Source organism: Lissotriton vulgaris, chromosome 2_1, assembly GCF_964263255.1.
Source record: "Lissotriton vulgaris chromosome 2_1, aLisVul1.2, whole genome shotgun sequence".
In the NCBI taxonomy this organism is placed as follows: Eukaryota; Metazoa; Chordata; class Amphibia; order Caudata; family Salamandridae; genus Lissotriton; species Lissotriton vulgaris.
The window spans coordinates 1374697057-1374769145 of NC_141687.1; positions in this window are offsets into that span (position 1 = coordinate 1374697057).

The following is a 72089-nucleotide window of genomic DNA, read 5'->3' on the forward strand; positions in this document are numbered from 1 at the left end:
GGAATGTATGATGCGTGCCTGCATCTTACATGCTGGGTTCCAGATTCTGTTTGCAACTGCTATGCTTCCAGGATCTGCTGGACAACGGACGTGCTGTGCTTCTCTTTGTGACTTTTAAATAAACTCTATCATTTTTATATAATCAAGCATCATTATTACTTTTAATATTGGCGACGAAGGACCTCTACCTTATTTCTGCCCTCTCTGCCTGTTATCATGGTAACACTCCATACAGCACCTGGGTGGACACACAGGTCAGAAGTTCATATCTCAATGTTGCAAATAAATCGAGCAAGGCTGTTTGACCTTGCAATACACCTGCTTATCCAGTGCTATGTTACTTTTGAGGACTTTCTCCCAACCAAATGGCATTTTTTCCTTTAAAAAAAAAACCATCAGAATGCACCCTAGTTTTCAATGTTAAATTTTAAGAAACAACCAATCATTTCTAGTTTTTCAATTGCACTGAATCTCATCCACGTTTTTTTCTAAACTCTCAGCTTCAAACTGCCATTTGACTTCCACAGCCCATTGAGTACTACCGGAGCTGCCTTAAAAATGTTAAAAGTGTGGATTGTGAGACATATCTATATTTTCTGGAGTAAAAGGTATGCAGCAAATAGATGCTTTCTCAACCTTGAGTTACTAAATGTGGATATTATGTAGATTGGCCAAAAAGTATTAAGATGTCACCAATTGATGCCATTGGTAAAATCCTTTTTACATCTCCCACACCCTGACCTCATAATTGTGCACTGTGGTGGAAATGACCTGGGCACTTTGACTGGGGTAGGTCTGGAAATGCTTTTAAAGGATCCATTGGGGCAATTGATGTCACTTTGTCCACAAACTGCCTTGGTATATTCTAATATATGCCAAAGGCAAAAATGGAACTGGTCCAACCAATATTGTCCACAGATTGAGAAAGAAAGGAAACATGTGAATAAGTCTGTTTCTGCTTTCCTCAGAGACTATGGTATGGGTTCTATATACCACAACAACTTGCGTTACAACATGCAAGGCATTTATAGAGGAGACAGTGTACATTTCACAGATGACGGGAACAGTCTTTCTTTTGAATTTACAACTCTGCATCAGTACTTACTTGTAGGTACAAAAAACACTATATAAACACAACAGCTCTTTTTAGAGCCAACCAAAATCTAAACACTCAAACATGTTATTTAACTGTACATTTTTTCTTCACCTTGCGCTGACCTCGCTTTATTTTGTTCTAAAAAAAAAATTGTTTTTTTTTCCCTTTGGGGTCCTTCAGGGACCCCCTGAGAAAACCTAGGCGGTCAAGGACTCTGTACCCTGCCCCCTTTGCACGTTCTGCACTATAGTTTTTCAACACTCTTGAGTCACAGAGGTGCGCGCTACGTGCCAATACTTGCAGGCACAGGCACCCACGGAGGCACATTTGAAGGAATAATTTACTCACAAGAACTATTTGTTAGCTTTAACACCATGAAAAAGTATAATTAATTTGACTCTATTCCTTACACTCTCCTTCCTTCCAGCCTTTCTTTTCCTCATTTTAATTTTGTCTCTCATTTATTGAGATTAGGTACACATCAATTTAATGTGTTTTTTGTTATGATGATGTTTTTTTGAGTTTGTGTAGATACATTGTGACATGTTTTGTTTATAAATTGGTTTGTATAGTATTATAAATATATGTACAGTTTGTCCTATCTTTGCTAATGAATGTATATGTAGAAAAACTTTGAAAGTAAAAAAAGAAGTCAAAGGTGTAAAATATAAGTACATGGTCAGAATTCAATAAAGAGTATTCTTGACCCTCATTAATTGTTCTTGTTTTTAAAAAAAAGAGTGGTCTAGGCATTTGTGTGTTTTTTGCATTTATATATGGTCCAGCCTTGTCCGCGTCCAAAAAGGACCTAACTCCTTTGGGTAGTATAAAATGTGATATTTGAGTCAGAAAAGTGACACTTTTTTATTATAGGAGGCTTTGTAGTGGTAAATATGATGCTTTTATAGGAAAGGTTACGCTGTAGAAGAAAACGTGATGCTTGAGTATGAAAGTGGACTCTTTTCTAGGATAGGAGACTTTGTAGTGGTAACTGTGATGCTTTTGCAGGAAAGGTGATGCTGTAGCAGAAAATGTGACACTTTAGTGGAAAGAGCGTTTGACGGAAGCCACACAATAATGCCAATGAGTCAACTCGCAACTTGACTATTTCTCTAGCAAAGTGTCAGAAAGAAAATGATGCTTTAGTAGGAAACGTGATGCATACGCCAGAAATGTGACCCATCCACACAGGGAATGATGCAATGGCTCAGCCATTCTACAAACCAGGAAATGTGAAGTTCCTTTCACTTACACTTACAGTCTTTTAGTTGTACTGGCTGGTGGGAGTGTCTGTTGTTTGCTGGAGAGTTTAGTGCTTTTTCTTTGTCTGTGCTGTCCCTGTTGAGTCAAAAAACTGTTGTATTCATCTTGGAATTGTATTCAGTTTTGTTTAGTGTAGTGTATTGTGGGGTGCACATGTGTTCTGCTCATTTTTGGAAATGGGCAAACATGCTGTGTCCGAGAAGTCAAAGATTATCCCATTCAACGTTGTATCATATAATTTGGGTGACACGTTGCCACTTTTGGTCCATAGAATGGGTGAGAGAAATTAGCACTAATTAAGTTAGTTAGTTATGAGGCAGGAGAAGGTGCATGTGAAATTAATATTCACAACAGTGTGGTAAATATTTGATTTACCGTCCTAATTTCTATGCAGGTAAGTACTTAATCAATTAATAACTCAATCGGAAAGAAAGAGGCAGAGTCCGTGGTGTTAGAGTTCTTAGGGATTTTATTCCTTAAAAAGGAATGGTCAAGACCGGTTATCGGGTTCCTGACACCACTGGGGTGCAGGAAGGGATAGAGCAGTATTTTATTGACAATACATAGCTTATATACTTAAGTTACATTATAGAAACCAATACAGTAGGCGTAACAGCTGAGAGAAACAAGATAACAGCATCCACGTGGTAGTGATACGTAATTAGAAGGCGTGAACTAGGCGTGAACATAGGCGTGAACATAGAGGTGTGTGCTAGAAACGTCACAGATAGGTGTCACAAGTGGGTGGCAACAAAGTAGAATCTTGTAATGTCAGCAGAAATCTGAGGCCTGGATGCGCGCGCAGCTGCATGACGTGTGATTGACGTGAAACTGGAGGGTGCAGGGGACTTGACATTTACACTGACGGAAAGAGACAGAAGTCTGGCATGTCAGATCAACTCGTACCTCTATCATATCTGATATCGGATGTTTGGGAACCATATTATCTAAACGGAAAAGGTCTCTGGGGTAGAAGCTATTCTATACTAACTGGGAGTGCGTGTATAAGCGCCTAAGTGTCTACATGAGAATGTGAGGGGCATGGGCCTACCATGGTAACAGAGGCTATGAATTACTTGCACGGAGACAGTGAGGCCGGGCCCTTTGCTCTGCAGCTGGGGGGATGTTTACTTAAACTAGTAGGTAGGAATGCATTTTCGAGGAGCGGAACAGATAATTCGAAGGTTGAATACAGTCTTGGCAGGCAGCAGGCTGAGCTTAGCGCCGTAAGCCGCACAGGGAGTAAGGCAGAGGTCACGGGTACAGAGACAGCTTGGGCTGAAGTTTTCGGAGTCAGAAAGCAGGAAAAAGGCTCGATGGCAGAATTCAGGGCCTACTTTGCCAGAGCTGAAAAACGTGTAAAGTACACCACAAAAAGACGTTGGCATAGCATACTTAGAAACGGAATATTCAACCCATTCAGGGTGGGTCTGAAAGAGGACATGTTAACGTTGGACGCAAATGTATTTGCGTCTTTATAGCTGGCACAGGAGGGAAGTTACATGCACTTTAAGCTGGTACATGGAGACGGTGGGGTACACGGTAGGGAACATTAATTGACCATAAAATTTATATTTCCTCAACAGTAGCACCACATATAAAGAGGAAGCCATCATTTTGGCCTGTGTACATTGCAAATTGCAATTGCAAATGAATCCACATAGCAATTAGGCCGTGTCATGTGTACATGCAACTTTGAGGTGCAGCTTGTTTCCGCAGATTGATGATACCTCTTGCATAACTCACTGTTAAAACAGTTCAGCAAACACACACAATCATTACAGATCACAGAAACAATACGGTGTCACTCAGTTGTACCATTGGGTTGTCAGAAGGTCTCCACTTCAGCACAATTGTACGGGTCTGGTCACTTTTAGCCCTATACCCTGAGAAGTTATGTCTCGGATCACAGGGACACCCTATTAAGGTTTATACATTAAATGGTTAATCTCTGCTTCCCTGGGGCTTAAAGACTGGGCATAATCAGCATTACAAGTTGGCTAGTTTGATCGCAATAGGTGGGGATGTGGTTGTCACTAGAGGATTGGTAGATTAGCAGATAAGTATTCCAGATATGTCAATGTGTCATACCTGGTAAAGTATCCTACAGGTCTGTTGAATCTGAGGCAGCTAGCCACACTTTGTCTATGTATCAACTTCCTGACATTGAGTCAATCTACGCTGCTGTGTGTGTGGCCTTGTGTACATGAAATACCATTGAATCACTGCTGAGGCACAATACATGTACTTGCAACACATTACTCACTATTTTGAAGTTGACACACCTTCGTTTGCAGGTGGCAATCCTCAAGCAAATCCTGCGTATTTACGACAGACTGTGGACTATATAGAAAATCAAATGTGGGCTCTCAGTCCAACTTTCTGGCCCTCCCCTGTTCTTCTTAATTGTTTTTTATAGTTTAGACTTTTAGCATCAGTTAGGATAAGTCTTAGTATAGTGATAGGTTATTTTTAGAGTTGTCATAGCTTTTAATAATGATCTGTTTCTAGGTGGACATATGGGTGGGTAGGCTGTTAAGTGGGTGGGGGTTAATGATTAGTATGTGAGGAAAAAACAAAAAAACAAAACAATATAGAAAAACATTTAAAATACAAAAAACATATATTAGTTTTGGTTTTAAATTGTAGGTAGTTTGCGTATAGCTGTAATTGATGTTGGTCTCATGTGCAAATGTGCTATAAGGGGCTCGTTGATGTCTGTTGTGGTATATGCGTTGAGTAGGTTATGTTAAGGTTTAGTAGGTTAAGTTAGTTTTGAGTTCGAATAGTGTTGGTAAGTTGGAAAAGGTTAGTTTAGGCAGAACAAATGGTTACACTTTTGAGATTATAAGTTTAGTAGTGTGTGTTAAAAAAATCATATTTCACCTTTCATTGCTTACTTATTTCCTGAGTGGCAGTTGTGACATCTTCTTAGGTTGGGTGAAGCACCTGCCAGAGGATTTCCTACCAGTGTTTGTATATGTGTGTTAGTTGGTGGAACACCTAAGGAGAAGATCATTTCATGTTAGCAGTTGAGTCACAATTTTGATCTTCAAACATGATTGGACACTGTAAGTGGCACTCTTGCTGTACATGGACACACAACCCAAAACAGGTATTTACCTAATGTTGCACTGTGTGCGCATATGATGCTACATGTTTTGAATGTATGAATGAGTCAAACCATTGTGACTAAACCTGGATATGTTGTGTGCCACACTGATGGCAGCCACTTACACACCTTCCCTAGCACCATTTTGTTGACTTTTCCCGGTTGTCTGATGGCCAGTATGCATAGAGCTATCCCCTACCTGGGCCGCAACACCATTCATTCAAACCATTGACTGATCGCCTATTGTAGCACTTTATGCATGTGACCTTGGGTAACTAATTCTAGTTTAGATGCACATAGGGAATGCAAAAAAGAATATTTTGCACGGCCTGTGCAGTTTTACCCCTAGTTTTATGATGCACATTTTACTTTAGATAGTAGGTAGTGTCTTTAGAGTCAGCAATTCCACCATGGTCTACTTAGTCAAATCATGAACAGATCTACAACTCAGTGGGTCTGGTTAGTGAATTTTTTGGCATGTGAACCAAGGAGCAAGTGGCAGTTCGTGGGGTAACAACTCTGACCATGTTAGTGAGCCATTGGATGTCTAGACAGAGTCCATGGGGGATAATTGTCATGGGACACTGGTAATAAAGGAATGTTCCAGTGAGGAGGACAACGAAATAGCCATCAGGAAAGATAGTCCACATAGACAGTCCACACATGGGTGAGATCAACAGGTGGGAAAGCAAATAGAGAACAATTATCAGCTGATAGGTAACCTGGCATACCATATGCACAAGTCAATGGAGTACCTGGCCATGTGGCACAGGGTATTGCAAAAAGCAGTTTTTCAGTGGAAAGAGGTGCAGTCCACATCTTCATCCTCAAATGTATGTGGTGCCTCCTGTGAGGTGGACGCAACAGAGGCACACACCCATCAGGGGCTGAATCTGTAGATCCTCTGTTCCAAGCAGCATTTCCCTGCGCCAACAAGTAAGGCAGCACAGCACTGAGAAGTGCTTGCTGGTATGTAAGCCCAGTAAAATATTGCTATGATGTAAGGCACCAATTATTGCTATAGGAGCCCTGCTTCCACTCCATGGACTCCAGGATGTTGTGATGTATCACTTTAGCAGGGCATATTTTCATGACTCTGCCTCATTGCACAAGCGATGTCAGCCAGGGACTGGTACAAGCCATGGACAGGAGGGTATGTGATACTTACAGCCTCTGGGGTGTCCTTATTGTGACTGAGGCAACTACGAACTCCCTCTAGGGTACCCGCTGCGGACTCCATTCCTACCCGTACCTCATCTACTAGCTTCCGCTGGACTTCTACCACATGATGTTGGATACCAAATTGTGGGGCTGTGGAATCCAGGCCTGGGGGTGTGCTGGCAGGTGGTGTTTGTTGGTTGATGGGAACCTCCTTTGGAGACCCCGCAATGCTGTTGACCTTTCGCGTGACCTAAGATGTTTAAATAGCGTTTAGGATTTGCCAGACGGTGTCTTGGTCGAAGGTTGCCAAGCTGTCATACTCAGCAGGATCCTCATTCAGGACAGGCGTCTGGCCAGAAAGTGGTGTTTGATCCTCTGCAATTCCAATGACATAAGTTGATGGTGATCCTTGTCACATGTTGAGATGAGCTAATAGGTTGACATTCAGACTTTCTACTAATTCAGCCTTCTTGTCTTCTTTGATGTGTAGGACATCTGTTATTAGTAGGTATGGAGACCAAGTTGCACTGATGCAGCCTTTCAGATGGCAGTAACTTGCATTGTTCACACAACCATTGTGTGACAAGTGTGTCTTGCTGAGTTGTGACACATATATCTATACAGTTACAGGGCTTGCTGAGCATGCCATTCCTGCAAATGTGATATGATGGAAGGTCCATACCTGCTGTCTGATTTGATTTCTTTTTCATGATGCCTATACTGAATGTGTTTGACATATTGACACCACTACTGTACACATTACACCCACTCCCCAGGATGCCTGCACTCCCTGTTACCAGTACTCAGTCTCCGCTCATGAAAAAGTTATGTGGGTTGGGACATTTATTAGTTATGTGCCTGCAGTAAGCCTTTCACACAGTACACCAAGGCCCTCTGCCTTGTTGTAGTGTCTTGCATGCACATTTTGCTTTCATGTGGCCAGGGGTTCAATTGTTCATACATATCCTGCACACCTCTACACAGCTTCCAACCTTGATACCCTGCAGGAATGTGTAAGTGCATGAACGTATACATGGCATCAAGTCATTGTGACTGAATGGAAGAATCATGGAAATGGTGAGTCACAAATGGCAGATTTATAGACCTTTGCATCAGAAGCCTGTTTATAACTTCAAATGCATAAAGACCCTGCTGTCCTACTTATGTGTTTTTGCGTATGATTTTCTGAGTCTGCCTATTAGTTTTTATATGGAATGTTCCAATTATTCTACAATTTACTCTCGTAAACCTTTCCTCGCTGATCGCCCCAACTTTCCCTGCTAATTGCAGGTTGCCTCTCTTCAGTTTACTTTTGAAAGCCGAGGGGTGCATATAATATACCACTATACCATCCTCAAACATACACAGACCTAGTATTTGCACTGCATAAAATCTGTCACAATGGCATCTTTGATAGTGTTAACTTCTTCTCTGAATAAATCACACTGCTACTGGTGGCATAAGTGAGGCACATGAGTTTTCTCTTCCTATCCCCTGATTCTGCGTCATCATCTGTCTACTCTCCTAAAATCATTAACCCTATACTACACTTGCCTATCCCACACTTCCCCTTATTTCTACCTTGTATGTGCCATGAAATAGTGCAGGTGTTTCACTGACTTTTCCCCTCCACTTCTTATTTCAGATCCCTCATTCTTTGGAAGCTTTTCACCTCCATATTCTTCCTCGGTCCACCAATCTCATTGGCATCCCTGACTGACCTGAGATCTTTATAGTGGATTTATTTGCTGTATTTCTTATGTCATCTGAACAGTTGCTACTCCCAGGCCTGGTCTTGTATGTAGTAGACCCACATTTGAATTTCTTTCTTATGTATCTTGAGCCATATATTATTTTCAAAATATTCTTTTGTCTATTATTTCCTCTATAGATTGTGTATGCCTGACTGGAAACATAGATCAGATCACCATACCTAAATGATCTAATTTTTGAGAAGTCATTGTTTATTTTGTTTGATGATGTGTCCTGCACTATTCCTGTACGGTTTAATAAACACATTTTCTTCAAAACAGGAATGGCTTTAATTAAGTATATTCAAGTTTTTTTTTTCATTCATTCATTTATTTCTTTACAAGGTTTGCAAGGCAGTGGATGCTGCAAAAAAGCTGCTGAGTACCAGGGCACTGGATAGCATCAGACATGCTATATGAGCAGATCAAGTTTTTCTGTATATCTATAGGGAGTCAAGTAATATAGTCCATTGGCTCAGAGCCCAAAACGGTTCACTGAAAAAACGTCGACACCCAAAACATCCTCAACCACAATATTGAGTCATAAATATAGCTGTAAAAAATATCAATGTCCTATATTTATAAAGGTAAGTGCAAAAATATATAGAAAAAATTATCAAAGACATAAATATAGATGTCAAAAATATTGTTTTTTATATAAATAAAATACAATCATGAATATTAAATATATTAAATAATAAACATAATTAAAAGTAAATACATATATTTGATATACATTTTTAAGAAAATAACAGATGAACTTAACCTATAAAAGGTAAACACACATATATAATATTTATTATATATAAATGTACTGTCAGCAATTAATGAATTATTAATTTAAATGTTTTTTCTAATTTTAAACGTATATTAACATGTAACAAATAAATAAATAAATATATATATATATATATATATATATTACCTACTGGATTTGCACGAAACTTGGCAAAATTGTAGGGACTGTTAGCCCGATGTGCCTTTGCTAGGTCTCAATATATGTGCTTCAGTGGATTTTGAGAAATTAACGTTTAAATCAAGATATATATCTGTAACAGCGCTCCGGGCAGCGCTCCGGTTCGCGAACTTTTCGCGTATCGGAACTTTGCGAAGCGAAGCTGATTGGCTCTCCGGTGTCTGTCAACATTCTAAACAGTCCGGTGCGGCCGCCATCTTGTCTCTCGGTAGGATCGAGAGACAAGAGGAGGCCAAAACAAAGGGGGAAATGAAGGAAAGGGGGCAAGGTAGACCCCTTCTGACCCCCTAGGATTGATGAGGGGGATATTATAGAGCCACGCCGGGCCCAAAAAAAAAAAAGAAAAAATCCGATTTTTTCGCCGTAGAGACGCGTCTTGGTTCGCGAACCGGGCAGCTAACCGGGCAGCTAACCGGGAAGCTAACCGTCAGTGTAACCCAAAAAAAAAAAAAAAATCCGATTTTTTCGCCGTAGAGACGCGTCTTGGTTCGCGAACCGGGCAGCTAACCGGGCAGCTAACCGGGAAGCTAACCGTCAGTGTAACCCAAAAAAAAAAAAAATCCGATTTTTTCGCCGTAGAGACGCGTCTTGGTTCGCGAACCGGGCAGCTAACCGGGCAGCTAACCGGGAAGCTAACCGGCAGTGTAACCCAAAAAAAAAAAAAAATCCGATTTTTTCGCCGTAGAGACGCGTCTTGGTACGCGAACCGGGCAGCTAACCGGGCAGCTAACCGGGAAGCTAACCGGCAGTGTAACGGGAGTCTGAGGAGTAGCTGATTGGCTGTCAATATTGTAAACAGTCCGGAGCGGCCGCCATCTTGTCTCTCGGTAGGATCGAGAGACAAGAGGAGGCCAAAACAAAGGGGGAAATGAAGGAAAGAGGGCAAGGTAGACCCCTTCTGACCCCCTAGGATTTATGAGGGGGATATTATAAAGCCACGTGGGGCCAAAAAAAAACAAACAAAAAAATCCGATTTTTTCGCCGTAGAGACGCGTCTTGGTACGCGAACTGGGCAGCTAACCGGGCAGCTACCGGGAAGCTAATCGGCAGTGTAACGGGAGTCTGAGGAGAAGCTGATTGGCTGTTATCATTGTAAACAGTCTGGAGCGGCCGCCATCTTGTCTCTCTGTGGGATCGAGAGACAAGAGGTGGAAAAAAAAAAGGTGTAAATGAATGAAAGGGGTAAGGCAGACCCCTCCTGAACCCCTAGGATTGATGAGGGGGCTATTAAAGTTCCCTGGGGGGTGAAAAAAAAAAAATTGCGATTTTTCGCGGTAAAGGTGCTTCCTGGTACGTTAACCGGGCAGCTAACCGGCAGCGTAACGGGAGTCCGACATATTGTGTTTTTTGAACGTTTGTGATATGTGCACGTGTGGATTTTGTCTAATTAAGGTTAAAAAAATATATATATCTTTAAGCGTGTTCTGGCGCGCTTACGTTTTGGGTTTGGTTTGCGCTGCAGAGACGATACGTCACGGTTAAGCGATGCATCATGAGGCGTCTCACGGGCTACGTGATACGTCACTTAATAAAGAATATATTTTACAGCTATAGATATTAGCTTTTAAAAAACCAATGAAATTCACAGAAAAAACCATAGGTTATAGACCATATATAGTTAGGAATTTGCATTTACAAAACCTTGAAAATTCACTGAAAAAACCATAGGTTATAGACCATATATAGTTAGGGATTAGCATTTAAAAAACCTTATTTTATTTGCACAAAACCATTGAAATTCCATATATAGTTAGTTGCACTAACTATATATCGCGGACCCGCAATCCACTGCTAATGATGTCACATATTACATCATTCATGACATGGTCAGTGACATCACTGATGACATCACTGATGACATCTCAAATGACATCACTGATGACATCACTGATGACAACACCCAGTGACTGTATGTTTCTGTAAAGTTAAAATATGTCTTACATATTGAAGAATGAGTGGATGTATAAGTGTCTGGATGAAGGATTTAGTAGGTGCATGACTGACTGTATGAGAGAATGATTAAATGTGTCTCACTGAGTGCATGGGTTAGTGATTAAAGTGTCTTAATTTGGCAATCAATATTTATGTTCTTCTGTAAACTGCTGCATGTTTAAATCAGTAGCTATATCAGTTACTATATGGGTTATTGAATGGTTGCCCAAGTATTTGTATGGGAGACTGAGTGTGTGTGTGGGTGGCTGGGAGGTGTATAACTCTGTGCATAGATGTGTGAGCGGTTGATTCCCTAGGTGTATGGGTTCAAAAGTGCATGTAGAAACAGCTGTATGGACAGTTGACTGTGTGCATGAGTATATTGGTGAGTGAATGGATATCTCAGTTCGACATGTCAAAGTAAGTACATATGTAAAACACACTCCATGTGAGAGTTGACATATATAAATAACGGAACATAAGAGTCAGTGAATGTGAGAGTGGCTGTATGAATCATTGTGAACTTGTATCAAGGATTGTATAAGAGAGTAAATATGTGTTAGTATAAGTTTGAATAAGTAAGGTGTGTATAACTGTATAGTTAAGGAAATGGAGATGTGATTGATTCTTTGCATGACTGAATAGGTGTGTGAGTAACTCCATGGATGTGTGACAGTCTGTGAGTGCCTGTTTACACTGAGTGTATCAAAGGTTATATTAGAGTCTGAAGATGTATTATCACATAAATGATATCATCAGTGATGTAATCAGTAATGTCAAATGAGATGTCAGTGATGTCATCAGTGATGTCATTTGAGATGTCATCAGTGATGTCATCAGTGATGTCATTTGAGATGTCATCAGTGATGTCATCAGTGATGTCACTGACCATGTCATGAATGATGTAATATGTGACATCATTAGCAGTGGATTGCGGGTCCGCGATATATAGTTAGTGCAACTAACTATATATGGAATTTCAATGGTTTTGTGCAAATAAAATAAGGTTTTTTAAATGCTAATCCCTAACTATATATGGTCTATAACCTATGGTTTTTTCAGTGAATATATATATATATATATATATATATATATATATATATATATATATATATATACATATACCAATAATATACAATTTATGTTGAAAACATTCTATAATTAACCAAAGCAATAAATTATTGAAAAATATTTAAACCTAAATTTCCCACTCCAGTCAATGCAACAGTAGGGAAACTGTTGGATAGCGGAGGGGTAAAAACGACTAATCCCACTCCAGTAAGTGCAACATTAGAAATAGTGTTGAATAGCGGAGGGATAACATTTACTATTCCCACTGCAGTCAGTGCAACAGTAGGGAAAGTGTTGGATAGCAAAGGGGTAAAATGGATTATTCCCACTCCAGTGGGTGCAAAAGTAGGGAAAGTGTTGGGTAACGGAGGGGTAAACATTACTAGTCCCACTCCAGTGCGTGCAACAGTAGGGAAAGTGTTGGATAGCAGAGGGATAAAATTTACTATTCCCTCTCCAGTCATTGCAACAGTAGGAAAAGCGTTGGATAGCAGAGAGGTATGAATTACTATTCCCACTACAATGAGTGCAAAAGTAGGGAAAGTGTTGGATAGCGAAGGGGTAAAAATTACTATTCCCACTCCAGTCAGTGCAACAGTAGGGAAAGCGTTGCCTAGCGGAGAGGTAAAAATTACTATTCCCACTCCAATGAGTGCAAAAGTAGGGAACGTGTGGATTAACAGAGGGGTAAAAATGATTATTTCCACTCCAGTCAGTGCAACAATAGGGATAGTTTTGGCTAGCAGAGGGTAAAATTACTATTCTCATTCCAGTCCGTGCAACAATAGGGAAAGTGTTGGACATAAAAGGGGTAAACATTACGATTCCCACTGCAGTGAGCGCAACAGCAGTGAAAGTGTTGGATTGTGGAGGGATACAAATTACTATTCGCACTGCAGTCAATTCAAAATTAAAAACAAATAAATATCAACAACAACAAAAACTTTAAAAACAAATGAATTAAAAATATATATAAATATGTTAAAATTTAAAATACAAATATATTTTATATTATAAACAAACATTTAAAGGTAAAACATATTTTAATGTTGAATACATATCACAAATACCTACAAATACTACAACAATTAAAATATTAAAATATTTTGCAAACAAACAAATATTTTTAGTTAGGAATTATTTATTAACAAAAACATTATTACATATATTTATTTTTTACATTCTAGCATATAATAACACACAATTCATAACCCACATCTAAATTTCAAACAAAATGTACTTATGTAATTAACATAATTAAATATCAGTTAAATAAACATTATTAAATAATAAACAAATTAAGAAACATAACAATTAATTATTTTCCCACCATTTATCCCTATACATCCCACAACCCACATTCAAAATTAATAACATACTTCCCATATTTAATTTTCAAAAAAAGAAATAACATTAATTAACAACGAATTATTAATTAAATAAAAAGAAATTCCTTCCCACCATGTACCCCTATAAATCCCACAAAAATTAATAATTGCACAATTTCCATATTTAATTTTCAATTAAATAACTAATATTCAGTAACAACTAATTATTAATTAATTAAAAATAAATTACTGCCCTTTACCCCTAAAACTCTTAAACCACATCTAAAGTTAATTAATTTTAATATTTAATTTTCAATTAATTAATTATTAATAACAAACAACTAACCAATAATTAATTAAAAATAATTAATTAAAAATAAATTAATTCCCAACCTTCGCCCCGATAAGCAACACAACCCACACCTAAAATTAATAACACAATGTCGATATTTAATTTTCAATTAATTAGTTAATAATAATCAACAACTAATTATTCACAAATTAAAAGTAAATTACTTCCTACCCTTTACCCCTTTAAACTCTACAACCCACACCAAAAATAAAATAAATTACTTCCCACAATTAACAGTATAAAATCTCAATGAAAGAAATAATAATGTATAAAAAATATCATTAATTTATTATATTTAAATTACTTCCCACCCTATTCCCCAGTAAACCCACAACCAGCTACGGAACTAAAAACGCAACATTGAATTAAAATAAAGTTGATAACTACTAAAAATTTAACACATATTTAAAAAACATAAACAATATTTATACCAAAAAATACATCACATACATTAAAAATATTTACTAAAATACACAACACTAATTAAAAAATCGATAGTTTAAACAACTATATTTTTGCAAACAATATTATTGACATCTATATTTAAAAAAACAATGTCTTACCTTCAAATCGATAATCTTGACCACACTAGTCTTGCTGTCGATATATTTCTCACTGGCAATATTTGGGACTCAATATTTCAGTAGTTCAAATTTCCAACTCAATAGTTTGTCTGCATACCGTCCACACTGATGAACTTTAGTCAAGAGATAGATAGCCTCTGTCAGTGGAACCTTTGATAGAAAAACACTAAATGCAGCCAGTTAGAAAATTAACTGTTCTTCTGCATCTGCCTAATGGAAGGATAATTTCCAGTGTTGTTCAGGGTGTCTGCAAATTGTCACTTTCAATCAGATAGATGTCTATGAAGACATTCTGTCTAGTTTCAATTAAAAAGGCAATTCCTTTCTAGTTCAAATAAAAAATTTAGGCAATGTGGGAGAAGTTGGTTGTCCCAAGTTTTTTAAATCTCAGTATGTTTTCTTTAAGCCTTACGGAAATAAGTACAGTGTTTCAAAAAGTTGAGTTAAGTACTTGAAATAATCTTTTTTAATTGTACAGCTGAACTGATAATAGATTTTGTGGAACATGTTTGCTTGCTCCTAGGAAGATTGATATATGTTGTGTTATGTTATGTTATTGGGGGATTTGTATAGCGCTCAGCTACTCAGAGTGTCCCGGCGCTGACAGACCCGTACAGGCACAAAACAAAAGACACAGGTGAAAATATTGGCTGAACAGCCATGTCTTAAGCTCTTTTCTGAATGATAAGAGATTGTCGATCCTCCTTAGTGCCACGGGCAAAGCATTCCAGGCCTTAGGCGCCAGATATTTAAAAGAGCGACCTCCAGTTCGGGCCCTTTTAACGTCCGTGTTCTGGCCAAGGCCCGTGAAGCCGATACATATACTAATAATGTTAGAAAATGGGTGACTGGTTTACTGGGGTAAGAGCCATGGTCGAGCAGCAACCACAATCCTTTTCAGGGTAAAGGCACGTATGAGAAGGTGGTTCTGTCCATCTGAGCCGCCTGGATTTTTTGCTTTTTGAATACCTAATTTTTTAGCTTTTTTTGTGTGGGAGAGCCTCATAAGCTGGGACTCACCCACCGTGAACTCATGATGAAATGAACTGCTTGTGGACTTCACCGGTGCCCGCCTTGTGATATAAGGCCACTGCCCTGCAGCCAGGGTAAGGGGCTCCGGACTGGTTACAGGTGGACACATGTGCACACATGTGTGCACCCGTGCAATGGCTGCCCGACGGAGATTCCTGTTGTTAGCAGCCCAGGAGCTGGTTCAGATAGAATGGTGTGGCAGGGATTATGCAGAGTTGGATGGTGACATGGAATAGGCTTTATAATGTCGGAAGACACATGTAAGGGAAAGTCAATGAGTTTTAATATTTCACTGTCGGAACACTTCATTACTCTCCTATGGAGACAGAGACCACATGGAGTAATTTCAGTTCCCTAGGGCCTACAAACTCCAGACAAACCACAAAGTACACTGTAAGTTGTGTAAAAAGAAGTATTCTGCTGAGTCCAAAGCCATATCTGTACTGCTCATGGTCATCCAAAAATGTCATATTCCTCTGAATCAACTCATAACCAGACGCTGACCTGGAGTGACCCTGTCAGTCTGGATTAATTACCTTCCTCCCCAAGCTGTAGCATCAGAGGCATAACCCTTCATTACAGCATCCCCAAGGGGATGGTCTTCTCCCCAGGAGGAAGCGATGGGGTGAAGCTGTTGGGTATCAATCAGCAGATGTCACCTGGTGCCAGGCACCAGGCCTTCTCCGGGCCAAGTCATCAAGGGGGGAATGGGGCTTTTGAGAGACCATGTAGCATGAGATCCCTGGATGACTCCATCTTAAAGTATCCAGAGGCCTGTGCAGGAAGGAGAGAGCAGGGGTTAAGAGGTGATGTGTCGTTGCAAGATAGGCCATAAGTGCCTTCCTGCCAGTCCCCTCCAATTTCCCTGAAAGGTCTTACACAGGAAGAGAAGCTCTCTTTGTGGTGTGGTCTTGCTGAGGAAGAATGGCGCTTGAACCTGGCACCATGGGCAGTTAAAAGGAGGAACCTTCTGACTGTCCCAGGACTCTAGACTGTGACTTTGAGGGAGTCCCGGACCAGTAAGAGGAAGCCTGGGCCTCAGCGCAAGGAGAAGGGAGGCCCAGAAGGAGAGCCAGGTGAAAGGCTCAAGCAGGGAGCCAGAGAAGACTACTCCCTGCTGAGTTCACCCTCCTGGAGGCCAGGAGGGTGGCGGAAAGTGCTCCAGGTGACTAGGGCTGGTCACCAGGAGCCAAAAGTGACCAAGATTGTGAAAATCAGTCCCACTGGGGCTGAGATATTCTCCCAGAAGGTAGGCAACCTTTCACCTTTTCTACCACCAACAACAAAGTGTGTGGGGCTTGGCCGCCAGTCTTTGATGTGCACCGGGGTGGGTCAGGGCCCAGGGGCTGCATCTAGAAAAAGGTGATGTCAGGGAGCACCGTCATCATTTAATCCTGGCCCCCTGAAGTGAAGTGGGGGAGCGCCATTGCATTCCAAGTGAAATAGCTCCTGGGGATGCCAGGATCCTACCGTAGACCCTGACGAAAACTAATGCCGGGGAGCACCATCACAACCCTGTGAAGTGGTGCCAAGGTCAGGGACCCCCAACTCTGGGCCGCACAGAGGCAGAAGTCAGGCAGTGCTGTCACGGCCCCCCATGAAGAGGAAATTCAGGGAGCACTGTCGTGCTCCCTGTGAAAGTGGGTGGGGTCTAGGACACTTGCCTGGGCCCTGAATGCCGGAGATAGGAGGGGGAGTTCTGTGGTACTCCCCCGTAGTGAGAGGAAGGAGGGGAATGCTGTTGCACTCCCTCGAGACCCCGCCCAACCGGCTGCCTAGTCCATATCTACCAAGAAGGAAGAACCGGCTCCCGTGGCAGCATTCAAGGGTGCTGGCCAGTCAGGGAGCCAGCAAGAGCAGCCGAGGGTGGGCTCCCCAAGCTGCTCTCCACCTTACCTGAATATGGGGGGCCCAGGTAGGGCCGGGCCCCCAAGGAAGTGGATATGCGGCATGAGGCCAGCAGCATGGCTCTCCCTGGAGCAGCGGGAGAGCCACTACTAGGATATGCACGAGTTAGGGAGAGAGCTCCACATAATGCCTTGCAGGGCCTGGGAAGGCGTGCAGGGAAAAACGCTAGTTTTTGGCATGCAGTGTCCCCAGGAGGATGGGTCACCGCCATTTGTGTGCAAAGGTGCAAGGGAGCTACAGGAGCAACTCAGACTCCCCTAGCTCAAAATTGGGAAGTCCCAATCCTAAGTCACTGGAGACTTGAAGGAAATAACCCCTCAAGGGTTCAGCTACATTTTGAAGTTAACCTAATGCTGGAACTTTAGTTTAGGTATGGGCGAATTTTGCGAATCTCGCGTTAGCGAATTTTGCGTATTTGCAAACTCGCAATCCGCAAAATCCGCGAATTCCCACGAATTTGCGGATTTTTTTTTTTATATTTGCACGGGTTTCTGCAAGTTCGCGAGGGTTTTGTACAATTTTGCAAATTGCGAAATTGTACAAAACGCGTGCGAACTTGCAGAAACCGTACGAACACAATGTGCCCAGTAGGGTATGTGCCTCGTCTTGTGTGAATAAAAGGTCAGAGAAAGATCAGTTCAGCAGATGAAGAGAAAGAAGCTCCTGGTCACAGGAACAGCATGGGTATTGCGCTCGTGAAAGTCAAGGATGCAAAGCCTATCCAGCATCACAGCTGATTTTCCACGGTAGATTTGGGAAGAAGGCACGCCTGTCCAGCCTCGACGACGCTCACGATTGTTTTTGGGCTAATGAATGAGTCACTGAATTTGAGCATCAACTAGTTCGAGCGTCCATGTGTGTGTTACTATGCAATCGTCCCGAAGGGTGCAGGGGTCCCTTGAGTGAGCTGTGAGCTGTAACTATTTTACAATGGCGCCAGCAAGCTGCCAGCGCTGTTGTAAAATAGTTACAAAGTTAGCTTGCACAGGAAGCACTTAGATAAAATAAAGCAGCACCTGCTTCGTTTTATCTAGTGGTTCCTGTGCAAGCTAACTTTGTAACTATTTTACAACGGCGCTGGCAGCTTGCTGGCGCCATTGTAAAATAGTTGCATGAGTGGGGGTTCAACTTTTGAACCCGTTACGCTCGCGGATTTTTTTTTTGCGGATTTTGCGGGAAATCCGCAAAATTCGCGGATTGCGGATTTCCCAAAAATCTGCAAAATCCGCGAGCGTAACGGATTTCCCGCTCACACTTACTTTAGTTCTATAGCTTGGTTCTTATAGCCAAATCTGCACAGAGGTGTGAAAGGCTGAACAGGGTTTGTCTTTGTGAAGACATCCCCTAGAGGTGTAAAGTGGTAATGGCACAGGTGGTGCATTTACATGGTGTTCCTAATGAGGACTGGAAGTCGCATGTAATATATGAAATGATAAGTAGTTTGGAAATATTTTGCTAGGCATTCTTGCCAGGGTACCTGGTTGTAATTGCATTATCATGTAATTATAAGTGTGATGCCTTTTCGGGTCTGTGATTGACTAGCATTATACCTGTTCTCAAATAAGATATGTACCAGTCAACCTAAGTGATGCCTAGACATGTATTCTTGCTACTGTGTTAGTTGAACAACCAGACAGTCAGCCACTGTGATTTAAGTGTGTATACTGTATGGTCAGTATGAGATGCTCAGTCATGGTTATGTGTCACTAAGGCAGGTTTTCCCATTATAAATTATTGTAGAAATATGGGGTTGGCTGCCACTGAGGTGGTGCGAGTGGGAAGGGGCCTCGCTCTAGGTTATGGTCAACCCACTGCATTTGGGTACAAGATGATGTTCATAAATGTGAGTGGTCGTACTAGTCCCCCCTGTGGGAGGGGTGGAATGTTACACAATGTTGAGAAGTATTTCCAACAGCTTATGTATATTTGTAAATTGATGCATAGTATTGAGTAGTGTGTGTAATACATGTACTCTTCATTTTTATCAAGCAAAGTACATACTGGACAATTAATTATTAAGTGTTATTTCTGCGTATCTATAAATGGTGAATACTAGCCCACACCACCTGCCTTGAGTAAGCCCTAGACTGCTCTGCAATGCTCCCCTCTTAGACTCAAGCCCCAAAATGGGGTGTTTGGTTCCCAGTGAAGGACAAATGTGGACCCTTTATTTGTGCAAGCCTCACAACTAATGTCTCATTTTCAAACATGAGGCAAACCCTACATTTACCTGTGTTCACTCTCTGGTAGCTTGCCACAGGGAAGTCAGGCTTATATTATAAGCTGTGTGTAAATATTTGTTCAACACTTCAAACAGCAAAACAGTTAAAATACCACACCAAAATTAGAAGAATAGGCCAGACTGTAATAAAAAAAACCAAGATCAAAATGACAAAAATCTAATTAGTAGAACCAGAGATATTGATTTTTAACAATGTTAGTGAAAAATAGTGCCAAAGGATTATTGTGGATGTCTAGTCACTCTGGATAGGGACAAAGTCACAAGATCAGGTTGACCGCGATGGAGCATGTGTCGGCTACAGGGACCCAGTTAGGCCCACTGAACAGAGTACCCTAAATCCTGGTTGCGGAGCATTACGTGGATCCACGTCAAAGAGTTGTTGCTCAGCCGACGTGATGCATCGGTTCTAAGAAGTGACGAGCCTGTGGCACAAGGTTCTGATGCTTTCAGAATGAGTATCTTGTGTACGGGGCTTCCAATGCGAAGTCAGTTGTCGACGATGTGAGATGCTTGGGAAGCTTTGCATTGGCTCCGATGTTCGGTGAAGTGTTTTGTCAAGGCTGCCATCAATGAGGGATGCGAGGACCTTGTGCAGGGAAAAGCATTGTGCAGCTTTGGTTCTGAAGGCAATGCGCTGGTCTCAAGATGTGGGAGACGGCAGCGATGCAAGTTGTTTGTGACTGGTGCAATAAATGCAGCAGTGGTGATGCATTGGTTCAGCCAAGGAGATGTGTTGGATCTGCTCGGGAATGTGCAGCTTTGCAAAGAAGATGTATCAGTTCCCCTGACAAGCACCTTAAGCCCCCTTCAAGGGTCCAAGACTGGAGTGACACCAATTGGCATGCTAAGGTAAGCCTGCCGTTCGCCCACATTCCATAAAGAAGTAGGAAAACAGTGTCTAAACTGACATCCTTTTTGGTAATAAAATACTGCAGTGACACCTCCGAACGAACATTTGCCTCATGGGGGACAGAGCATTTGTGGAGTTCCTCTCTGTCTGGTTGAATGCAACAACGTGAGATTTTAACTGATTGGTTTATGCATGACTCTATGCCTGAAAGGTTTTTTTTTGTTTTTTTTTGTCCTCATTAGCCACTTCATCGTTTCAAGAATTAACCGACCCCCAAGACAAACGTCCCTGCAGAGGAAGGAAACTAGAAAATAGCTCCATGTCTCCCAGGGGCAGACCAGATATCTTGGTGGGAGGAAACCTCTGTATGATCTTACTCCATCCAAGCCTCAGACAGGCTATCGGTCTGCTATCTTTGTGGCATGGGGAGCATCCCATTGGACCTGGAGTACTGGGCCTAATCATCAGACCCGGGGAAAAGAAAAAAAATAACCCTGGGTTCTCTGACAGTTTTATCTCCACTCAAGTAAATAACTCCAGAAGCTAAAGACTAGGGGGACTACAAGCCCTTGCCATATCGACTTTAGATGTTTCATAAAGTGATGTCAACCACTCTGCGTGAGTCGGCGGATTGATATTGGCCCAGTTTGTACAGATTTGTCTTCTTGCTAACAATATGGCATAGTATAAAAATTACCTCTCTAACCCCCCAATGTTATCGCTTAGCCCAAAAATAACTAAGGACCAGGAAAAAGAAATCGAGGTTTTAAGAATTGATTCAAGAGATGTCTTGACAGAAACTACTAATATTGGGACACTCCCAAACATGTGGAGATCTGAGGCTGCTGGGAGGAGGCATTTATTGCAGCACTTCCCTGGTTGGAAATTAGACAGTCTTTGGGGGGAGTAGTATGCGCGGTGTAATGTAAATAGTTGATTGCACCTTAACCAGGCAGGTTTCATGATTTTATACAGGAGACTGAAAGATCTCGTCCATAGTTCTTCTGCCTGAACTTCTCCATTCCCTCCCCACAGTTCTACCGGGAGGCTGAAGTCTCCATCTGCTTCCTCCATAATGTTCCAATAGAAAAAAGCAACCTCCTTACCTCCACTAACTTTCTCGGGGTCAGTTGTATATATAAGAATGTCGTCCGCATACAACCCGACCTTTTTCTCCCAGCCAAAGAAGGAAAAAGGCAGAATGTCTAAGGGTCTGAAGGAAAGGTTCAACATAAATGTTGAACAGGAGGGGGGAGAGAGGGCACCCCTGTCTTGTCCCCCTACGGATTCCAAAAGGTTCCGTGCGGGTGCCATTAATCAAGAGGCTAGCTCTCGGGTCTTTAAAAAGCAAGCTGATTACTCTACAAAATTTGGGACCAAATTGGAATTTTTCCATTACTGCAGCTAGATAGAGCCAATTGACCCTATCGAATGCCTTTGTTGCGTCAAGTGTCATAATCGCAAGAGGCAAGGCAAAAGTTGAGGCGATGTCTGTTGCCACGACCAGATCATAGGTCAGATCGGCCAACTGGCGACCTCTAATAAAGCCCTTTCGGTCCTGATGGATAATCGTACCGATCTGGCTTCCCAGACGTGCAGCCAAAATTGCTGCAAAGATCTTATAATCATTATTAAGGAGCGAGATCGGACGATAAGATCCGCAAACCACTGGATCCTTCCCTGATTTTGGAACTAGCGATATTTGCCTCACCCCAAGAACTAGGCGGTGTCTCACCCCTGATTAAGATGTTATTAAACAAGTCCGTTAAAACTGGAATGATAGTTAAGTCTAGTACTCGATACATTTCGCTGGGAATGCCGTCCGGCCCTGCAGCCTTCCCCTGCTTCAGTTGTTTAATAGCTCTTGCAACTTCTACCTCTGTTATTTCTTTATCCAGATGTTCACTCTGTCGCTTAGTCAATTTTGGGAGGCTCACCTTCTCCAACCACGTGTCTCTCTCCTCAGCATTTACTCTGATTTCTTCTGTGTATATATCCTGAAAAAAGGCCCGAAAGGCTTCCCCTATTTCCAAGTCTGTATTTCTATTATTGTTTTCGCCCTCTACCCTCACGTCTTTAATATAGTTTCTAGCCTGATCTGCTTTAATTTTCCAGGCAAGCAACTTGCTCGCAGCCTCACCATATTCGAAGTGGGAAAGCTTACTAGCCTGCCACCTTTTATTCACTCTCTCCTGCAATATAGCATCTAATTTGTTTTTTAGCTCACACCTTCTTTCCGAATTCTCCGGGGACATAGGGTCACCGAATCTATCAGAGCCGGATCTCGCTCTATTTTTGATAACTCCTCTCTATATTTCTTTTTTCTAAAGGAGGCACGATTGGTGATACATCCCCTCAAATATGCCTTCCACGTCTCCCACACACTGACCAAGGGGGCAGAATTTAAATTGCACTCCAAAAAAGCAGCGGATTCAGATATAAGATATTCTCTCTCCTCTTCTTCCAGAAGAATGGTGTGATCAAAGGACCATGAGGCATGAGTAACATTCTGACCTAATGTTATACAAAAGAGAATAGCCGAGTGATCGGACATATGCGGGAGAAGGTAGACCAAGCTCTTTATAGCGTCTTTGAGGGTGAAGCTGAATAGGGCATAATCAATGTGAGATTTATGTTTATATTTGTAGTTATGAAACAAAACCTCCAAAGTATTCCCAGCTATCTCCCTCCAAAAATCCAGCAACCCCAAGTTCGACATACAGGTCAAAAGAGTAGCCCTCGCTTTACTGTGTGTTGCTGCTCTAGAGCTGGGGGATTTATCCAATTTTGGGTCAAGGACCAGATTGAAATCTCCCATCCATATTATAGGATTCTGAGTCGTGATCAAGTGGTTCTGTATTGTGTCAAGGTCGGAAGGATCATCCTGGTTGGGGCCATAGTACCTCACCAGAGTATACCCCTTCCCATCGAACTGGACGTTGGCTATCAACCATCTACCGCTCGGATCCGCCCTGTAATCCGCAATCTGAGCTTTGGCTTCCTTTTTAAAAATAATGGCTATCCCACGAATATTGGCATTATGATCTATGCTAAGAAATTTGTCCACCCATTTCAATTTTTTCATTATATCCGTGATCTCTTGTTTCAGTAGATGTGTCTCCTGGATTATTATGGGTAACTGGACATAATATCGACTACATAATATCGAATGGACAAAATATCGACGGAAAAATATCGACATTAACAAAATATCGACTATAGGAATATCGTTGGAAAAAATATCGACTGCAAAAATGACCCAAAAATATCGAATACAAAAATATCGACTCAAAAATATCGACTAGACAAAATATCGAAATATAGTGAAAGTAAAAAATATCGAGAAAATGTTAGAAAATATTGATTTTATAAAATAATATATATATAATATATAAATAAATAGTACCTAATGTTTAGGAGCGGGTTGTGGGTTTATAGGGGAATAGGGTGGGAAGTAATTTAATAATAATTAATTAGTTAATATATGTTTGGTAATTGTTTTAATTAGATTTTAATTGGTAATTAATTAATATTAATTAGTTAATTGTTTAATTGATTAATTAGCATATCATTTAATTGATTAATTGATTAATTGATTATTAATAATTATTATTTTTATAAATTAATTTGTATATGATTTTAATTGATACATTGGTTATTAATTAATAATAATTAGTGATTTATTGTATTAAGAATTAGTATATTATTTACATTTATTAATTGCTAACACATTAATTATAATTAGTTAATGATGTAATTAATATATTGCATATCATTTAAATAAATTAATTGGTAATTAATTTATAATAATGACTTAATTACATTAATTGGATACATTTAAATGTAATGTGTTAATTTATGTTGATGTTAATTAATTAATTGGAATTAAACAATATTAATTAATCAAAATTATTATTATAGCTAATGTGATAATATATTTTATAATAGTTTTTGTAAACATATTTGTTTTTTTTATATATTTATGTTTAATGTTGTGTTCATTATTATTTATAGTGTTCTGGCTCAGTTTCATAGTTTTTGTTATAGGTTAATTTTTTAGGGTTCTGGGTCATTTTTCTGTTCGTGAGTAAAGGTGTATTTAGTGGGATTTGGTAAATTTTTACGTTTGTGGGTAAATGGGTATTTTTGAGGTTGAGGGTCAGTTTTCAGTTCTTGTGTAAAGGGCTATTTGTAGAGTTCAGGGTCAGTTTTCAGTTTGTGGGTAAAGGGGTATTTGTAGGGTCCAGGGTCAGTTTTCAGTTTGTGGGTAAAGGAGTTTTTTGGAGGTTCAGGGTCAGTTTTCCGTTTGTGGGTGTAGGGGTATTTGTAGGGTTCAGGGTCAGTTTTCAGTTTGTGGGTAAAGGGGTATTTGTAGGGTTCAGGGTCAGTTTTCAGTTTGTGGGAAAAGGAGTATTTGTAGGGTTCAGGGTCAGTTTTCAGTTTGTGGGTGAAGGGCTATTTGTAGGGTTCAGGGTCAGTTTTCAGTTTGTGGGTAAAGGGGTATTTGTAGGGTTCAGGGTCAGTTTTCAGTTTGTGGGTAAAGGGGTATTTGTAGGGTTCAGGGTCAGTTTTCAGTTTGTTGGGAAAGGAGTATTTGTAGGGTTCAGGGTCAGTTTTCAGTTTGTGGGTCTAGGGGTATTTGTAGGGTTCAGGGTCAGTTTTCAGTTTGTGGGTAAAGGGGTATTTGTAGGGTTCAGGGTCAGTTTTCAGTTTGTGGGTAAAGGGGTATTTGTAGGGTTCTGGGTCAGTTTTCAGTTTGTGGGTAAAGGGGTATTTGTAAGGTTCAGGGTCAGTTTTCAGTTTGTGGGGAAAGGAGTATTTGTAGGGTTCAGGGTCAGTTTTCAGTTTGTGGCTGAAGGGGTATTTGTAGAGTTCAGGGTCAGTTTTCAGTTTGTGGGTAAAGGGGTATTTGTAGGGTTCAGGGTCAGTTTTCAGTTTGTGGGTAAAGGAGTATTTGTAGGGTTCAGGGTCAGTTTTTAGTTTGTGGGTAAAGGGGTATTTGTAGGGTTCAGGGTCAGTTTTCAGTTTGTGGGTAAAGGGGTATTTGTAGGGTTCAGGGTCAGTTTTCAGTTTGTGGGTAAAGGGGTATTTGTAAGGTTCAGGGTCAGTTTTCAGTTTGTGGGGAAAGGAGTATTTGTAGGGTTCAGGGTCAGTTTTCAGTTTGTGGCTGAAGGGGTATTTGTAGAGTTCAGGGTCAGTTTTCAGTTTGTGGGTAAAGGGGTATTTGTAGGGTTCAGGGTCAGTTTTCAGTTTGTGGGTAAAGGGGTATTTGTAGGGTTCAGGGTCAGTTTTCAGTTTGTGGGTAAAGGAGTATTTGTAGGGTTCAGGGTCAGTTTTTAGTTTGTGGGTAAAGGGGTATTTGTAGGGTTCAGGGTCAGTTTTCAGTTTGTGGGTAAAGGGGTATTTGTAGGGTTCAGGGTCAGTTTTCAGTTTGTGGGTAAAGGGGTATTTGTAGGGTTCAGGGTCAGTTTTCAGTTTGTGGGTAAAGGAGTATTTGTAGGGTTCTGGGTCAGTTTTTAGTTTGTGGGTAAAGGGGTATTTGTAGGGTTCAGGGTCAGTTTTCAGTTTGTGGGTAAAGGGGTATTTGTAGGGTTCAGGGTCAGTTTTCAGTTTGTGGGTAAAGGGGTATTTGTAGGGTTCAGGGTCAGTTTTCAGTTTGTTGATAAAGGGGTATTTGTAGGGTTCTGGGTCAGTTTTGGCCTTTAGGGTGAAGGGGTCTTTTTAGTGTTTTGGGACAGTTTTGGGTATTTTAGAGTGCTGATGTATAGTTTAACTTAACACTGATACATTAAATTTATTACACGAAAATAGCTATTATTATAACTTTACATTAGTACCCTTTATTTAGATCAAAACAATATATGTATTAGCATCTTTCCAGACAGCAGCTAGAGTGGAGTTGGAATTCTAATTATTAATTGGTTGGTGTCCAGCACCATCAGTAATATTACCTACACTGGAGTTGGATTAATAAAAATACATTGGTTAGTCTCCACCACATTTTATGGTATTACCTTGAGTGTAGTAGGAATAGTAAAATATTTTTTGCTAGTGTCCTGCAGCTTCTATGATTTTAGATTGACTGGAGTAGTAACAATACATATACAATTGGTCAGTGTGCAGCACATTTGTATACATTTGTTCATTACTGTATTTTAATAATAAAAATTAATGCAACATAGATGTTTTCAAATAAGTTTATTAAACAATTTTTAATTTTTTTATTGTGTACTACAATAAAATCACAAACAAATATAACATCACATTTTTTTTGACTTTTATTATTCACACAATAACATCTTTACATTTATATACATGTGGTCAATGTAAAAAATAATTTGGATTACTAGATTCTTTCAGTAAATTTTACATATTCCCATCAGTCACTTACAATTTAAAGTATTTATATAGAAATACATTAAACAATGATTTGTTATATATTTCTTACATTAATATTTAATAATGTTAATATTAAATATTAATATAATAAAATATATAATACATATTTCTTTTTAACAAGTAACATGACTATTATTACATTTGTTAGGATAAATTGAAATACAAAAAAAAAAAATTCTTGGTGTATATTTCACACAATGTTGTTTTTACATAAAACATATAAATCGATTTGGTTGTAAAGTTTATAATTGTATAGGGAAACAATATGTTTAATTATAATATCTGGTATTTATCAAATATTAGTAAAGCAATTATATAATTTTGTTATAGTTAGAAATAATTATATAACTTTTTTTTAATAATTAATAAAAATAATAATTATTTTATTAATTATTATTATTATTATTAATTAATAAACATAAAGATTCATTTATTATTAACAAAAATATATAAATTCACAGATAAAATAGATACTTTTTTCAGGCCATTCTTTATATACTAAATGGTTCTACTTGTTATATTAATACCAATAAATAAGTTATATTATTTATCATTATTAATTATTCCCATAAACATTTATAATGTTTTATTAAAATTATACACAAAATTATTCATATAAATATACTGAATAACTAAATATTTACATCTTTTATTCAAAGTTTTACATAATTATTTAATATTATTAATATATAATACATATTATATATTAATTTATATTAAATATATTATTTTTTGTTAATAAAGGAAAATTGTCATGAGTATAGTGTATTAATTTGTTACATTATACATGTGTATGTATTATATATTTTACATATGACATTGTTTATTCTATTATCCTTTTACACAAATGGGTTAAGGGGACTACTTTTTTACCGCGTAAGGTTATTGCGCTCCATTCAGGACTGGAGAAGCTCGCGGTTGGGAGTTGCTTCGCGTGGAGAGAGGTAAGGTTATTTTTAACTACAAATTATAAGTAAGTGGTCATGTTTGAGGGTATAATCGAACTCTGTAGTGTTTTTTGGTGTATGTATTAATAGTTTAAGTAGCGTTTGGGTGAAAAGTCTCCGTTATAGATGTGTCGTGCTTTTTTTCCTTCAAGTCTAATTTTAAGTGTTCGGAAATGTCTTCTTACATGGTTAATGTTAATTGTTAGTATATTTACAAATGTGAAGGGGGTATTTGTGGGTGGCTTTCGTTATGTATGTTATTTTGCAGGTTTCGGTTCCTCGCATGAAAACTACATGGAAGGAAGCGTGTTTTTTAACGGAGAAACAAATGTTTAAGTTATTATGCTTATATTTTGACTTTTATCTCCTATTTTTCGTGTTTGCCAGGAGCGGTTTTTTCACTTTTTAAACCTTTTTCGGGTTTTTTGGAGGGTTTCGAATCGGATTGATACATTGATATGCGTGACCGTTTTTTTAAAATAGTGTGTATATAACTTTAAATCCTAACGTGTACACACTACTGTTTTCGGGATTTCCTGGAGCGTTTTTTTACGTTTTACAATTTATTTTCGGGTTTTTGAGGGTTTCCCATATTGGAATAGTAAGATATTGGATTGGATTGTATGGATTGATTTTTCCTTGATTGCGTCTCTCAAGTCCAAAAATTGTAAGTATTTATTTTACAATTTTGATTGGGTGGGAAATGTCGATTTCTAATGTTATGTGTATGTTATAAAAAATTATAAACATTGCATATTTGTTACGAATTTTTTTACATAAATTTTAAAAGTTTGTCAAACAAATATGTTTTATTTATAATTCATTACATATGTTTATGACATGTGATTTTTATTAGTATTGTAAGAAGACATTCGTATATTTACTTGACATTTTTATAGTAGACTTTTTGCTATTATTGCCAGGTATTCTAAACCTCTAGTTGTAGGGTATAATGTGACTTGACTTTGAAGTAGTCGGAACATTTGTTGGGTTTGTTTAGTGAGTTTGGGACCTATTTGTGACACTGATTGTTCCATTCTTAGTTCCTGATAGCTTTGTTCTTTTTTCAAAGCTTCTAGAAGGTTGTGGAATGTGGGTTTGCCTCTGTTTGTAGTTGCTTGGAAAGCATTATGCCACCCTTCAACACTGTTGTTGGTTTTAGCCTCTTGGTTTAAAGTACTGAGATAGACATTCCACCAAGGGATTTGGAATTTGGGCTGGCGTCGATGTCCTGATCTGTGCAACCTTCCCACCCAAGTGTCTTCAAAATAGTCTAGCAATGGTGTTAGTTTATCCTCATTCCTCTTATAATATGCGCTGTCAATTAATAAATTGTAATGTTCAGCAACATCTGTAACAGGGACGTAGGCCAGGGCTATTAACTTTTTAACTTGATAGGCAAAGGTGCTATCTGTAGAGTATAGTATACTTAAAGTAGATTTTTGGAGATGCCTCCATATACTCTGATTAAAATGATAATAGCAACCCTGGATTGCTGTGTGGGGAAATGTTCTCAAAATGCTATTTATCATAGCTAATTCGAAATCAATAATTATTTTTTCGGGAAAATAATTATTGATTTCCGTTTTGAGAACATTTAAAATTTCGGTGTAAGTTGTTTGCTGTTTGTTGGGTAGCAAACAGTAAATGAAAGGTATGTTAGAATGATGGTATAAACCGTGGATGGAATACAGTTGGTAAAAAGGTTTTGGGCAGGGTTTAAATGTTCCATCCATCATCCATTGGGGACACTGTTGGATTTTTCGTAAATTACTTGCAGTTGCAAACATAATTATTCTGTTTGTACTGCTTTCATTATCAAAAAGAATAAATTTATCTTTATTGTGTGTGATGGCCATTTCGGGTGAAATAATAATTTCTTCAAAACAAGTTGGGTTGGGTTGGGTTGTGCTAGTGAGTCGTTTGGTGCGTGCAATTGTGCGTTTCAGGGAGTCAATAGAGGGTAGTTGACCTGAAGCATGGGCAGGGATTTTTACCAGTTCTTCTTTAAGTATTTGTGTGGTGGGTTTGTCACTTTGTGTGCTAGCACTTTTAATACTTTCTAAAGCATCTCTAATTTCAATTTCTGTGACATTTGGGGGATGTTTATGTTCTCTAGTAAATAGCACATTAGTTTCCTCGGTAGTGGCCCTCCCATAACATTTGTTGGAGTAATATTTTGTACACTTCCAAAAAACCTTTCTACCACTTTGTCTCTCCTGATTATACACATAACCCATGTAGCATAATAGTAATTTATTTTTCTGAGACATGCCAAATTCTGCACCTTCAGTCATTTTGATTTACTTGTTCTAGGAAAGAGTAGAAAGAAACAAAATCAGTACACATTTTTTTACTTATGTGGTGCTAACATCATTAGTGATGCATTTATACTTACAGTTAATCAAAGTAGTAGTCACAGAAGCAGAAATGTCTTTTGAATGATGTTCTTGTATGTATGTCTTTATTTGCTGTTGGTATGAAAATATAGAAAAGCAACGTTAATGTTTACATATAACAAACGTATTTCCTACTCAAAAGCAGTTGTCATTTTTGTCTACTAGTGCATTTGATGTAAACATTACATATACTTACTTGTTTAAATAGTAGAATAGTAGTAATTGCTGGAGTTCATCAATTTAGTACAGGTATGATCTGTAGAGTAGATAGAAGAAATAAAAGCAAAATATTATAATTTTAATACTGAACCGTTTGGAAATGTAACAGATTTAAACGTATACTAACTTCTAAATATGTTGTTTTCTTTGTTGTAGGTAGAATAGCTGTATGATGTATTCAGAATATCTGTAGAGGAAATATAAAATAGATAAGATGTTGTTAAGAACATAGTCTGTGTTATTTTCGTCAGTTTTAGAGAAATTACAAATATACTTACATTTTTTACAAGGCTATTCTTCTATATTGGTATATTTTGTGTAGGATGTTTTCATATGATATGTAGAATAGATGTATGATGTTTTCTGAATATCTGTAGAGGCAATTCAAAATAAATAACATGGTGTTAAGAATATAGTTAGCGTTTTTTGTGCCCACATTTTAGCAAATTACAATTATACTTACATTTTTCTGAAGGGTATTCTTGTGTTTTGCTATAGTTGATCTTGGATCTTTCAAATGATCTATAGGGAAGATGTAAAAAGCAAGATATGTTGTTTAAAAATGTGCATTAATGAAATTGGCCGTTTTATAACAAACACATCTATACTTACATGTGTAATTAGGGTAGTTTTATCGTTTTTGCTGTAGAAATAGCACAATTTCAGTATATCTGTAAATATAATGTTAATGAAAAATAAATACTCTTGTAAATTAGTGTTTAAAAACAGCAGTTGGTGTGTAACAGAGAATTATTATATACTTACTATCTGATTTTGCACGTGAAGAAATATGACCATGTAATAGGAATTGTGTTGGAGTAGTTTCTATCAGAAAAGTAGGAAGACATGAAAATAAAATAAGTGTAAGACTTAGGAGATGTAAGGAAAATAGTGCACTTCTAATTTAGTTTTCTACAAAAATGCTGTGTTACTTACTTGATTAATTAGCTAGTGAGCTGGATCTTTAAAGATGTTTATTCTGCAACAAAATCTTCAAAGTGTTGGCATCTACTTTCCAGAGAGGTAGCAGCAACAAATGGTAGAATGCATGTATCCCTTTTATAGTATATGTGTTATGTGTGCTTTGATTTGATTGGTTGTAGGATGTAAGGAAGCATAGTATAGGCTAGTTTGAATTTTTTTAAGTTAATTGGAGTGTTTGTTGATGTGAGAATGGTGGTATGTGGTTATTCCCGCATTAAAGCAGGTTCGTGTTTAAATGAAATATATTTATATGTGAAAATAAGTAATGAAAATGTTAGTTAAATGCAAAGAATAATAGAAAATGATAAAATGCTTGTAATAGAATGTATAGCAAATGTGGATTAATAGTAATTTTATGTAAGAAACAGGTATTATATGTGAAAAGTTTTTTTTAGTGAGAAATGACTTTTATTGATGATAAAGATGGTATTTTAGAAAGAAAAGTGTGCAAACATGAACTCGATATTTTTTTTTTAACGATATTGTGGTAGTCTATATTTTTGTAGTCGATATTTTTGTAGTGTTAGGGCTAATTTCATGTCCAACGATATAATTGTAGTCGATATTTATTTAAGCGATATTTATGTATTCGATATAGTTAGTACTCGATATTTTTTACTCGATATTTTTGTAGTTTGTGTAATAAGTATAGTAAGTCGATATTTTTGTCGTCGATAATTTGTCAACGATATTTTGGTAAGTCGATAATGTGCCCGTCGATAATATTTCAGTGATCCATTATTATGACCTGCGCGGGGGAATCTCTAAGGTATTGCATAATTTTAAGTCTCCCACCTCTCACGCGCAGGCCATTAACATTCCAGGATAGAAACTTAATCTCCCTCATCTATCTTTAACGACCATACCCCAATTTCCTGGCCTACCTTCTTGTGGAGACCCTATGCTTTTCCCTACCATTTCCTGTCTAATCTGGATTATGTTGTCAAATCGGTGTATAGGATATTTCCTGGAATCAACGAAATTCAAAAGAATTAGAAATTGCTTATAAGGACTTTTTAATGCTTTCTCCCTCCCTCCCTCACCACCCCTCCCCATGGAAACCCCCCCAACTTACTGTGGCTAGATGACTTGCCAGTTTGTCATCACCGACATACTCCCAACCATAGCCCCATCCACCTTAGAGGGACGATATTGGCGATTAGTGGATAGGAATCAAATTTGTGTAGATGGCGTAAGTAATGCGCCGAAAAGGCCAACAATATGTCGAGGAGAAAAAGAGTGGAAAGAACCATAGCTCTAATTGTGCAGTTAAGCAAAAAAAAGGGTTTTGTTTTGACTTATACTGAGTGCTCTCTTGCGCCTAGACAAAACTATACTTATTTGAAGAGCTCTAATGAGAGCGAAACATGTGTCAGAGGTTGCTTTTATTCATTTCAGGTTGGCTTGGATGGTATTTTACCCATCCAAAGCTGTAATATTGTGCCTGGAGTGGTAAAAGGCTTCAGCCATTTTACAGCTCGGCTTGGATTGCAGTGTGCTAACCCTACGCTTAAGGACTTTGCTGTAGAAATAGCAATAGACTTTGGGGCCGATTAGGATGGCGGGCGGAAAACCATTCTGCCCGCTATCCGCCGGAAAAGAGGCGGTCATATTAGGATGAACCGCTAGAAAACCCCGACTGCGGCGGACGGATTCCACGAAAGACCGCTTGGAGAGTACGGAGCATATGAAATTCCATCCGCAGGATTTGCTGAGGAAAGCCCCAAAACCACCAAACGGCCAGCAGAATGACCTCACGTGAAATTAGGATACCTTTGCAGTGACAGCAGAACAATTCACTGTTTCATACTGCCACAAACACAACAATAGATAAATGGGAGATCCGGTGGAAGGGCTATTGTATTCCCACCGCCTCGGTCGCTCCGGGACAGTAATGGCGGTCGACAAAAAAACACTCCACAAGGCTACCAAGTGTAGCCATCAACCTGGCTCTGTCTCAAAAAACATCAAACACACCCCAATGACACATCCCCATGGAAATTAAAAAATACAAATCCCAGGTCAACCCACACAACACACCTGACAGGAATACTCCATTTTGACCCACCCACATAACTAAGTATAAAACCAGCCCCTTCCCTGACTAGAATCCTTTGTACAACTCCACAACTGAAGGAACTAACCCTACAGCAGAAAGGAGAGGCAAATAAACACACATATCACAAGCACAACAACACACATACACACACACACACCACACCAGATACATCACCACCACCACCTTCACAACTGCAGTTTTCACACATTTGCACACCATGTCACAGAGGAAAATGCCCAAATTCACTGACAATGAGTTATCAGTGATGGTAGATGAGGTAATCAGAGTAGAAACACATTTGTTTGGAAGCCAGGTCCAACAGACACCACAAGCCAGAAAAAGTCAAATGTGGGAAAGGATAGTCAATGCAGTAGGAACCTATCCCCCGCTCCAAGAAGGAGATCAAGAAGTGGTGGAATGACCTCAAGAGCAAGGTGAAGGAGAGGAACAACCAGAAAATAAGCTGGCTCAGATGACTGGCAGTCATCCTCCCATTCCACCATGAACGTTCACCGAATGGGAGGAGAAGGTGCTTGCCACACTGCATCCAGAGAGTCTCACAGGAATACCCAGGGGAGTGGAGGCTGGTAAGTACCAACAAATATCTACCAATATACTGCTATGTACTGTCTTGCACAACTACAAAGCAATATTTCCTAGGCCCAAATGCATTCATGTGCACCACCCTCTCCCCAAAACATGTCTCACAGATCCAGCATCCACTCCCTCTAATACACCCCAAAGGTAGCTAGCAATATTGCCATGGGGCATGTGCACAGGCAGCCAGCACTACAACTCCCACCAGGCCCCAAGTCCCAAAGCTGAGCAAGATGTAACACACCACCCCACACCCACAACCAAGTGTCAGCCATTGCAATGCTCACCTTCACCTAAGAGGTAGGTAGCCATCTTAACAGGGAGGGGTGTTTGTGGGTGGGAAGCCTGTACTCCGACTACCACCAGGCCCCCTTGTCCCACAGCTGAGCATGGTGGAGCACTCCCCCATCCACAACCATGTGGCAGCTATTGCATTGCTCTCTTCAAACTCACCGGTAGGTAGCCTTCTTAACATGGAGGGGTATTTGTGGGTAGGAAGCCTGTACTCCAAATCCCATCATGCACCCTGTCCCAAAGCCCAGCAGGATGGAGCACTCCCCACACCACCAACCATGTGCAGCTTTTGCATGGCTCTATTCAAACTCACAGATAGGTAGCCATCCTAACTGGGAGAGATGTTTGTGGGTGCGAAGAGAGCACCACAACTCACACCAGGCCCCCTTGTCCCACAGCTGAGCAGGATGGAGCACTCCCCCAACCATGTGTCAGCCATTGCCTTGCTCACCTTCACCGAACAGGTAAGTAGCCATCATAAATGGGAGATGTGTGTGCGGGTGGGAATACTGCACTTCAACTCCCACCAGACCCCCTATCCCAAATCCAGTAGGATGGAGCACTGCCCACACTCCCAACCATGTGGCAGCTATTGCATTGCTCTCTTCAAACTCACAGGTAGGTAGCCATATTTTGCTCTCTTGTCCCATCCCTGAGCAGGATGGAACACTCCCCCAACTATAAGCTATATGTAACCTATTCCTTTCCTCAGCTCCACATCACAGGGCGGTAGCCATCCTAACAAGGAGGGGTGTTGTGGGTGGGAAACCAGCACTACAACTCCCACCAGGCCCCCTTGTCCCACAGCTGAGCAGGATGGAACACTCCCCACACCCACAACCATGTGGCAGCAATTCACCTCAACTGTGTCCCAGAACTGGTAGGTAGACAGTTTATGCACCCTGCCATTTCTATAAAAAAACAAGGATTCATATGACCACACCAGCCCTCACATGTCATCCAACTTGGCATAGATCCAATAGGCACTTATAGTGTGCAGACAGCTAAGCGTATGTAATTGTCACAGAAATTAAAGTTTGAACCACAAAGTCCCATGTTGAAGAAATTCAGGGGACAATCATGCACAGCACTGAATGCCATGTGTAAGTGCCGTGGGGGCAGAGCATCATGGCTCATAGGAACACAAAACATGCATGGTCAGTTGGTAAAAGAAAGTAAAGTGCATGATATGACAAAGGCATGCGTAAGATTACAATGGCAAGTCCTTGCTCAGAAGTAAAGTCTTTCATGCAGAGTAAACAAAATAAACGCCCCACACAAAGTTGTCATACTGCTAGTCATTAGATGTAACAAAAAAGCGCCCAACAGTGGATCCCTGTGAACGGCAGCCCCTAACTTACTATCCCTCCATTATTGTGACCTCATCTGTAATCATGAGGATATGCGTGCACACTGTATTTACACCCACTGTCACAATGTTATTCCTGACGAAACTCGCAATATATAGCAAAAGCTCAGGTGCACCATTTCTCAATAAATAGTGAAAGACAATATACAATCCATTTCCCAATAACAATGTTCTTCAAAAAGTTTCCTTTATGCAAGTAGTAAACAAATTCTATCAAAACAAGGCCATAAGCATCACTTGTTGAAAGTGGTACAGCCGACGCGTTTCGTCCTTCAAGCAGACTTCTTCAGGGCTGTTAATGCCACATAAACATACGTGTCAATACACGACTTGACATAAATACAATACACATTTACTCATATTAATCATACACATAAAACAAATGTTAAAAAGAGGTATGGATTCATCTTATGGTCCAAAAATGACATCCAAGAATTCTTGTATTATACACTTAATTAAATAGCTACAAAAGACAGACTTTTTGTGATATGATAGAATATTTTTCAATGTTCCAAACCTAATATAAAAAATTACATTTAAAACCTAAAATAAAGAGCCAATCAAATGTATATGCATATAAATCAATGATATGAGATACAAAGAAGGGAAAGGAAACGTGGAACAAGTAACTAAAGTATAAAAATGATGAATGAATGATGAAAAAAAGGGGGAGGGGGGAGGAAGGAGTTGGAGAGAAAGCAGCCCTTCATCAAATTGCATCAGATACCTATCACCGTATAAAGGTGGAAAACAAGGTATTGATTCAGCGTAATCAGGGTTATAACAAATACCACATGTAGGCCTACCCCACTCTTGTGGCTGTAAGAGAAACATACCTCAAGAGAAGGGTAGCATATTGTGAGAGTCACAGACTGGAATAAACAAGCCAAAGTAGTTGGATGAATGTATGGGTTACAAATTATATCATGAGCATGTTCAATAAAGTGACAACTGAAACGAGACAATCCACATTGTAATACTATGGGAATGAAACAACCCCTGCTCTCTGTTGCACGGACCACTTCAACCCAGTCCACTTACCAATAGTTTCACCCTTTATCTGATAGGGTAACTATGTTAAAAAGATGTCTGGATCCGATTGTAAGGTTCTAACCTCAAATTCCCATTTGCTGGTGTTCCACAGAGTGATCAACTATAAAGTCAGAGAAAAGATGAGGGGAACATTCAATAAATAATCGATCCCCCCCAATTGCGATGAATAATAAAAGGTCTACATCTTAGATGTACTCACTATATGTAATCTTGCCTGTCCACAATCTCTGATATAGTATCTCAGCCAATGGGCACTCCCTTGCAAGAATTTTAATTCATACTACTTCAATTGCACTCAACAATATGAGCGAAATCCCCATATATGCACAGCCTGAAACAATAATAACCAACCTTAGACATACCATTAAATAAACTACTAGATAATAGGGGCTCTCGCGTGGTGTAGATTACCTATACCATGGTATGTAGACGGAGAGCCCTGATCATTAGCAGAAAATCGCACTCAACAACAAGACTGAAATTCCTATGTATATACAGCCTAGCACAATAATAACAGACCTTAGACCTTCAATTAAGTGGGCCACTAAGTAATTGTGACTCTCATATAGGGCCCGATTCACAGAATGAACTTACTACTTTTGGCATTCACAGAATGCACTTACTACTTTTGGTATTCACAGAATGCACTTACTACTTTTGATATTCACAGAATGAACTTACTCATTTCGGTATTCACAGAAGTTAGGACTACTAACTTTAGGACTCCTAAATGCCTTCTGTGAATACCGAAAGTCTTAAAATTAGGATTTTTCTCAATTTAGTAGTAGTAAAGTTAGGACTACCAACTTTAGGACGCCTAAATGCCTTCTGTGAATACTGAAAGTCTTAAAATTACGATTTTTCTCAATTTACTAGTAGTAAAGTTAGGACTACTAACTTTAGGATGCCTAAATGCCTTCGGTGAATACCCAAAGTCCTAAAATTATGATTTTTCTCAATTTAGTAGTAGTAAAGTTAGGACTACTAACTTTAGGACGCCTAAATGCCTTCTGTGAATACCGAAAGTCTTAAAATTACGATTTTTCTCAATTTAGTAGTAGTAAAGTTAGGACTACTACTACGTTTATGATGCCTTAATGCCTTCTGTGAATACCGAAAGTCTTAAAATTACGATTTTTTTCAATTTAGTAGTAGTAAAGTTAGGACTACTAATTTTTCTACTACTAAATTGAGAAAAATCATAATTTTAAGACTTTCGGTATTCACAGAAGGCATTTAGGCATCCTAAAGTTAGTAGTCCTAACTTTACTACTACTAAATTGAGAAAAATCCTAATTTTAAGACTTTCGGTATTCACAGAAGGCATTTAAGAGTCCTAAAGTTAGTAGTCCTAACTTCTGTGAATACCGAAATGAGTAAGTTCATTCTGTGAATACCAAAAGTAGTAAGTGCATTCTGTGAATGCCAAAAGTAGTAAGTTCATTCTGTGAATCGGGCCCATAGTGTGGAATAACATTAATACGGCATGCAAAGAGAGAGCCATGATCGTTAACACAAAGTGGAAAATAATGAGCCACACAAGAGAAAGCCCTTTCATACTCACACTGGGAGCAAAAAAATATCAAAAGCATCCGACCCCGTTCCTCATGGATATTAAGGCTAAACGTCGTCACTAAATAGTCTGTATCCTGTGGACAAGAAAGGGGAGAAAGAGTATAACATTTCCAAAGCCCATTCATTAGTCCACATACTTCTCATAATGCCTTATAATGCTCTTTATGGGCCTATATGCCCCACACCTCACTCCAAAAAAAGAGGGTGAAATCGCCACCATGAGAAAGGTTAATGTAATAAAATTTCAGAAACGACAGGCAGAATGCTCTAAGGGCCTCCCGAAGTAAGTGCAAAGTACACACAGCGAAAGCAATTTAATTATCAAGAATAACTCAATGGGGCACCTAAATGGTTATCTGCCAAAGACAGTAAGCATAATAAAAACAAATAACAAAAACCTCACATGTATTCAAATGCGTTGAGGCATGTATTGCAAATATATACACTCACGAGATCAGTGTCAGTATACACGCTCTAAATATAGGCGGGACCCTTCCAGCTCACTTGCTCGCCCGACCTGAGGTCTTGCTGACACCGGGGGCATTGTAGTGCCACTTTAGGACCGGCTGTCCTGCTGGTGGAGCAAACAGCATTGCCGGTAACACCGCCTTCAGTCTGCCTATATTGCCCAGAGTGCCCTGGGGCTGCGCTTACAGAGGACATCATCACTAAGCGCCTGTAGGCGCTTAAAACATTGTGGCGCCTCCCGCGGCGCGGGACCCTTCCAGCTCACTTGCTCGCCCCGACCTGAGGTCTTGCTAACACCGGGGGCATCGTAGTGCCGCTTCAGGACCAGCTGTCCTGCTGGTGGAGCAAAGAACATTACCGGTAATACCGCCTCCAGTCTGCCTACATTGCCCTGAGAGCCCTGGGGCTGCGCTTACAGAGGACATCATCACTAAGTGCCTGGAGGTGCTCAAAAACATCACAGCGCTGCTTGCGGCGTGGGACGCGCGCGGGTGTGCCGGGTGAAGGTCGGGCCAAGGGCGGGCCTGTCCCGCGCCCCTCCGTGACAGGAAGAGGCAGGGCTGGGCCCTTCTCTAATTTCTGGATAAGGAGAACCTTCATTTGAGGACAAACGGTACTGTGGGGCTCTAAAGGGGTGAGCGCCCTCTTAACTGTGCACATTGTTACTTGTGCGGTATTTTGCAGCAAGGTGGTCACCTTGGGTATTAATCTGTGAAGGAGTGGTTTACCCATAAGTTGCAACAAGTATGGGCAAAAGAAAGTCAATGGAGGGGGGAGTTCTACTCGTCCAGGCAAAAAAATTGAAAAAATCTAAAAAGGCAATATACGCTACTAACTGTGTCATCTCTAGAATTGAAAGCATTGTTAGTGAATGTGAGGATGTATTAGTGAGGAACCCTAGTATAAATGGTGTTGAAAATTCGAACCCCCTCTCTGACGTCCTAAAGCAACACCGTAAAAAAGTGATCCCTGCAATCTTCAGCAAAAAGCCCCCATATGCCCCCCACTTGCGAAGTCCATAGCTCTTCTGAAGGCCCAGTGGAGCTTCCTAATGATCTAAACACCCCGAACAAGCCATCAGAGATCAGGTCACAAGGGGACTCGCAAGAAACATCATTCGAGATAGGCAATAATTGCTCCAATAGATTTGCCGTCCTAGAAGGGGAATCATGCGATCCATTTGATAATCTAGTACAATGCAACAGGGACCCAGAATCAAGTGGCGCTGGGGCTCTAGGATGCTCCAATTGCCTCCATTTCAGTAGGATGTTAGTGCAGAAAATGGAGAAGTTAGATAGCGAAATGGCCTTCATTAAAAATTCACTGAAGGAGTTCACACAGAAGAGGGAAGTGAACATAATCAATGACCCCCTTCACCAAACACCTATGACACTGCCTATAGCTGTAAACAGAATGTTAACTGTATCTACTACTCTCATGCCAGGAGGGGGGCCTTCACCGAGAGGGACTCCAGTACAAAGGCCCTCTAGTAATAACATTTCAGTGGGGTGGCCCACCCCCAGTTCTTATGCTGAAATTATGAAATCTTGGACTGAGGGAGATAAGCGTGAGGGTCCCCACTCTAACAAAATAGTTAGTAGTAGTATGTCCTTCGCGGTAGGAAGAATGAACGCTGGTGTAGACCAGGGCACCCTATTAAATAATCATATTTCTCTCTAGAAATGCAGCATCAATCGTGTATATGACCAAGGTCCCAATGTGTAGTAGAAGTGCTGACGAAGAAAGTAGGGAAGCAATTCACACTAAAGCGATCCGCCACGTGAGGGGGTGTAGATCAATCATCAGGGAAGATATGATTAGTGTTAAGAGATTGTCCTTGCTTAGCTCCCAAACTGATTGCATTGAAATTCAGTTATGCAATCGAGAAATTGCGGAGAATCTGTTGGCCCTTGAGTATCGGACCTGTCCCTCCAAGCATTCTAATATCCAAATTAGACGCTCGGCACTCTGGACTTCAGACAGGGAACAGGACGATTCTGATCTCAACAGAATAGATTGACTAAGTAATGACATCTATCAGAATCTCCCAGTACAAATACATACATCGGGGAAGCCTGAGTTGCTGACTCCTGCTGTGAATACAACCCTAAGTCTTTCTAGTAGGGAAGCCCAGGGTCAGGATATTCAGGGTACACCTAATTTAGAGAGTGGAACCTCTAGGGTAATTCAGCTACTCTCTTAGAATATAGCAGGCCTTCAGAAAAAATTGGCAATCCCTGAATGGAACGACTTCATCTCCAATTATGACGTCTGTATGTTCCAGGAAACCTTGAGTATGGCCCCCCTACATAAATCTGGGTTTACCACCTACTTCATCCCGGCGAGAAGCACAGGGAAGGGCCGTCCAGCAGGGGGCCTTGTTATATGGGTCAATGTGGCTCTAGATTGGGCTGTCATCATGAATAATTTCTGTTCAGAAGACATTTTACACCTATCAATTAAAGGCCCTCACAACAGTAATAAGGCAGAACTTTTTAATGTGTATGCTCGAGGGACGCCAGGGTCACAAACCTCAGCAACCATAACATCTCTAGAGAAAGCACTAGCGAGTATCCCGCCCCTGTCTAATATCATCCTGGGAGGCGACTTAAATTGCACCTTTGAACCTCTAAGCGAAGATGACCTCTTGGGAATTAATGACGACGATGTGAAACACTCCATTCTCATTTTGAGTTTGCCCCCAATTAGAAAGTGGACATCTAGGGCGATACAAATTGACGCCCTGACAATTGAATTTAACTTACGAGCATTGAATGGCAAGACAATATCGGACTCAAAAGGAGCCAATACATTTAACAGACTTAGTTGGTTGGTTGATAGCTTTATTTCGATATGCAGATATCTTAAAAGCATTACATACAAATATAAAACTGCAGATCATCAATTTAAAAATACATTCGGGAATTTAAAACAATAAGAGAATACCATTAATGGATACAATAAATTAGTTTAAAAATGAATTAAATTGATATAGTCAGTCTTTTAGAGCGAATCAACCACGCCCATTTTAAAAATTTTGAGACAGCACAGACTATAAGGGGGGAGGTGTCAGTTGGTAAAATACGTAGTGCCACCATGTGCTGGCGTGTCCCTAATAGTCTAAAAACAGGTTTGAACCAACACCTCCTTGGACGGGAGTAATCAGTGCACTCAAAGAGAATGTGCGCCACCGTCTCGGGCCTTGTGGAGCAGAGGGCACAAAAAGGCGACAACTGTACAGGCATGTTCCATCTAGAAAGAAGATCCCAAGTCGGAAGTGCCCAGTCTGAACTTGAGATACAGTTCCCTATCAATTGGCATAGTGATCAGATCAAAATAGGGTTCATAGGCCGCCACGTCCTTGATTCTTAAAAAGGCTGTGGTGGAGTTGCAGTGATGGGGATTGCCGATCAGTTTAGAGGAGACCCATTCCCAATATATTTTTTTCAAGATGGCTTTAGGTGGTGCAGATTTAGTAGCCCAGTGAGCCCCCAGACCCAGTTCCCCCAAGAGGTTTTTAACGTCTCTTAGCCATTTGATCTTATGCCAGCCCCATTCCCATCACCTCAGACAGCCCATCGGCGTATGTTTTCAGTTCTGGGACCCTCCATAAACGGGCCCATAAGAGCAACGGCCGGAGGCGAGCCTGGTCTTTAATTGATTTACAGCCCACATCCAACAGCACCGGGACTGTAGGGGTGCTCAAGGGGAGAATCAGAAGGTCTTTCAAAAATGTGTTCTCTGACTTAGATAGAGCCTCTAGATTACAGAGGCCCCAGAGCTCCGCCCCATATAGTGCTGCTGTGACTCCTCTTGCTCTGTAGATGTCAATTACGGGTGCCACAAACTGTTTAGATGAGGCGCGATACTCTCTTAGCAACGCACCCCCCACCCTTTTATGGCTAAGGATCATCTTATTGATGTGGGGTGTCCAGCTCATAGAATCGCTCACCCGTATTCCCAAGTAGTCAACTTTGGGGACTTTCTCAAGAGAGACAGAGTTCAGGGCTGGAGCGCGTCCTAGTTTCGGTGGTGGGTGCATGATCAAGTATTTTGTCTTTTCCACATTGATCACCAGGACCCTTGCTGAACAAAATTTCTGGAAACGGTTCAGAAGCTTCTGGAGACCCTGGGGAGTCTTGGCAATGAGGAGGGTGTCGTCTGCAAACAGCAGGGTGGGGATCCGTACGCCCCCCAGGGAGGGTGTGTCTGCTGGTTCTTGAAGCAGGTGCTCTACCACACCATTTACATACAAGGAAAATAGTGTGGGAGCTAATACACAACCCTGCCGGACGCCCCTGCAGACTGGGATCCTATCAGTCTTTTCTCCATTTTGGCCCCACCGCACCTGGGCGTAGTTATCTGTATGGAGTTTGATCAGGAGCGACAGAATATAAGGGGGCAGCCCAAGACCCTGCAAAACCCTCCAAAGTTCCTCCCTAGGAACCAGGTCAAAGGCAGTCTTCAAGTCAATGAAGGCCAAGTAAAGACTGCCTTTGCCCAGCTCCACCACCTTCCAGCGCAATAACATCAGTCTGAAAACCTGTTTGATGGTCCCCGTTCCTGAGCGGAATCCCGCTTGGAAATCTGACAGAATATGGTTTTCGTCCACCCATTGGAGGATCCTCCCCAGGATCACTTTCCCCGCCACCTTTTGTGTCGAGTCAATCAGGCTTAACAGACTTAGTAGCCCCTCGCGTATCGAATATTTACTGCTGGATATCCATTTATGGCGGGACATAGTGGATATGGAGGTTAAGCAATCACAGGATAGCGACCACAACCCATTATGTATGAAAATCAGATGGGTATTAATTAGAAAAGTTTCCAAAGCCTTGTCCTTAATATCAAAATAGGTAGTCCCCTCTAACTGCAATCGCAGGCTGAAATGGCATAAGATTGTTTGCCAGGAGGACACATTAGCTAGCATCAGAGAGCTAGTAGAATTGGAAAACATAGAACTTGCTTCTTTTAATACTGCCCCGGGTAACAAGCAGGGTTTACATGTAAGTAAGCTCTATAGTAGGTATGGGCGAATTTTGCGAATTTGCAATTCGCTAATTTTGCGAATTTGCGAATTTGCGATCCGCAAAATCCGCGAATTTGCGGATTCGCGGATTTTGCGGATTGTGTGGGGCATGGCCGGGGGGAAAATGGTGCACATCGCTAGTGTGAGGGGCAGGGCCTAACGGGCGAGGCTTATATGCAAGTTCACATGCCTCTTGTGTGTATAAAAGGACAGGCACGGATCAGAGAAGCTCGTGGTCACAGGAACTGCACAGGGATGGAGCTCGTGGAAGTCAATTATGCAAAGGCCTCCATCAAGCATCACAGCTAATTTTCGACGATAGATATGGGGAGAGCGCACACCTACCCAGCCTCGACAAAACAAACATTTTTGGGGGGCTGATTAACTTTGCCATCACACCAAAGAGCGCCGGGGTACTTCGAGTGAGCTGTCCATTGGGAGAGCGCACACCTACCCAGCCTCGACAAAACACACATTTTTTGGGGGGGCTGATTAACTTTGCCATCACACCAAAGAGCGCCGGGGTCCCTCGAGTGAGCTGTCCATCAAGTGGGTAAAGGGCGAAGACGGTGCACACACCACTAGTGTGTGGGGAGGGGCCAAACGGACGGGGCTTATATGCGAGTTCACATGCCTCTTGTGTGTATAAAAGGACGGGCACGATCAGAGAAGCTCGTGGTCACAGAATATGCACAGGGATGGAGCTAGTGAAAGTCAATTATGCAAAGGCCTCCATCAAGCATCATAGCTAATTTTCGACTATAGATATGGGGAGAGCGCACACCTACCCAGCCTCGACAAAACACACATTTTTGGGGGGCTGATTAATTTTGCCATCACACCAAAGAGCGCCGGGCTCCCTCGAGTGAGCTGTCTATGGGGAGAGCGCACACCTACCCAGCCTCGACAAAACACAAATTTTTGGGGGGCTGATTAACTTTGCCATCACACCAAAGAGCGGCGGGGTCCCTCGAGTGAGCTGTCCATCAAGTGGGTAAAGGGCGCGAAGACGGTGCACACACCACTAGTGTGTGGGGAGGGGCCAAACGGACGGGGCTTATATGCGAGTTCACATCCCTCTTGTGTGTATAAAAGGACAGGCACGGATCAGAGAAGCTCGTGGTCACAGAAACTGCACAGGGATGGAGCTAGTGAAAGTCAATCATGCAAATGCCTCCATCAAGCATCATAGCTAATTTTCGACGATAGATATGGGGAGAACTCACACCTACCCAGCCTCGACAAAACACACATCAATCTTACTAACTATTTTAGGATGGCGCCGGCAAGCTGCCAGCGCCATCCTAAAATAGTTACTAAATAAGCTTCATCAGGAAGCACTAATAGATAACATAAAGCAGGTGCTCAAGCACCTGCTTTATTTTATCTATTAGTGCTTCCTGTTGAAGCTAACTTTGTAACTATTTTAGGATGGCGCTGGCAGCTTGCCGGCGCCATCCTAAAATAGTTAAAAGTTCAACACAGTTGAACTTTTTCCCCCAAAATCCGCAGCTCGCAGATCTCGCGGATTTTCAGTAAATTCGCGGATCGCGGATTTACTGAAAATCCGCAAAATCCGCGAGCGGAACGGATTTTCCGCTCACCCTTACTCTATAGTAATATGAGAAGTTGGGTCTGTTCTTTACTCTAAAGGAATCTAGAGGGCATAAAAGTAAAGGATCAAATTATGGCAACATATGGTACATGGCTCTGTGCAGAAAAAAGAGGAAGGCCATATCTGTAGCATTACGACAAAAAAATGCGGCAGCTGTAAGGGAGGCTAGAAAGGAATATAACAGCACCATAGAACTAGCAAAGCTGGATTGGGACGAACAACATTGGCAGGATCTTAAAATTGCGGCCCAAATAAAAGATTCAACTAGATTTTGGGAATTAATAAACATTTCTAAGAGAAGAGGATCTGACCCCATCCCAAACCACATTACTGAACATAAATGGTATAATAAGTTTTTTCATTCGTATTGTGGCGAGGTGGAACCAGAATCAGTGCTTGGTATCCAATTAGAATTCGGTTTTGAGAGCCCTGACGGACCTGATCCCTTTACACTAAAAGAGGTGGAACTGGCCATTAAGAACATAGCCACAGACAAGGCCGCAGGCCCGGATGTCCTGCCTGGTGCCCTACTCCTACATGACCCTATGCTGTGGGCTAACTTCATCAGCCTCCTATTGAGTTTGATTATACAGGGCCAAGCTATCTCTGAATCTTGGAAGGGGGCTGAAGTGATAACCATATATCAGAAAGGTGATAGAGAGGACCCTGCCAACTACAGGCCGATTAGTTTAATCGATTTGATTCAGAAGGTAGTTGGTAGGGTCATTGACCCCAGAATGGGGTCGTGGTTGGAAGAAGGGAATATCCTGTCGCATTTTCAAGCAGGTTTCAGGCAGAAAGTGGGTAAGATGGACCAGGTTTTCAGATTTTTTGCGGTATACTGGAAATCTGTGTCCATCAGGAAAAGCTGTCTCTACCTGGCATTCATAGATTTGAAAACCGCCTTTGATCTGGTGCCCGCAACAAACTGTGGCAGGTGTTACACAATATGGGTTTTCCGAGTTATCTCCTTTAGTTAATCAAGAGATTACATGAGGGCAATTACGCCAAAATCAGATGGGGGACCCAGGGAGAGCTGACAGAGAGGGTTCCTGTGAGTAGAGGGGTACGCCAGGGATGTGTGATGGCGCAGACTCTGTTCTCTCTCTTTGTGAATGGGGTGGTGGACCATTTGAGGGAGGACATAGCCGATGCACCCAGTCCTGGCGGGGGAGAAAACACCTACCCTCCTCTTCGCAGATGATACCCTTTTGATGTCTAAAACCCCCATGGGTCTCAAGAAACTTCTGGATAGGTTCAGCTTGTTTTGCGAAGAGCGAGGATTAACTATCAACACCTCCAAAACAAAGCTAATGGCAGTGTTTCCACCTAAAATAAAAAAAATTAAAGAGGCTCAATATCGCCCTCAATGGGTCTCCCCTAGAGGTGGTTGAGGCATTCGACTACCTGGGAATCAGAGTTAACGACAAAATTAATTGGAATTCCCATGTAGCGAAAATGCTTCTAAACCCCAAGAGAGTCTCGAGAGCCATTCTAAGAGACCAGCGGGGCTCCATTAGCATACCTATAGCCCCGGCCCTTGTGGCATATGATGGGAAGGCATTGGCCTCAGCAGTCTATGACTCAGAACTGTGGGGATTTGATAACACCACGGATTTGGTCAGAGCAGATAATACGTTTTTGAGAGATCTAGATTCCCTCCCAGTCTCATCCCCCTTAAACCCCCTCCTTTTTGACATGGGTAGATGCTCAATAAAGGACATAGTTCGCCTTTGTCCACTATTGTTCTGGGTCCGCCTAAGAAGGTCACCAGAACTTGCTAACTATGCAGCAGTGCTTGACAAACTTATCAACTTGAACAGCTGCAAGAAGATTCGGTGGCTCAGCAAGTTGAGACAGTTGGTCATAAATATAGGGCTGGGTGATTCTTGGATGACCCAATCCCCTCCACCCAAACAGATTGTTAAGAAATTGTATTGGGTGCAGAAGGAGGAATTACAGACGCCCAAGTGGGGGTCTCTAACCGACCAATTCTTGGAGCACAAGCCTGCTAGGAAGCTTGAACTGTTTTTGGACTTTATCCAATTCCCCAGAGATAGAGCTCTTATTCTAAAGTTCAGGCATGGAACATTACCAATAAACACATTTACAGAGAATTGGAAAACTTCACAGTACCATCAGGCTATCTGCCCATGTTGTTCATGCCACAAAGAGTCTCTACCCTGTTTTTTGTTTGCCTGTAAAGCCTATAAGGGGATCAGAAGAAGATGTATGAAGCTGATATGTAAAGAACTGGGCTTCAGACAACATAGTAAGGCCCTGCGCATCCTCGCAACAGATGTAACATCTTTGACCATTGTATGTGGGGTTGCAAAATTTTGGGGAAAAGCCTGGCAGATACGCACAAAGCTGATAAAGAAGAAACTGAGCGAGATTATTGAAATCCAAACTTGATTAATTGTACCTGATTTTACTGCCATAGCACTTATGTCCCTCTGTGGTTTTTAATTGCATATAAGTCTTTTTATTGTATTTATTATCTGTATCTTTGTTTTAAGAATTTTAAGGGTTGTTTGTACGTGGAAAATGCATCTACTTTTCTGATAATTTTTTATCGAATAAAGTACTACAACAACATATTAAACTTTGGATACCGAGGCGAAAGTTACCCATATCTCACTGTACCACCTGCTTTAAACTGGGCGCGGTCAGGTCCACCGAAATTAATGGGGCGAATGCTAAAAGGTAATCACTCCCATACTCAAAGAAAGAAAGTACCCAATATAAAACCAGCTTTACTTCCGACAAAAAAGTTCACCATCATTGGCTTACCTAAATTTTACTATCAGGCATATCTTCCGTGGTTTATCAAAATGCCAGGCATGGTCACCAGGAAACAAGGGCAGAAAACAAGATCTGCAGCGTTTAAAGCCCGGTTTAAATACTCGTACTTGGGAGGGAAAAACGCAACACCTGTGGATCACCACCGCAAACATGAGGGCTGATGCGCTGTCAAAGACATGGCGGCCATCTTTTCCTAGTGTATATAGTTTCTTTAAAGCACTGCATGTCCTCCCATCCTACTCGGTAAAGCAAAGACAATACCGATTTTGTATAAGCATGTCAAACGGCGGTTTCCATAAGAAAAACTAAATTACTATTCAGTAGCAGTATTCAGTAATTACAAATGCATTTCTCAATAGGAAACCCTGCATCTCAAAAACGCGCAAATGGGGGCCACAATAACAAGTGACCCGCCACAATCAATACTTAGATGCCAGAAGATTGTATTTGAACAAAAGACCCCCAAAAGTACCCGCCTATAACGGGATCCATCCAAAGTTCATTAGGACCCCGCTAAATAATTAAAACAAGAGACAGGAGCCTGGCGGCTATCTTCGGCTAGTATTTGTAATGTGTAGATCAACCACATGTCCCCCACCATAACTGGCGACATTGGATATTAAACCACGTAAAAAAGGAAAAATAGTCAAGGTCAAAGAATGACCATCTTTAGAAACAGATGTAAGCATAGATATTCAGATAAACGAGTAAAAAGGCAAAAGGAAAGAAAGAAATATGACAGTGTCAAAAAATCCACAAAAAGGAGTGTTTCCCAACATGACGAATCAATATAATTATGTTACAAAGAAATATATTTTACGACAATCAATCTTATTCAAGAGAATAAAATGAATAAAGCCTTAGTTCAAAAACAGAAGCCCTAAATTGCGAATCATCAGATAGAACTTTCATTTTAGTTCCACAAGATTAACAAATACACTATTCCAAGCTCAAACTAGAAGGGTACATGGTTCATAGTATTTACAAATTAGTAAAGATGTCTAAAAACATCAATCGAGGGTCATCATAATTCATTTGCAAAGCTTCAACAATCAGAAAGTCCTACACATATAAAAATGGTAGGTTTAATTAACCAGCAATATGGACTGGTGATGATCTTTCCCAAACTATTATCTCATGTTTGAGCATAAAATGTGGATTCAAATCTATCATAGTTAGACTAATGCATCCACTCAGCCTCATTGTTCCTCAGGGCCAGTTCCCTGAGACCCTTCTGGGTGAGTAGCGCAGTATACAAATGTCATGATTGATTGATTGGTTCCCTATTGCGCCGGGGTCCCTCGAGTGAGCTGTCCATCAAGTGGGTAAAGGGCGAAGACGGTGCACACACCACTAGTGTGTGGGGAGGGGCCAAACGGACGGGGCTTATATGCGAGTTCACATGCCTCTTGTGTGTATAAAAGGACGGGCACGATCAGAGAAGCTCGTGGTCACAGAATATGCACAGGGATGGAGCTAGTGAAAGTCAATTATGCAAAGGCCTCCATCAAGCATCATAGCTAATTTTCGACTATAGATATGGGGAGAGCGCACACCTACCCAGCCTCGACAAAACACACATTTTTGGGGGGCTGATTAACTTTGCCATCACACCAAAGAGCGCCGGGCTCCCTCGAGTGAGCTGTCTATGGGGAGAGCGAACACCTACCCAGCCTCGACAAAACACAAATTTTTGGGGGGCTGATTAACTTTGCCATCACACCAAAGAGCGGCGGGGTCCCTCGAGTGAGCTGTCCATCAAGTGGGTAAAGGGCGCGAAGACGGTGCACACACCACTAGTGTGTGGGGAGGGGCCAAACGGACGGGGCTTATATGCGAGTTCACATCCCTCTTGTGTGTATAAAAGGACAGGCACGGATCAGAGAAGCTCGTGGTCACAGAAACTGCACAGGGATGGAGCTAGTGAAAGTCAATCATGCAAATGCCTCCATCAAGCATCATAGCTAATTTTCGACGATAGATATGGGGAGAACTCACACCTACCCAGCCTCGACAAAACACACATCAATCTTACTAACTATTTTAGGATGGCGCCGGCAAGCTGCCAGCGCCATCCTAAAATAGTTACTAAATAAGCTTCATCAGGAAGCACTAATAGATAACATAAAGCAGGTGCTCAAGCACCTGCTTTATTTTATCTATTAGTGCTTCCTGTTGAAGCTAACTTTGTAACTATTTTAGGATGGCGCTGGCAGCTTGCCGGCGCCATCCTAAAATAGTTAAAAGTTCAACACAGTTGAACTTTTTCCCCCAAAATCCGCAGCTCGCAGATCTCGCGGATTTTCAGTAAATTCGCGGATCGCGGATTTACTGAAAATCCGCAAAATCCGCGAGCGGAACGGATTTTCCGCTCACCCTTACTCTATAGTAATATGAGAAGTTGGGTCTGTTCTTTACTCTAAAGGAATCTAGAGGGCATAAAAGTAAAGGATCAAATTATGGCAACATATGGTACATGGCTCTGTGCAGAAAAAAGAGGAAGGCCATATCTGTAGCATTACGACAAAAAAATGCGGCAGCTGTAAGGGAGGCTAGAAAGGAATATAACAGCACCATAGAACTAGCAAAGCTGGATTGGGACGAACAACATTGGCAGGATCTTAAAATTGCGGCCCAAATAAAAGATTCAACTAGATTTTGGGAATTAATAAACATTTCTAAGAGAAGAGGATCTGACCCCATCCCAAACCACATTACTGAACATCAATGGTATAATAAGTTTTTTCATTCGTATTGTGGCGAGGTGGAACCAGAATCAGTGCTTGGTATCCAATTAGAATTCGGTTTTGAGAGCCCTGACGGACCTGATCCCTTTACACTAAAAGAGGTGGAACTGGCCATTAAGAACATAGCCACAGACAAGGCCGCAGGCCCGGATGTCCTGCCTGGTGCCCTACTCCTACATGACCCTATGCTGTGGGCTAACTTCATCAGCCTCCTATTGAGTTTGATTATACAGGGCCAAGCTATCTCTGAATCTTGGAAGGGGGCTGAAGTGATAACCATATATCAGAAAGGTGATAGAGAGGACCCTGCCAACTACAGGCCGATTAGTTTAATCGATTTGATTCAGAAGGTACTTGGTAGGGTCATTGACCCCAGAATGGGGTCGTGGTTGGAAGAAGGGAATATCCTGTCGCATTTTCAAGCAGGTTTCAGGCAGAAAGTGGGTAAGATGGACCAGGTTTTCAGATTTTTTGCGGTATACTGGAAATCTGTGTCCATCAGGAAAAGCTGTCTCTACCTGGCATTCATAGATTTGAAAACCGCCTTTGATCTGGTGCCCGCAACAAACTGTGGCAGGTGTTACACGATATGGGTTTTCCGAGTTATCTCCTTGAGTTAATCAAGAGATTACATGAGGGCAATTACGCCAAAATCAGATGGGGGACCCAGGGAGAGCTGACAGAGAGGGTTCCTGTGAGTAGAGGGGTACGCCAGGGATGTGTGATGGCGCAGACTCTGTTCTCTCTCTTTGTGAATGGGGTGGTGGACCATTTGAGGGAGGACATAGCCGATGCACCCAGTCCTGGCGGGGAAGAAAACACCTACCCTCCTCTTCGCAGATGATACCCTTTTGATGTCTAAAACCCCCATGGGTCTCAAGAAACTTCTGGATAGGTTCAGCTTGTTTTGCGAAGAGCGAGGATTAACTATCAACACCTCCAAAACAAAGCTAATGGCAGTGTTTCCACCTAAAATAAAAAAAATTAAAGAGGCTCAATATCGCCCTCAATGGGTCTCCCCTAGAGGTGGTTGAGGCATTCGACTACCTGGGAATCAGAGTTAACGACAAAATTAATTGGAATTCCCATGTAGCGAAAATGCTTCTAAACCCCAAAAGAGTCTCGAGAGCCATTCTAAGAGACCAGCGGGGCTCCATTAGCATACCTATAGCCCCGGCCCTTGTGGCATATGATGGGAAGGCATTGGCCTCAGCAGTCTATGACTCAGAACTGTGGGGATTTGATAACACCACGGATTTGGTCAGAGCAGATAATACGTTTTTGAGAGATCTAGATTCCCTCCCAGTCTCATCCCCCTTAAACCCCCTCCTTTTTGACATGGGTAGATGCTCAATAAAGGACATAGTTCGCCTTTGTCCACTATTGTTCTGGGTCCGCCTAAGAAGGTCACCAGAACTTGCTAACTATGCAGCAGTGCTTGACGAACTTATCAACTTGAACAGCTGCAAGAAGATTCGGTGGCTCAGCAAGTTGAGACAGTTGGTCATAAATATAGGGCTGGGTGATTCTTGGATGACCCAATCCCCTCCACCCAAACAGATTGTTAAGAAATTGTATTGGGTGCAGAAGGAGGAATTACAGACGCCCAAGTGGGGGTCTCTAACCGACCAATTCTTGGAGCACAAGCCTGCTAGGAAGCTTGAACTGTTTTTGGACTTTATCCAATTCCCCAGAGATAGAGCTCTTTTTCTAAAGTTCAGGCATGGAACATTACCAATAAACACATTTACAGAGAATTGGAAAACTTCACAGTACCATCAGGCTATCTGCCCATGTTGTTCATGCCACAAAGAGTCTCTACCCTGTTTTTTGTTTGCCTGTAAAGCCTATAAGGTGATCAGAAGAAGATGTATGAAGCCGATATGTAAAGAACTGGGCTTCAGACAACATAGTAAGGCCCTGCGCATCCTCGCAACAGATGTAACATCTTTGACCATTGTATGTGGGGTTGCAAAATTTTGGGGAAAAGCCTGGCAGATACGCACAAAGCTGATAAAGAAGAAACTGAGCGAGATTATTGAAATCCAAACTTGATTAATTGTACCTGATTTTACTGCCATAGCACTTATGTCCCTCTGTGGTTTTTAATTGCATATAAGTCTTTTTATTGTATTTATTATCTGTATCTTTGTTTTAAGAATTTTAAGGGTTGTTTGTACGTGGAAAATGCATCTACTTTTCTGATAATTTTTTATCGAATAAAGTACTACAACAACATATTAAACTTTGGATACCGAGGCGAAAGTTACCCATATCTCACTGTACCACCTGCTTTAAACTGGGCGCGGTCAGGTCCACCGAAATTAATGGGGCGAATGCTAAAAGGTAATCACTCCCATACTCAAAGAAAGAAAGTACCCAATATAAAACCAGCTTTACTTCCGACAAAAAAGTTCACCATCATTGGCTTACCTAAATTTTACTATCAGGCATATCTTCCGTGGTTTATCAAAATGCCAGGCATGGTCACCAGGAAACAAGGGCAGAAAACAAGATCTGCAGCGTTTAAAGCCCGGTTTAAATACTTGTACTTGGGAGGGAAAAACGCAACACCTGTGGATCACCACCGCAAACATGAGGGCTGATGCGCTGTCAAAGACATGGCGGCCATCTTTTCCTAGTGTATATAGTTTCTTTAAAGCACTGTATGTCCTCCCATCCTACTCGGTAAAGCAAAGACAATACCGATTTTGTATAAGCATGTCAAACGGCGGTTTCCATAAGAAAAACTAAATTACTATTCAGTAGCAGTATTCAGTAATTACAAATGCATTTCTCAATAGGAAACCCTGCATCTCAAAAACGCGCAAATGGGGGCCACAATAATAAGTGACCCGCCACAATCAATACTTAGATGCCAGAAGATTGTATTTGAACAAAAGACCCCCAAAAGTACCCGCCTATAACGGGATCCATCGAAAGTTCATTAGGACCCCGCTAAATAATTAAAACAAGAGACAGGAGCCTGGCGGCTATCTTCGGCTAGTATTTGTAATGTGTAGATCAACCACATGTCCCCCACCATAACTGGCGACATTGGATATTAAACCACGTAAAAAAGGAAAAATAGTCAAGGTCAAAGAATGACCATCTTTAGAAACAGATGTAAGCATAGATATTCAGATAAACGAGTAAAAAGGCAAAAGGAAAGAAAGAAATATGACAGTGTCAAAAAATCCACAAAAAGGAGTGTTTCCCAACATGACGAATCAATATAATTATGTTACAAAGAAATATATTTTACGACAATCAATCTTATTCAAGAGAATAAAATGAATAAAGCCTTAGTTCAAAAACAGAAGCCCTAAATTGCGAATCATCAGATAGAACTTTCATTTTAGTTCCACAAGATTAACAAATACACTATTCCAAGCTCAAACTAGAAGGGTACATGGTTCATAGTATTTACAAATTAGTAAAGATGTCTAAAAACATCAATTGAGGGTCATCATAATTCATTTGCAAAGCTTCAACAATCAGAAAGTCCTACACATATAAAAATGGTAGGTTTAATTAACCAGCAATATGGACTGGTGATGATCTTTCCCAAACTATTATCTCATGTTTGAGCATAAAATGTGGATTCAAATCTATCATAGTTAGACTAATGCATCCACTCAGCCTCATTGTTCCTCAGGGCCAGTTCCCTGAGACCCTTCTGGGTGAGTAGCGCAGTATACAAATGTCATGATTGATTGATTGGTTCCCTATTGCACCCTATTGGCTTGGTGGATAAGCAAGCTTCGGTGCGTGGAATTGGTGCATAATAGTGATGATGAGATGCACTATTTTCTGTAACATACTAGACCCCTCCACTATTACTTGGATGCATTAGTCTGACTATGATAGATTTGAATCCACATTTTATGGTCGAACATGAGATAATGCTTTTGGAAAGAATATTCCTGATTGTTAGCTGAACTAACTATAACAGGGGAATTTCAATGGTTTTATATGAGTGAAATGTCCAGCTAACAGTAACATGTCTGAAACCCATGTTTTTTTCAGTGAATTTCTAAGGTTTTTTAAATGCTAATTCCTAACTATAACGTGGCTGTTTTTTTCAGTGAAGTTCAAAGGTTTTGTAAATTATAATTTTTAAATGTTTTAATTGTTATATTTGTTTTATACTGATTTACTACATTGTTTTAAAGTACTTATTTTTGGATATTTTATTTTTTAAATTGCAATACATATTTTTATTATAAATTGAAAAAAACAATGTTTTTAAAAATATTGAAATTGTAATATATTTTTTTATTTTCTATTTTTTTAAATTTTATATATTTTATATAGCAGGCAATGATATCCCATGAAGGAAATTCAAGTTACTGGTAAGTATGGTTAGAATTGCTTTTCAGGATCAGTAGTGGGCTGAAAGATGCAGCACTGACGTCTCTCCTGATAACAGGTGAGTAAATCGGAATTTGTAGTTCGGCTGATTTTAGAGGATTTTTTTAAAGTTCCAAAACTCCACACTTTGAAGAATTTCCAAGTGAAACCAGTCAATGTTAGCCTTTGGAAGAAAATGTAAGTTACTGTAAGTATGGTTAGAATTACTTTTCAGGATCAGTAGGGGGCTGAAAGATGCAGCACTGAGGTCTTTGCTGATAACAGGTGAGAAAATCGGAATTCATAGTTTGGCTAATTTTAGAGGAATATTTGTATGTTTCAGAAATAGACACAAAAACTTTTCTGGTGAAAACCATGCAATAGATTCCTATGGAAGGAAATACAAGTTACTGGTAAGTACACTTAGATTTACTTTTCAGGGTCCGTACTGGGCTCAAAGATGCAGCACTGACGTCTCTCAGGATAACAGGTGAGTAAATCGGAATTCGTAGTTCGTCTGATTTTAGAGGAATATTTTGCTCAATAGTGAAGGAAGGGGGCGGGCCTGAGGTGACATGTGTGCAAACACGCCCTGTGGCGCGTTTTAAGTTGGCAAATTAATTCCTCTTCAATCCTGAGGTCCCCTGGGGGCCAACTAGCCCACCACGTACCTCCAGTATGCGCCAAGGAGCTGCGTTGCAGAGAGGTGTTCAGAGTCCACGCCCCCTTTTTACAACACTCTGAAACGCAGCTCTGGTTTTCCTGCTCTCTCTTTCAAAAACCATAGCAAACAGCAGTGTCCCAGGGGTGGGCACCCCGGGACACTGCAGGAGCCACCCCTGGGGGGTGGCGGTCCCCAGGGCCACCACAAGGCTTTAGGAGGGGGGCCGCGTAGCCCCCTCCCAACAGTTAAAAGCCCCGGGAGTGGTCGTCCCGGGGGCTGGGGGGTTCCCCTCTTTTAAATATTAGAGGCCCGGGAGGTGGCAGTCCATGGGGCATGTGGGGGGGCTTGAGCCCCCACATGGGTGTTTAAAATTTTTATTTTGAAAAGAAGCCCGAGGGGATGGCAGTCCCCGGGGCTGTTGGGGGCCATGAGCCCCCCGCATACTTAATACTAAAGCCCCAGGGGGTGACGGTCCCCGGCGGTTCGGGGGGGCCTTAGAGGCCCTTTATCATTATACACTTAAGCCCCGGGGATATCGGTCCCCGGGGCTGCGGGGGGGCCATGTGCCCCCCCACTATAATACGAACTTTGCCCCGGGGGTAGTGGTCCCTAATTTACATAAAAGCACGGGAGCCACGATTCGTTTTTTTTTTATCGGCAGGGTAAGCGTACCATATGCATAATCCGCAATTTTAGGGTGTCCTTGTGGGACCTAGGGGGTCAGGGTGTTTCTACCCTGCCTCCTTTTCACGCTTTTCACTTTACTTTTTCTGTTTTCTTGTGCCCTGGTTCTACCAAGGCACAAGATGGCTGCCAACACTTCTTTGTTTGGAGGGTTGACAGCCAATAAGCATAAAGCTCGTGCTCGGGAAGATACGCGTACGGTACTTTGTCTATAGATGTATCTATGATTTAACCTTTTGATTTTCTCAGGAACTACTGAACGGATTTACACCATTTAACAAAAAGCAAGTAATTCCGTTCAGCAGTTCGAGCTGTAGCAGTGTCTAAAGGTCCCTATGGAAAATTGCATAGGGAAAACAGGAAAAAGGGGGGTAGAAACACCCTGACCCCCTAGGCCTGCTCAGGGGATCATAAAATAAAAATTGTAGGATGCGTGGAGGATCCGCGGATCCGGCAGAACTTTGTTACTATTTAGCCCCCGGGTAGGCCAAATCCCGAGGGCAATATTTGTATTGTAATGCCCTGGGGACCCCACCCCCTGGGGCTTTTAAAACATATTTGCGCAGGGGCTTACAGCCCCCCACCCCGGGGACCGCCAGCCCTCGGGTTTTTGAAACATATTTGTGCAGGGGCTCACAGCCCCCCCACTCCGGGGACCACCACCCCCTGGGGCTTATGAATTATTTGTGTGGGGGGCTCAAATGCCCTTCCAAGCCCTGGGGACTGGCAAACCCCTGGGCTAATCCGAAATATTTGCCGGGGCTCACCAACCCCGGGGCTTGTTGTTTGGGGCTGGATCCCCCCACACGCCCCAGGGAACGCCAACACCTCGGGGTTCTAAATATTTAAATATTTAAATTGGGGGTCCGTGGCTTTGTATATGGTGGGAGGGGGGCCACGCGGCTGCCCTCCTGGAGCCCTGTTATGGCCCTGGGGACTGCCACCCCCCAGGGCCGGCTCGTGTAGTGTCCCGAGTGCACACCCCCGGGACACTGCAGTTTGCTATGGTATTTGTAGGAGAGAGCAGGAAACCTGCTCTCTCTTCCAAATACCAAAGCAGATTGCTTTTCCACATGGGGAGCTGCATCTTAGCAGCTCACCGTATGGAAAAGCAATGCCGGCTCCCGCTGGAGGCGGGGAGGTGGTGGGACCCTGGGGGGATTGGGGACCCACCACAGTCCCCAACATATATGGCCGGCCGCAGGGGGTGGGGTCCCCAGGGCCATAAGTGGCCTGGGAGGGGGGCCAGGTGCCCCGCCACTATTATAAAAACATTTTAAAAAAAGGAAAGGCCGGCCCTGGGGGATGGGGTCCCCGGGGCCATAAATGGCCTGAGGAGGGGGGCCACACAGCCCTTCTACAAATAAATTAAATTTAAAAAAATGGCCGAGGGGGGCACGTTGCCCCCTTTCAAATTTAAAAAAGAAATAAAAATGGGGGTCAGGCCCTGGGGATGGGGTCCCCTGGGGCCATTAAATTAGGAAAAGAAGGGGGTCACTTAGACCCCCTTCTTACATTTTTTTTTTAAAGACTGGCATCTCGCCGGATGCCACGGCCCCTCCCTGCAGCACTCTGCAAACATGCCCCCTGGCGCGTTTGCAGACGGGGAACTAATTCCCTTGAATACTGAGGGTTCCTGGGGGCCAATTAGCCCACCAGGAACCTCCAGTGTGCTCCAGGGAGCTGCGTTGCAGAGAGGTTTGCTGAGGCCATGCCCCTTTTTACACCTCTCTGCAAAGCAACTCTGTGATGATTATTGGAGGTACTGGTGGGCTACTTGCACCCCAGGGACTCTCAGGATTCAAGGGGAGTTAAACCTGCAACTTAAAACGCACAACAGGGGTAGTTTGCACAGTGGTGAAGGGAGCAGGCAGGGCCTGAGGTTCCAAGTGTGCAAACACGCCCTGTGGTGTGCTTTAAGTTGGTGAATTAATTCCTCTTCAATACTGAGGGTCCCTGGGGGCCAATTAGCCCACCAGGTACCTCCAGTAAGCGCCACGGAGCTGTGGCTTGTTTTAAGTTGGGGAATTAATTGCCCTTCAATCCTGAGGTCCCTTGGGGGCAAACTAGCCCACCAGGTGCTTTAAGTGAGTGACACTGTGCTGCGTTGCAGAGCGGTGGTGCAGGCCGTGCCCCTTTTTACTCCTCTCTGCAACGGCGCTAACTGGAGGTACCTAGTGGGCTAGTTGGACCTTAGGGACCCTCAGGATTTAAGGGGACATGCGGGCACATGCATCAACGTTTGATTTTTCGATTCTTTATTTGCGAAAATTAAGGAATCGCAAATAAAGAATCGCAATTTCCAATTTATCAATTTTTCCGCTATTTTTTGCGATTCGGTAAAAATCGCATTTTTACCAAATCACAAGAAATATGCGAATTCTTATTTGCGAATTCGCATTTTGCGAACTCGCAAAATGCGAAAAGGCACACATGATGAATCTCATTGAGTTAACAGCCAGGAAGCCTGTACAGCAATTAGTCACAGCTGCTCCCTGGTTTGATGTAGAGGTTTGACAGTTGGCTTTTGGAGCTTTCCCTGGAGGTTGCTGCTGCAGTCTGTGTTTGTTAAATCTGTGGAGAAATGGCAAATGAAAATCCTGTTTAAGAGGGGCCAGCCAGGAAAAGGAAATGTAAATTTTCAGACCAAGAATTGGAAATTCTCATTGAGGAGGTCACTGAGAGACAGGAACAACTTTTTGGGAAGCAGTCTCTGAAGGTTCCAGAAGCTGTTAAAAGAAATCTATGGCTTGCTATCCAAGCAAAGGTTAATGCAGTTGGTGTAGCATATCGTGACATTAATAATTTACATAAAAGATGGTATGACCTGCGCAGTCACGCAAAAGAGAGGTTAGCAACCAGGATGAAAACTGCAAAAAAAACTGGTGGTGGCCCCCTTAGGGATAGACCCAACACCCCCCTGGAAGACATGGTAGAAGGCACACTGTTGACTGAGGCTTTAGTTGGAGTGATAGACATTGATACTTCAGAGCTTCCTACCCCTTCTGAAGGTAAGTGTACTTAATGTTTTTAGTTTCATGAATTGAGTAATGAGAGTGCAGGAGGGTTGTCAAAGTAGTTGCACTTGCTGAAATGTTTCTTCAGTATTGTATTACTTTTTTTTCGTTTTCCAAATCAAGGTATTAACAGTTTAAAGTCTGAAAGCAGTGCATCATGGGAGGTGTAGTGTAGTTTAGAACTACATATTATTTACCAAGACAAATCACTTGAATTGATTTCCATTTAAAAATGAGCCAGAAGTAGACAGGGAACAGGTTATTTTAATGTTACTCAACCTTTATTTGAAACATTTTTCTTAAGTGCAAATTTTTAAATAACATAATGTTTGCACTTTTTCAACCTTAGAAACACTTCAGGAATTAATTGAACGTGATTTGAGGGATTTCAACCCCCAAAAAGCGCAAAACACAGATGAGGAAAATGCACCAAACACATCAGCATCCCTTTCTCAAAGAGGTGAAAGACAGAGAGTGCGTCAACTGCTTCAAAGTGATTCTGAAGATGAACACATTGGAAATGTTAATGAAAGGCAATATCAACCTCCTCCTACAGTCACTAACACAAGGCTGAGTAGGAGAAGGAGATTTCAGCAGTTTTATAGACGCCGTGCTCATGTAGATGGTGGCTGAGTCGTAGAGGGCACCAGCACAGGCAGTGTTGTGGAAGACAAAATCCTCAAGGTGCAGCGCCTGCAAGGCAAAGTCATTAGAATCATGAAAGGTAAACTTGGACATATCAGCAAACAAATTGGTGCCATGCACAGCAGTATGAACAAAATGATCAATGTAATTAAGACAGGCCATGAAACATCGTCATAGAAGCTGGACCGCATTGCCACTTCTTTGGAGACCATGTGCACAGTGATACAAAACAAGCAAAATGAAAGTTGAAAAAGGCACCTGCGACTAATGAGCTGCATGCAGGGACATAACAGGCACATGTCTTGCCTTTCTAATTGTACAGCTCAGCTCTGCAAACAGACACTTTCCATGCAGTTGGATTTGAAGAAAATATTTGCAGAGATTGCCAAGGGAATGGGGACACATGAATCTATTGATAGATCACATAGCAATGCAGCTCCTGATAAACTGCTACCGATGGAGGATAGTGGAGCAGGAAGTACTGTGAGTGGCATACTTGAGCATTGCCTAACTAGCACATGCCGTAGCAATAGAAAACAGAATGATGCCACCAACATGCCCATGGGCAACTGCCAAAATGCTGGGAAGGCATTAGGTGTGCATGGACGTAAGAAATAACATCATTTTTGTGAAGCCCCTCGTTTGGGAGGAAAATGCCCAAATCATTTATGGTTCAAAGTTTTACATTATTAAAATGCTGACAGAAACAGTAATAAATTCATGGTGATGGTGAAGCATTCACATTACATGAAGTAAATGCATTTATTTTGACTTTACATAAACAAATAACTTTCAGGTAATTCAAACATTCTCTTGTGTGCTTCCTACCTCTTTCAGAAGTAATGTTGTGTTTTCTCTGCCCTTCTCCTTCTTCCCTCTGCTGCTTCTGGTCCATGTACTCTTGCTTGGGGTTGTGGAGGCTGATTGTCATTTTGAGGTAATACATCTTCTTCATCCAGTTCTATGCCTCTCTCGGTTGCTAACTTGTGAAGCATTGCACATGCAGCTACTATTTTGCAACAAATATCTGGTTGATACTGTAATGCTCCACCAGTCTTATGCAGAATGCAGAACCTAGATTTCATCACACCAAAGGTTCTCTCAATCGCATTGCGGGTAGTTATGTGAGCCTGGTTATACTGCTGCTCTTTCCTGGTAGTTGGATTGAGGTATGGTGTTAAAATGTAAGACCTCACTTCATAGGCACTATCACCTTCAAAAATAGAGAAAAACAGTTACCATGCAAGGAAGACTTGTGTGTAGGTAAAGGAAGAGTGTGTTAAAATTTGAAAAATTATAATTACCAAGCAAGTATCCATCTCCAAATTGACCTGCAAGCAGTCGAGCATGGATGGTACTGTGTCTAAAAATGTAGGAGTCATGGGCACTTCCAGTGTCACTTGCCACTATGTCTGTGATAATAGTTCTAGAATCACAAATGGCTTGAATGTTCAGAGAATGGAAGCATTTCCTGTTACGGAAAATATACTCCTTTTCAGAGGGTGGGCAAATAGGAACATGTGTGCCATCTACACAGCCAATGACATGTGGGAAATGAGCCATGTTATAGAAATCTAACTGGGTTTTCACCAAATCCTGCTGTGAAGTAGGAAATTTTATGTGATGCCTTATTCTTTGCAACATGTCATTTAGGAAGGCATTAAAAAATCTGGAAAGTGAACTCTGGGAAACACCACCAGCAATGGCTATAACACCCTGAAATGACCCAGAAGCAAGGAGATGCAGTGAACACAATACCTGTACATGGGTTGGTATAGCTTGTGTCCTGCGTATTTGCCTCTGTAAGATTGGGTCCAATTCTTGATTTAAATCTAAAATTAAATGAGCATTGAGCGTATACCTATCATCGATCTGTGCTTCAGTCTGCCCTAGTAAGGTAATGCGCACTCTGAAGATTCTCTCTTGTATCAGACTTCTCCTCCATCCTGCAGCCACTCTCAACCTCTGCCTGCGCGCCAAAAAGAAAAGTGCTGCCATTCTGAAAAGCACTGTAATGGTCTCTGAGTTCCTTATATGCAGTCCTGATGATTGACACCTGTTATGAATGAAGTTGGTAAAATTACCACCAGGTTTGACTTCTTCTAATTTTAAGAATTCCAATTTGCAATTTCTTAAGAAATCGCAAATTGCGAATTTTCATGCATAGCTTTTTTTCGCAAAAAAAGGCGAATGGCAACTTTAGCGATATATTTTAGAAATCGCGAATACATTTGCAATTCCTAAAATTGCGAAAAAAACACTTCAAACTTGATGCATCCCAAATACATGAATTGCATTCGCAAACGGCCGAATTATGCGATTCGCACCATTTGCGAATGCAATTCAGTTTGATGCATCTAGGCATTAATCTCCCAACTTAAAACGGCCACAAGGCGCGTTTACACAGTGGTGAAGGTAGAGGATGGGGCCTGAGGTGACGTGTGAAAACACGCCCTGTGGCACGTTTTAAGTTGGGGGATATATTTCCCCTTCAATCATGAGAACCCCAGGGGGCCAACAAGCCCACCAGGTGCTTCCAGTAAGCGCCGCTGTGCTGTGTTTCAGAAGGTGGTCCAGGCAGTGCCCCTTTTTAAACCTCTCTGCAATGCAGCTCTGTGGCATTTACTGGGCGTATCTAGTGGGCTACTTGGACCCTAGAGACCCTCAGGATTCAAGGGGACTTAATCTCCCAAATTAAAATGGCCACATGGTGTGTTTACACAGTGGTGAAGGGAGGGGATGGGGCCTGAGGTGACGTGTGCAAACTGGGCGGACCTGGACCACCTCTCTAAAACACAGTTCAGTGGTGCTTACGGAAAGCACCTGGTGGGCTAGTTGGCCCCCTGGGGCTCTCATGATTGAAGGGGAAATATATCCCCCACTGAACTGCGTTTTAGAGAGGTGGTCCAGGTCGTGCCCCTTTTTACACCTCTCTGCAACGCAGCTCTGTGGCGCTAGCTGGAGGTACCTTGTGGGCTAGTTGGACCCAAGTGACACTCAGGATTCAAGGGGACTTCATCCCTCAAAATAAAACTGCAACAGAGCGTGTTTGCACACATGTCACCTCAGCCCCCTCCATCACCAGTATGCAAAAGCGTCCTATGGCGTGTTTTAAGAGGTAGTTTTAATCCCCCTGCCCTATTATGTACTAGGGTCTTACAGAGGAGGCCATGGTAATCACAGGGGTACCCGAACGCATAGTGTTCCCTAGTGTATGTAGGTGTTTTCACTGTTTTCAAGTGTCTTTTAGCATAGCACTGGCTCTAGGACTGGTTAGTCAAAGTCTGTTATGACCAGTTCCCATCTGAAAAAGTTGAGGGTACAGGATGCTTTTGCAACAAGGCCTCTTTCTGCTCCTCTGTTTGTTCTTTCTGCACGTCTTCCTTCTTCCTGCAGTTTTCTTTGTCTTTGAGCACTACTGTTGCTTCTTTCTGCATTTCTTTTTTTTTCTTTCTGTGCGTTTTTTTGTTCTTTCTTCACATGTCCTACCTCTGTAGGCATAGTTAGAACTATCATTTAAAAATACCTGTGAAATTCACTTAAAAAACTATAGGTTTCAGTCATGTTACAGTTAGAATTTAGCATTTTTAAAAAACCTTAGAAATTCCCTTAAAAAACCATAGGTTTTATTGATGTTATAGTTAGAAATTAGCATTTAAAACACCTTTGAGATTCACTGAAAAAAACATAGGTTTTAGGGGTGTTACAGTTAGTTAGACATTTCACTTATACAAAACCAGTGAAATTCCGCCGTTATAGTTAGTTCTGCTAACTATAAGTTGCGTGCCTGCAATGCAGGGCTGATGACGTCACATAATACATCACTCATGACAAGGTCAGTGATGTCACTATATTTATTTGAAACGTATTGCCGAGGTGCCAAACGTTAATTGCATACTCCGTCCTCTTAGTAGTTTTCCTCCGTTATTTTTATTATACCTTTTATTATACCTGCTACTTTCAATTTACCCCCCGCCTATCTTCTCTTTGATCCATGAGATTTCCTGCCACAGACACCACAGTGTTTGTCCTTGGCTTCCGACCTTATCAGACTTGGTCACACGCATACCTAAAAACTAATTTGAATCACGTAAGGCACAGCCATTAGAACGCGTGACCGTCACCACAAAGCTATTACTGTGCTTATGCCTTTATCATGCATGGTAAATGTATAGTTGTTGTAAAAGCATGCGTGGTAAAGGCATGCGTGGTAAAGTCATATGCTTGCTAATGAATTTGTGGTGAATGTCACGCGTGGTTATGACCGCGTTGTAATGGCTGTTTCTCCCAGGACACTGCAGGAATCGGTCTGGACGTGGCGGACTTTAGGGCATCAAGCGGTGGGCCACGCAGCCTCTCTCACACAATATAGAAATCTCTGGGGGGTGGTCATTTTTGTGGTTTGAGGGGCGTCATTGAGGCCCATACAGTTAATTTTGTAGGTTGGTAGGTTTGCACGCACAACTGTCGCAAGAGGTTTGTAAATGTGGTAAAAATTGTTTTGTTTTACTTTGATTTCCTTTCTATGTTGTAGTCCATCCAGAGAAAATATAACTTATTGTACAGCCAGTACTTTTCAACCCTACTGTCAAACATCTTACTATAGTACTTCAAATTATTAATATATTATTTTTGTTGTGGACCGTCACCCCCCCCCCCAAAAAAAATCAAGTATATAGTTTTTTGAATAACTTTTATTAAAACAACAATAACTGTAAACATAACTTAAAGATAATATAATAACCAACTATAAAAATAACTTTAATAAAACAGTATTATAAACAAATTGTGATGTGGACTCCAAAAGATGTAGGATAGGTAATCTGCAAAACAAAAAAGGAAAATTAGACTTTACAGTTATGTAGATGTGACTAAATAAGGTGAAGCATTACAAGTGAAGGTAACACTACGATTTTACGTGTGGAGTGTGCCTAGTGCATTTCACTTCTGTTATAGTCCAGCGTTCAAGTGATGTCTATATGGAAGTGCCTACTGCGTTACTGACACAAAATTGGGATTGTAAATATGCCAATTTATTTCTAATGCATTGCAATGGAGGCATTGTATACCTAAGCCGCTGTGCTTACATTGTATAAACATTGCGGCCACCAGAATTCACAACTTGAATTCTACACATCAAAGTATATTAATATTTTGCAGACAATTCCATTGCTGTTGCTTGATATGTCGTGATTGCTTCTAAAGAATGTTTGGTAAAGTCAAAGAAAAGAACATTTGATTAATTACCGAAAACTGAGTTATGAAACTTCTCACAAAAGTGAATTTTAATGTCAGTTCTTAAAATTGCGTACCTACACTATTGCACCCCATTAACTCGCAGAGTCTGGAGTTGAGAGTTTTTCTTGAAAAGTCACACACAGATTTACAAGCTTCTTGCGCCACTTTTCACATGTTAAAAGTGTCACAAAAGTGGCGCAATAAGCTTAAAGATATGTTCCTCAGACTGCTGTAACCTATCTGTTGTCACTGTTCGTAGGTATGCAATCTCTCCTTTCATAGATAACTTGTTCTTTCGGAAACAAGCTTCTTTGCTCACCTTGTGCCGTTGCCGTCATTCAAAGAGGGTGCACCACGTGTGAAAGCAGGCTTCTCAGTCATTAATGCAATGGCCACTCATCATCGCAGAATACATGAACCTAGAGCTTTGTAGGATTCTTTTTGAGGGGGTTTCATCAATTTGTAAAACACAACCTATAAGATAAAAAGGTAGTTACCATCGTGTGTAATTTTTTTATGAAACAAGAGAAGAAATAGGAGTTTGACTGAAAACAATACTCGCAGCTCACCTTTCTGTCACCGGTGTTTTTACCACGTGCCGGACATAATACACCCTGAAGCTGTACATGTAAAAGATAATAAAAGAAAGATGTTATGATTGGTAATTGTTACCATATTAATTTGGAGTTAGATAACATTGCGCTTTTATACACATTCCTTCTCATATTTCTGCAAACTATTTGTATTGGTAATATTCCGGACATACATGTAAATTAATACACTATATAGGAGTGCGTTCGTCTAATACGCTAAGTCGCATTTTTGTATCTAGTCTGCTACAACCGTGACTCCTTTTGATGCGTACTCAAGCCTCACTGCTCACCTTTTCACGGAAAAGACACCTTCTGCATGATGTAGTCCCGATCTCCAAGAAAGAAGTCTCATATATGGTGCCGAGTCTTGATATCTCTATGGCTAACGACATACTCCTGCTCCCATCATCATCATCATAGGTTGTTCACCCACTCAGTGCTTCGGGCACCACTAACTCAGTGACCAAAGAGTCAGTATGGGCAAAATGCGCAAATTTGAGGTACGCGAATTTGTGCGAAAGCGAATTCACGTACCGCATAATCCGAGGATTTGTGCGAATTTGTGGATTTTTTTTGCGTGTTCACGGGGTGCTTTGCGTGTTCGTGGGCCTCTTTTAGCGCCCCGACCGCGGAGTTACCTATGCGGTCGGACATGGGCGTTGCCATTTTGTTTGCATTGCATATTTCCGTTTCCGGGCACTAGTTGCATTTTCACGTTGTGCGCGGGGAGCGATTACGTGGTCGCATTAGTTTTTGCGTGCTTGCAGGAGAAATATCACGCGAACTTACCCACGTGGTCCTCTATGGGCGCTGCCATCTTGTTTTTCATTCATTGCTATGGTTCCGGACATGCTTTTTCAATCCTCCCCTAATCTTTGCTATCCTTTGTTTTTTTCAACCTTCTTTATCTTTTCTATTCATTATCTATCCATCTATTGTTCTACATCTATATTTTGTGTTTTTTTAACTTTTCGTTACTTTAAAAACAACTTTTTTACCTCTTTTATTTTATTTACTTTTTCCCTATTCTTTCCTATTTTTTATTTAACTTTCCTGTCCAAAACCATGCAAAATAGCCGGGAAGAATCAGAAGGGAAAGGGTCCCGCACCCCGTACCCGGCTCCTTTGCGGGTGATTAAGGGGGGTGCAAGTAGTAGCCCGGGTGATCTTCAGCACAGTGGATGTGGCCGCACTGATTTTCTATGTCCAGCGCCACCTCCCCAAGACCGTGGCAGCAGGGGGCAGGCCCGGTTCAGGTTATGGCCTCCGGGAGCATCGCCAGAGCTGGGAGAAGTGCGCCGGGCCATGCGTAGGGAGTCGGGGGTACCTACGATCAGTCGACGCACCGGTGGGCTGACCTCCTTGACCGGGAGCAGGACCTGCTCCACCTGCTAGGCATACAGATCCCGGGCCTTGGTGAGTAGCTATTTAATAACTACTTTGTTTTCTTCTGCTCTGTGTTATATTGCTAATATATGTTTTTCCCGAAGAGCAAGAATGCTGCTGATTCGATTATATTGCAGGTAAATTAATGTTTAAATAGCTTCTATGATTGCAGGTGCTCGCCTGCTGAGTGGCGTTGCTACTATGCTTACTTGTTTGCAACTTTGTGCTCATTTGAGCAGAACTGCGTAATGCTAGAGAGACTAGAGACTCAAGTCTAGTCCTTCCTTTGTACTCCTGCTGCCACTAAGAAGCGATAGTGGTGGATTTATAGGTTGAGTATATTATGACTCGTTATTTAGTAGTAGGAAAGTTTTTAGTGGTCTGCAATCATGATGACGGACTGTGTCTGTCACGTCGCGTGCTGTCGAGTGCTGGCAGTCGTAGTAGAACCTTTTTGTTGTTGGTTTTGTCAGTGATTTACATAACTTTCCAAGTAGACGGTCTGTGAATCCAGCAATACTGTACTATCTAACCTAGTTGACCAGATCAGATAGGTCAATCAATACATGTAGTGCAATTGTTTGTAATTTGTTTCCCCGACATAAATTTAGATTGTGGTCAAAGAAATCAAATATAAAAAAAAAACAACCATCCATGTTTGTGTTTATTTCACGATCATCAGCACCTCCCTGGGGCAAGAAGACTCCGGAGGAGCAAAGTGGCCAGGAACGGTCCTCTGCAGGCTCTTCTGCTGGCCCTAGTAAGTTGTTCTGTTGTTAATATAGTTATACTTCCCTAACTTTTACAGCTCCTATTTATTCCAAACTGTTTCCTAATTCTATTTTTTACAAAATAGTCTTTGATCTTCTTGTACACTGTTTCTACATTCTTATCCTGCCTGTCTACCATCACTCTCTGTGCTACTACTATTTACTATTATTATGAGTCGGTCTGTGTAGGTAGCTAAGCTTGCCCAGTCGGCAAACGGTGTTAAACAAAACTCTGATCCAGCAATAGCTCTAGAGGCACTGAGTGCAGTCCTCTGGGTTGCCCTTGCTGTCTATTCCAGTCTTCTTAATGTTACTGCTTTGACAATTTCCAACAACAAAATGTCAATGTCCATCAAGAATAAGCTAATAGTTGGCTTTTTGATTTGATAGTAGCACATACCATACCGCTAGTGTTTCAGGTACTATTCTGCACATACAGAAGTATAGAAAAGAAAAATAGGACATTGTTGATGATAGATGCAGTTTGACTTTCCACATACCTCAGTCAGAAGTAACTGTGTGGGATTCGGGAGCCCTCACCTTGTTGGAACTTCAAGTCCTCCTGGTGGTGATGAGGAGTAGGTGGTTCTGTCTGCAATTAAAAAAATGTTGCACGTTAAAAAGCAAGCATTCATCAGTTGTGCCAAAAAGTGTAGCATGTTATGGCTAAGCATATAAGTTAACACCCTCCCCAAAAGCATGACTTTTTTTCAGTCCCAAAAATCAAAAATTGTTTAAGTGTTAACATTTTCTCTTTCATTACGAGATGAAATAGGGGGTGGTGTATGGCATCATAAAATATGACATGTTTTTTGTTCTAGGCGACATCACAACATCGTATGTGGCACTTCCCACCACCAGTGCCGGGGCCAGCAGTGCGGAGGGGTCCACTCCAGGGGCAGATGCGGCGGCGCCACAAGTGCCACCAGGAGGAGCTGAGGGGGATGGCTCAGCTGCGGCGGAGGGTGATAAGTTATTATACTCCTTACTTATTGACATTTTAGAGTAGGCTCACAAAGGGGTGTATGATGTACTGTACAGTAGACAGTACACTAGTAGAAGTACATTGTACTGTTATGAACAGTTACTAATTTAGAAATACATTTTTGCCAATCGCGGAGAAGACAGTCACCCTTGACTTAGTCATAGCATTAGCGGCGGTAGTTCTCGGGTAAGCAATGCCCCCTCTATTTCACTTCAACTCAGCTCTGAAACTTTTATTGTGAAGACAAGTCAGATCAGATGAACTTGAGGGATGTGATGAACTAAAAGGCAAAGAAGGGTGTAAGGAAGGACGAGCTAGTCGTAACATTTATGACTGTAAAGAGTGATACGTGTTTTTGAATGCATGCAGAGGTGGCTGATAGGAATGAATCAGAGGCATGGCTGCTTGAAGCAAGGAATATTAGAGGAGAAAGAAAAGATGACTGCCTGTGTGGGTGAATCAAAAAATGCATATGTGGTGTGTATTGCAATATATCATTTTGGTGAAAGTGAAATGCAAGTCAAGACGGTGGTTTGCCAAATAAAATGAAAAGGGTGTTAGTTGGTTGTTGAGAAAAAGTAAAGTTGGTACAGTTGAGACATTAAGAAGAATGATAGACGTTTACTTTGGAAGCATGGATGGTATCTTCTTCCTCATAGATAGCAGAGCGATCGGCTTGATAGATGATCAGAAATCAATAATCTTCATTTTCCTTTTGTAGCACTGAAGGCCCGGGTGGGGGTAGTGCGAAATATAAATTACATTGAGCAGTAGCCCTTGATGTAACCGAGTATGGCCAGTGCCACCCCTATAGAAAAGTAAGAGCTTCCCTATCCCCACCTGCATGTAGTGCTTAAAGTAATGCAAATCTGCGTCATCATGGCTTGTGTCTGTTTTTCTTGGGTGCAAGCTGACTGAGCTGTCATTATGCCGGCTACCACAAGTTCACGTACAAGTAATTTCTTTCACAAAACTAGAGAAAAAAAAGAAGACTGGTGTACACTACTCTCTGACTCTCTGACTATGTAGTGAGTCCATAGTGCTGCTAGTAGAATTCCTGAAACTCCCACTAATGCTACAGGCCTACAAAGACGGCGGAAAGATACATGCCAACATTTTATACTGTGCTTGCAAGTTGCTAGTGTTACTGTGAGACAACTTTTTGTTTAATTTTCCGGTGTTACTGTTAAATAGTATTGGTTACAGTATTTTTCTTTCTCTTCATATAGATGCTCCACAAAAGCTCACCCGAAAGGATGGCTTTCCAAGCCAGGGCCTGCAAGCTGGAGGCCATTTGCGCCAAATATCGCCAACTGTGGGCTCGGGAACAGGAGGAGGAGGCGGCAACAGCTGCATCCTCCTCCAGTGCCCCCGGGTCCACCAGACAGCAGCCTCCAGCACGGCGCCGTGGTCCGACAGTCTCCCGTCGCCATCGCCCAGCTGCAAGAACACCAGCAGCTGGGCCCCCAGAGCCTGGATGGCACACCTGCATCAGCTACGCCGCCGAGTGGAGTACCTGGAGCGCACAGTGGAGAGGCAACAGCACCAGCTCCGGGACCTCAGCAGAGAGCTGCTGGACCACCTTTCCACAGGACACCACCGGAAGTGACTGTGTCCCTTGCCCTTTTTTAAAAAGACTGTTGGGAGGGGTGGGAATTGGGAGTTTTTGATTCTGAGGGACTTTTTGCGTTGAAATGGACAATTGTTGGGGTTGGTTGGGGGTGGTTTGGGTCTATGGACAACTGTATTTTTGGTAGGGTAAATATATATTTATTTATTTTACATACTTCAACATAGTGTACGCGTTCATATAATTTTGTGGGGTGGTGGTCGGGGGTTCCTGCACTTTTGGTTTCCTCAAACTTACCAGCATGAATCATATAAAATGTCTAAAAATGTACAAAGGTGCCACTAACAGAGTTAGTGAATTCAATTGGCCTACTAGTACTTTACTAGTACTACTGTCAGTCTCTCCTCTCCTCCGAGTCCTAGCCCATTACTCTACCTCCCCAAAATGCTTATCTTACTTGTGATTCATGTTTGAGAATAGAGCTAGGAACAGCGCTGGCTGCATGGCAAATGACGATTGCGGTTCCCCATGAAATCCATCCAGGACAGAAATTCTATCGTTGTGGTGGTAGTAGGAGTGGTACCACAATAGCAGCAGCAGCATATGAAAAACAAAGGAAAAAAATGAGACATTGAGTGGCCTGAAAGGAGTATCAGAAGGAATTTGTAGCCTAAGCAATGCTGAAGAAAAGTATGGTAAAAAAAAAATTGCATGGATGATTATGGCTACAACAAGAACAGTGACACAGCAGCGTAACAAGTCTTCTTGATATGTAGGAGGATTATGTTGACGATGGATCCAATCGATGGTGGGCATGAAATTCAGAATTGATTTTAAAATAATCATTGTTGTTTTTTTAAGCACAATTATAATTTCCTAGGATTCATCTAGCTGCCTTAAAATTGATTTGAGGAGATTGCTTGCACCTTATCCCCCCCAGCAAGTGTGTGGAATTATTGTTGTCATT